Source organism: Cajanus cajan, chromosome 7 (genome assembly GCF_000230855.2).
Source record: "Cajanus cajan strain Asha chromosome 7, NIPB_CcT2T_4, whole genome shotgun sequence".
Taxonomy (NCBI): Eukaryota; Viridiplantae; Streptophyta; class Magnoliopsida; order Fabales; family Fabaceae; genus Cajanus; species Cajanus cajan.
The window spans coordinates 6,507,187-6,573,194 of NC_138523.1; the positions used below are offsets into that span (position 1 = coordinate 6,507,187).

The following is a 66,008-nucleotide window of genomic DNA, read 5'->3' on the forward strand; positions in this document are numbered from 1 at the left end:
AGTAACAATTTTAAGTACTTTTGGCACAAATGCAATACTCCACAATTAGTCACAATAGTTTGATAAAGGCTTATCCACAATTAGCCCAGATACTTGGTATGACACAGATTCCGGTATAAGACAATTTTTTTTTTCAAATTTAAGACACGATACTTGTGTACAAAAATAATAAAAAAAATTGGCAAAAATAAATTAGAAACATCCTAAACATATAAGAAACAGCAGAATCATAGACTAAAATCTAAATATCATTGTTCATCAGTCTCATAATCTCATCACATAAAATCATAAACATAACAATTAAATGTTTCCATCCTATGTCTAGGGAAGCATGACCTTGATTTTGGGTGCTTGCTTGACACTGTCCTATAGGCGAAAAAATAATTGGGAATAACATTATATTTTAATAAAGAAACAGAGAACAAAAGAGCGGTGAATGCCATTTTGAAATTATAAAAACAGAGTACTAAACATTGAAGAGATGAAGAACTATAGCAGTCAGTGTCACACATAACAAGAAGCAAACAAAACAAAAAGGCAGAGGATAAAAAGGCAAGGAACATCTGAAAATGTAGAACAGATGTAGAACATGTAGAAGAAAGAAAGAAATGGAAAGAATAAAAAGAAACTGTTCTATCTCATTGGCATTGTTTGCCGGAGTTCAGACCATCAGTGAGGAGGGTGGCTGGAGAGGGGTCAGTGAACTTGACTAGTGGCCACAAATATGGAGGTTAAACAGAGAAAGAAGAAGAGAAAACTTGGGTTTCTTTATAAATATTACCGAGAGCCGACAGATGGAGAGAAAAGTGTACGCGATATTTGGGAACTCAGAAAAAATCCTTAAATGGGCTTTTTAAAAAATGAAAAAAATAAATATCCACCATGACCGCCATAAGCTGCGATGGTGTATGGACATGACAGATGCCTCAAACCGCCACACTATTCCTTTATGATGGCATCATAATGGCTTTTTGACAACACTGAATGATCACATTCAACAAAAAGATATTTGTGATCATAACAAAAAAATGCAGTTTCTTCCCTAGATCTTAACCAATCTTAGTTAATTATATCAATAAAAGCATCTTTGGTATAAATTAAAACAAATATTGACTCTACAATAGTCTATGACTCAAAAGCATTATTACTAAATTATTGTCTAATGTTAATTGTATCCCTCCCCTCTCCCCTATTACCGCCGTCTAGAAAAAGTAGACTTCCAAGTCTGGTCAATCAAGTCATCAAGAGACAACTTTGTCAATTCAAGAAGTCTAGCACCCCATCATCAAGTGGATGATGTATATCTCCACTAATGTCCCATAACTATGTCTCTCCTTTTTTATACCCTTAATCTTTCATTGATAGAAGTTGAAGATTGCAATGCATATAAACCAAATGTTCTACCCCCTTCTTGATCCTTTTTATTTTCTTCAAAGAATGACTAAAAGAGTATGTACTCCAATTTCTCTCTCAGCTTGAGGAAGTACAAAACAAGTATCTATTCAAGTAAAAAAAAAATGTTAAAAAACAAGTAAAAAAATGGATACTTTTCGGATATGTAATCAGAAGTATCTGAGGAAGTATCCGAAGACACAGACCGGGCTTCATAGCTTAAAAAGTCATTCATACAAAATCCTAAAAGAATAGTTGTTTCATTATTCAGAGAAAAACGTTACAAAAGGAAAAGAAACAAAAAAGCAACAGAAACACAAGAATAACAGAATTAGCTTACATATGAACTTCATTCTATTCAATGACACAGATTGCAAGAAAAAATCAAATAAAATTTCCAGAGAAAGCAAAAGAGGTAAAAAAAATTTTTTTTTTTAAATATTGCACTACACAACATAATAATGAAGGCAAGAATAAATTAGAGAAGGGTGATGAAAAGAAAAAAGAATAATCACAGCTACACAAAATGAATCAATTCTCTATTACATATAAATATTCTAAAAGACCACATAACTGGTTCAAACAAAAACAAACAATTCCAACCCGCACAAAACTCGAAAAAGAAAGCTTCCGATCAACAAAGGCCAGAAGCAATTCAGCCACAATAACAGCTATGCGATACCCAATTAATCAACAATCCATCATGTTACAGGCAAACACCATTACTGGTAAACAAAACCAGACAATTCCCCCAACCAACAATTACAAATATATGCATTTACACAACAACAACAAAAAATTGAAAACCAAAATAGAAATGTCCTATAGTGGTGGAGATGATCAAGAGGAACTAAAAGCAATCCAAAGAAGGGTAATGACAAATAAATGACGAAAACACCCATAAGAACAACTACGCTATACCCAACTAAACAATTTTCCACCACGTTACACATGAAGAGTCTAATTTCAGTAACTGAAAGTTCTTAAGAAAGTGGTTATACGTCTTACTCAACTCTACAAAATCAAAATTTGTAAGTTGAGTTTTACTCCTCACTTATATACACTAATTTGGTCATACCACTAGTGTATATGAGATCTCCAACACACATCCTCACATCGAGATTTGGACACCTTGAACATAGAGTTTACAAAACTGGACATCAGCGTAATGGCAGGAGGCATGATAAACCCAATAATCACCAATTTTTGCTAAGACACAAGTTTTGTCATAGCACTAGTAAATGCGGAATCTCCAACAAAAGTTAATAATTACAACAAAACAGATTACTATCAATATAGTTAGTCCCAAGAATAAAGGTCTAATTAAGATACGGTGTGAATTTTCCTCATTATCATCCTATCAAACACTATAACCGGTACACAGTAACACGGACTCCCCATCACATTACACTACAGATGAGCATCACCCTATCATAACAACACCATAACCCCCAACCCACAATAACAAAAACCATGTATATATGCAAAAAAAAAAAATAATAATAATAATCATAAAAATTGCAGTATCCATCGATGGTGGAGATATTCTTGTTTTGGTTCACCAAGTGCATCATCAATTCAAAGAAGGGCAATGAGAATAAAAAGAAGAAGAGCAGCGATGAAAGAGTACTTGAGGGCAGCAACGAGAATGGCGAAAGAGATGAAGAGTAGCTGCCAGAGGACTTGCACGCTGGCCCAGGTGAGAATACCCGTTAGGCCAAGTGCGAGGACGTTGTCGGGGTCAGGGTCCAAAAGGGTGCTCCAATTGAAGCCCAAAATGGGTCGTCGTTGTTTGCCCCAATCGTTAACCTTTTCCTCTTGTTCGTTGGAACCATTGGGTGGTGCTTCTTGTTGTTGGGTCTTTCCCTGTTCCCTCAAGTCGTTGTTGTTGTTGTTGTTGTTTGCGAATGCTACAATTGGGGAGAGAAAGAGAGGGTGGGGTTTGAGGGGAAGGGGAGAAAGGAAGGGGAAAGAGTGAGAGAGGGGAATTGAGAGTGAGAGTGAGAGTGAGGGTCTCAACCACATCCACATTCTGGGACTTGGGAAATGGGAAACAAATAGTGGCGAAAATTGAAATCAAATACTCTAATCCTCTTAGTTCTGTGGTTTTCATGTGACTATGCTATGAGCCGCCACAGGTGGCAGGGAAACTCTTTGGGGGAAAATGATTCTTTAACACGCCTTAGCCTCTTCATATTCAGAAGCGTGGGGATAAATAGAGATTTTTATTTTTCTACACCAAATGAACATAATGGTTAGAAAAATACTTTCGGAGATTGATTTGCTTGAGTTGGGACTTTAAAAGGATCATAACTTATTCATACTCGATCAATATCTATTCATTTTATTATTTTTTTATTTTTTTAAAAAATAAAATATTCTCTTTCTTACTAATTAATGATTAATTATCTATATTTTACATTAGCAGTGTATAAGTGATTAACTATTAATATTTTGTGACTAGTAAAATGATAGATGAGAGATTACGTTCATGACTATTGAATAGGTAATCATTGACATATTAGATATTTTTAGATTAAGTATTATTGTTTACTTAGCTTAGTGATTAGTCGAAGTCTAGTAATTTTCAATTTGACCATATTTTTGTTGGGATTCATCCCAAGTCCCACATCGGTAAAATGAAGGAACATTGGCTAGTTTATAAGTGTCTACCATTCCACATAGTATGAGGCCTTTTGGGAAGGAGCCCAAAAACAAAACCGTGCGGGCTTGGGCCCAAAGCGGACAATATCATACTATGATGGTGGAACAGGTGGACTAGCGGGCCCTACAAGTGGTATCAGAGCCAACGGTTCGTCTGGGTTTGATGCGGGAAGACCCTCAGTGTTGTGCCTCGCGATGGAGATTCGAATTAGAGTTAACGGCGGTACAAGATGGTGACGGATTATCGCTTGAGGGGAGGAGATCACGAGACATGTGGTCTGGTCTGAGGGGAGGTTTGTTGGGATTCATCCCAAGTCCCACATCGGTAAAATGAAGGAACATTGGCTAGTTTATAAGTGTCTACCATTCCACATAGTATGAGGCCTTTTGGGAAGGAGCCCAAAAACAAAACCGTGCGGGCTTGGGCCCAAAGCGGACAATATCATACTATGATGGTGGAACAGGTGGACTAGCGGGCCCTACAATTTTATGAAGAGATACTTTGTCTACTTTTGGTTGTCACATTTTACTAACTCTTATGTCCCATGAGTTATAAAGAAAAAATCAAAAATTAAGAGTTTTTTAATAATTACCATTTTCTTTTGGATAGAAGCCACAAAAAAATTGAAAAATTGTCTACTTCTATTGTCTTTCTTTTCTATTTTAAACTAAAAAAAAACTTAAAATGGATCCAAAAAAGCACAAGTTGAAGCTTGAAAGGGGAACCCAAGCGATAGAGTTGGAGCCACCGAAGTACTTCATCAAAGGAAATCACTTCCTTTAAGCTACACCACTATGACCCTAGCAACTTTGCTTATTGCATGGAACCCAACTTTAGAAAGGCATGGGTTAACTCACTTTTAGCCCTAGCTCGATGATAAGTTTCAATTTTCCTTAAAGAATATAACCTTCTTAGCATTTATTTAACTAGGTTCAAACAGAAATTTACTTTTAATCTAAAAATATTATAAAAATCAAAAGGATGTGTAAAAAGGTTAGTATGAAGGGTTGATTATTTTTTGGCTTATGAACCTCATTTTTTCTTGCAGGTTTGATTAAGTCCTAATTCCCAAAGGTCCTCAAATTTATGGAAAGTGTTGAACTAAAGCAAATTTTGCACAATAGAACTTGAGAAAAAACAAAGGAGAGTTATTGTCGTGATTTTGCTCAACCAAATAAAAAATGGTTGAGTAATATTGATCTAGATAGCAAAGTAGATTAGTGGCAAAAAGGGATAAGTGAGATCCAAAAAGGCTCAACAAAATAACTTTCTTCTACCTAAAGAATTTGCATTCCACTCAGCCAATCATAAAGTGTTTAGAATCATAAATTGCTTAGTGGAATTGTTTACTTAAGTCATGCTCTATTTTTAAATTGACATATATAAAAGGAGAATTAAGAAGAAATAAAGTGTGTGGTTGGTTAGAGAACAAAGAACAAAAGGAAGGAAACATTTCAAGATCTCGATATCTTGGGTTCATTCTCTTTTCTTATGCTTTCATCATAAAGGAGATTGTTCTCACCATGATGAGTAGCTAATCCTTCTCTTTGTTGGGATTGAATGTAAATCTAAACTCTTTTGAAATCCATTTGATTTATATATATAATTTCCTATTATTTAGTGTTAATTATTTGATTCGGTGCTTAAAGCTTGAGATAAATTGATCACCCATCCTAAGATTTAAGATTTAGATTTTGATTGAAAAATATTATATGAATTGAATTTGAATCAAACCTCCAAATGATTCTAAATGCTAGGAATATATATAGAATTGTTTGGATGAGAAATTTTACAAATTCAAGAAATTTTAAATTCTTGGTATTTGAATTACTTTGATTTCAATTTGTATCATTCTTAAAATATTTTGTTTGGATAAGTCAATTCAAATTTCTTAAATTTTAAATTGTTAGGTTGGATATGATAATTTGATTCCACCATGGTAAAATTGATTTTAAAAATATATTTATATGTTGAGATTTTTAAATTAGATTTTATAAAAATAAATATTGGCTAATTTTTTAATATTTAATAATTTTAAAAATTAATATTAGATAATATTTAATAATTTTAAAAATATTTTTGAATATTCAATAATTAAAAACATGAAGAGATAAGAGATAAGATAAAATATATAAATGAAATAATAGTGTGTTTGGATGAAGAATTTTACAAATTCAAGGAATTTTAAATTTTTGGTATTTGAATTACTTTTATTTCAATTTTTATCATTCTTAAAATATTTTGTTTGGATGAGTCAATTTAAATTTCTTAAATTTTAAATTATTAATTAAATATGATAATTTGATTCCATCATAATAAAATTGATTTTAAAAATATATTTATATGTTGATATTTTTAAATTAAATTTTATAAAAATAAATATTAATCCATTTTAAAATATTTAATAAATTTAAAAATTAATATTAAATAATATTTAATAATTTTAAAAATATTTTTGAATATCCAATAATTAAAAGAATGAAGAGATAAGATAAAATATATAGGTGAAATAAGAAAACCAAATATGAGGAATTTCAAATTCTCCCATTTTTGGGAGAATTTGAAATTCTACTATTTTAAGAAATTTCACAAATGCTTGAATTTTAAATTCTTTGTAAATTCTCCATCCAAACAAAGCATTTCACTTCAAGAAATTTGAAATTCTTCAAATAAATGAATTACCCTATATAAATTCCCCATCCAAACACACCATAAGAAAAAAAATATGAGAAATTTCAAATTCTTAATTTTTTGGGAGAATTTGAATCTCTACTATTTTAAGAAATTTCACAAATGCTTGAATTTCAAATTCTTTATAAATTCTCCATCCAAATAAAATATTTCACCTCAAAGAATTTAAAATTCTTCAAATAAATTAATTATTTTATTTAAATTTTTCATCTAAACACACTATTAGGGTTTTCAATGTTAAGAGATTGACTTGGGATGATTTAAAGAATTTAATAACATCGAGTTATAGGAATTACATGTAACGAATTTTAAGATTGCAAAGGAATATGATAGACAAAATTCAATCCCAACAATCGTTCTCATTGACTTCTTATAAATTTTACACTTGTGTTCTTATATTTTCTTGTTTGTTAGTTTAATGTTCAAACTTCAAAACAATGAGCTCGCATACAATTGTAAATTATTATTTCACAAGTTTTAATTACGATAATAAAAAATATAAAATATTTGACAAGTTCCTAAGGATATGACAACTTGTTCTTTAATCATATTACAATTGACTTGGTACGATTTCCAAATTATCAACAATCAATCCTATAATTTATGGGGATCATGTGGTCTAAGGGCTAAAAAACTCTCATGCATGTGTGAATGGGTTGAAATAGAAGGATGGGTGGCCCTAAGGTCGAGGACTGATTTGACATGTCTACATATGGATCCATTTGGATCAACTGAAATAGTAAGTCTTGGTGGTAAGATATATGAATTTGTCATAATTAGGGATGTCATAAATATCTATCTCATATTCATTCTCATATTCATGCAAGTATACATTAAGCGGTATTTGTATATTTTTTCAATAGGCTTAGATATGTTCAAACTACCTCTAATTAGCTCGATTTTCAAATTACTACCTATTAATTTTTTTTTGTTTAAATTTCCTGACTATTTTTTTTTTCAATTTAGTACCCGAGTTAGTTCCCCTCTGTTAAATGATGACATGGCTGACAGAATGTCACGTCATCACCCAATAGTGTATGTCATGTCAGCTAGATGTACACCTCACTTGTCACGTCATTGTCCACGTCATTTTTTAATTTTTCCAAAAAAATTTGTTTCGCACTTATGTTGGAAGTTGACAAACTCAAAAATTGATTCTCTGTTATTCATCTTCAACTTGACGAACTCAAAAATTAATGTTCAAAAATTGTTCCTTTTTGTTCTTCAAAATGTTGAAGTTGTAATTCTGTATCGCTTTCATTTTCATTCTCCGTTTTTGTCATTCATCTCTGTTTTCGTTGTTTTTCATTTAGGAAACGCACATTCTACGCGTTTCTCTGTTCCTTGCGTTTGAAGCATCATTCTTCATTGACCATTCATAGAGGAAAACTATTAAAGGGGTGAGATTTTGTAGCTAGAAATAGACGAAGTTGTTGTCATTGTTGAAGCACAACCAAAGCTGTTTTCGACGAAGCTGTTGTCATTCTCCAATTGAAGGTAAGTGGTTTCATAGGTTATTAGGGTTTATAATTTGATAGGCTTTAACTGTTCTTTTGATGAGGTTTTTGTTGACACAAAGATTTGGTTCCTTTGCAGTTATGCCAATGGCTTTCAATTTGAAACTTTATCACGAGGCTCGTTTTGAGTTAGACCCCATGATACATTATGTTGGGGGCAGCGAGCTAGTACATGCGAAAAATATGGATATGGATAAGTGGTCCTATTTTGAAGTCATGGGTATTGTAAAAGAAGACTTGGCATATATATGGAAAGCATTTTATTAGGTTGTGGTGAAAATTTGGTGCTTCTGATTTCAAAGAGATAAATTGTGATAATGTTGCATTAGATATGACAAACTTTTCAATTACTAACAATGTGGAAGTGGAAATGTTTACAGTTTGTGATGGTGGCAATGAAGGTGTTGTTGGGAACAATTTCTCTAATATTGATGATGACTTTGTGAGGGATGTTTGGTTGGATGATTCAAAGGAGGAGAGGGCTGTTGAATTGGATGATGAATTTGATATAGAAGTTCCTCAATTTAGTTGAGTCAAATGTACTCAAAAGAAGACAGTTGCAAGGAAACAAAATAATGATACTAAGGAGGAGCAAGAAGTTATTGCTCATAATGTTCACAACCCTGACTTACAAGTTGTCAGAGTTGAAGTAGTTTGGGTTTCTGAGGATGAAGGGGTTGTTGGAATGACCACCCTTCAATGTGACTTATCAAGTATTTTGCAAAGCAATGCACATAAAATACCTACTAATGTTCAAAATGCTAGTGTTGTTGGGAATAATGATGTTGGTCTTGCTGGGAATGATGATATTGGTGCTGTTGGAAATGCTGGAAATGATGTTGGTGATGCGAATGATGATACTGGTGCTAATGTTGTTGCTGGAAAAAAAAAGAAAGAAAGGAAAATGTGGTAGAAAAAATGATCTAAATAGAAATAGAGAGAATTTTGGATTACATAACAAAGGTTTTGTAAATGCTAGTGAATTTTATAATTCACAAATAGTAAAAGAATATTAAGCATGGGTATGCTATAAGACTCTAAGTAGTAATGACTCTAAGGAGGATGGCCTACATAGGAAATATGAGAGGTTTAATATGGAATTGTTGAACAAAGACTTCAATTAGAAGTTGGGATTGGAATTTGGTTCTATTAAGGAGTTTAAAGAAGCAATTATAGAGTACAATGTGTTGAATGGAAAAAAGATAAGGTTTGACTTAAATGACAAGAAGAGGGCTAGGGCAAGGTGTAAACATTGTGTTGAGTACTCTGTCTATGTAAGCAAGGTGAGCAGTTCTGAGACTTACAGGCTGAATACTTTGCATGATAAACAAACATGTGGAAGGGTTTTTCATAATAGATCTGCAAAGTATGCTTGGGTTGCCAAGGTTTTGATTAACAAAATGAAAGCCACAACTAGTGACATGGCATTGAAAGATATAATTGGTGAAATTCAAGCCAATGATTCCACTAGAATATCGAGGTCATGGAGGGCTAAACAAATAGCAAAGGGGGTTATTGATGGTGATTTTGTAATGCAATATGAACAACTTTGGAGGTATGCTGCTAAAATTAAACAAAGACACCTTGCAAATATGTGTGTTATCAATGTTTAGAGGCCAAGTTTGGAGATATTACCAACATTTAGAAGTTTCTACATGTGCCTCGAAGGTTGTAAATCAACATTTAAAAAGGCATGTCGACCTTTGATAAGTGTTAATGGATGCCACCTAAAGACAAAGTATGGAGGTCAACTATTGATTGTTGTTGGTAGAGATCCAAACAATCAATATTTGTCCTTGGCATTTGCTGTAGTGGAAACTAAGACAAAACACTCGTGGAGATGGTTTCTGAGTTTGCTTCTAGAGGATATTGGTGATATACAGACCAACAAATGGGTTTTCATGAGTGACCAACAAAAGGTAAATTGATTCATACCTACTGACTATAATTGTCTATGTTGCTGGCAAACTTTTGTACTAACTATCAATTCCTTTTGTACAGGTTTTGCTACAAGTGTTTGAAGAATTTCTTGTCCCAGTTGAACACATGTTCTGTTTGAGACATTTGTACAATAATTTCAAAAAGAAATTTGGAGGAGGTGTGCAACTAAGAGACTTAATGATGGGTGTTGCTAAATTAACGTATGAACAACAATGGAAGTCTAAGATGCAGTAGATTAGAGATCTGAATGAGGCTTCATATTGGTGGTTATATAACCTTGACAAAAAAGCATGGTGTAAGCATAAATTCTCCTCTCATACAAAGTGTGATTTGTTGATGAATAATTTAAGCGAGACATTTAATAGTACCATACTTGTTGTTAGGGATAAGCCAATCATAACCATGTTTGAGTGAATTAGGATGTACCTCATGAATAGGTTTTCAAACCTTAGAGATAAGTGTAAAAATTACACAGGTCAGATTATTCTTAAACCTTTGAAGAGGCTACATTGGGAGGTTGAAAAATCTGGGAATTAGGTTGCATATTAGGGTGGGGATAAAGATTTTAAGGTGAGCCACTTACATAGTGGTGAGAAGTTTCTTATTGACATCAATCGAAATTATTGTGGCCGTAATTTTTGGGATTTGATAGGTATTCCATGCAGGCATGCAGTGGCTGCGCTACAATTCAGAAAGTTGAACTTCATGAATTATGTTGACAATTGTTATTCTAGGGATACATATATTATGTGTTATGCAAACAAGATTTCTGCCACAAATAGGTAAGATATGTAGCCTGAAAGTCAATTTGATGAGATTCAACCACCCAAAAATAAAAGGGGCCCTGGGCAACCAAAAAAATTAAGGAGAAGAGAACTAGGTGAAATTGACCTAAGTTTGACAAAACTGACAAGAGACAATGGAAAGTATAGGTGTAAGAGATCTAGTGTTCAAGGACATAACACCAGAACTTGTAGATAGCTAGCACCAACACCACAATCAGCCAATGAAACACCAACTAATGAAACACCAACACCAGATCTGAATGTTGGAGCAGATAGCGAGGATGTTGTAGTTGAGACAACCCATGTGGTGACTGAACCTAATGTTCAACAACAAGTTCCTTTACCAGTGCAACATAAGGTATATGTTATAATAATAACAAATTCATTGCTTATATACAAATACTAATCATTTACCTTTGTAGGGAAGAAATGTGAGACCAAAATTGGTGCCAAGAAGACCCTTCAAAGGAGTAAGCACAAGAAGGAAGCAAGTAAATCTGAATGATGTGAGTGGTGCACCAAAAAAACCAATTACAAAAGGACCAACTCTAGAAGGACCAAATGCACCAAAAAAATAACCATAGTAGGAATAGAGGAGAAGGGAATAAATGTTTTTATTAGGTTACTTTTGCACCCTAAACTTTTGATACAAAATGTGTGTTTAATTTTGATGCATGTGCATCTTTTGGGGACTATACTGTACCTTTTTATGACAATGAAATATAAACAATGTGCATCGTGCAGTGTACACCTTTTGGGACCACACTTTTGTGTCTTTCTGTCTTAGCATGCAATGTGCAATTTTCAGGTAGTCAAATGAAAATTATTAATTTTGTAGGTAGAAAAGTAAGACATAATTTTAGGTTGTTTTCTGCAAAAAGTACCATCATTCAGGTAGTATTATAAAAAAGTTAATATTTGAAGGTAGTTAGTTGTTAAACTTAATAATATTTAGGTAGTATTCTGAAATCCTATATATTTTGAGGTAGTAAGTTGCATAACTTAATATTTCTACAACTCAAACCAGATATAAAACATTCAATTCAATTGAATACAATTTCAATTCAGAACAGATTCAAAACATACTCATTTACAGTACAGAGAAACCTTCATTGTTGTTGCAAATCAATTCAATTAAATATACTTCAAATTTGCAATTTAACCACAAAATTGCATTCAATTACAAACTGTTAAGAGTGTACATCTTTCCTACTAACATTGATTGTTATTACAATGCTTACAACAGTAATGAAAACCCAAAGTACTATCACTACAAATGCAAACATTTTGACCCCATTTCTCTCAACTAAAATCTTCTTCTTGCGTGAAATTTTCAACTTCAATAACGCAAGTTGTTGATGAAGATTAAAACATTCTTCTTGAAACCCTGCAATTTCTTTCTCGCCTTTTGCAATTTTCTTTTCATTTTCTTTTTCTACATCTATTTAAGCACTAATTCTTAACTTCAACTCTTCAATTTTGCGCATGTAACTCCCTAAACAAACTCTTGTTGTAACTAACTAATTTCATATCTAAATAGTTATTTAAAATTATTCTGTAATTGATTTAAAGAATTTAGTTATAACAAAAAGAAAAAATATAATATTTTATGCCTAATATATTTATTAGAAAAAACTTTATATTGATTTTCATGCTGTGACAATTCATCAAACATATTTGTATTGTGTTTCACTTAAAGCTATAAAAATCTAGACTTTCACCTTGTTTCACAATAAGAACCAACTATATACTATATTAAATGTTCACTTCACCATATGTATTCGTAATTTTCTCCTCGTTTTTGAATGCATATTATCCAAAAATTAACAATTCCCCGAATCCTTCAATGACATTAAAGCTTGTTGCAAATTACAAGTTCAAGAAGGAACAATCATTGATCAGGACATGAGGACATTGATTCAGCGAAATCGATCTTCAACAAATTTGAACATTAATGGGAGGCCCCAAAACCACCGGTGAATTAGTAAATAGTGGAACTAACAAACCGGATGATCACCGACATAATAAGACTAATCGAAGTTAACTAACACCAAAAAAATAAAATTATATATACATATACATATATATATATATATATATATATATATATATATATATATATATGTGTGTAGGGGGGAGAAGAACCTACTTATTCTACTAATAAAAAGATAGACTTATTCTATTTTATAGTTTATCATCTATATTAAATTTTAACGATTTAATCGTTAAACTTAAAATTCTTAATATATAAATTAGATATATAAATTTTTAAAAAAAATTAGAAATTATACGATACTTTATTTCATTAATTAAATTGATGAAAAAAATATTTTTATGATTATTTATCAAATCAAATTATTAAAAAAAAAGTATCAAATAATTTTTAATTTTTTTAAATTTGCATATTTGATTTATACATTAAAATTTTTTAATTTAATAATTAAATTGTTAAAACTCAATATAAATATTGAGTTATTAGGTGGAATAAATCTACAAAAACTTATTCTTAAAATAAGTAAATTATATATATATATATATATATATATATATATATATTCGATAATGATATTATTAATACGGAATATCTATCAATTTTATTTGACTAACGGATCACCTATAATTAAGTTTCTTCTCTAAACTATTTTTTTCATACATAAGAATATAAAGATAGAATATTTATTATATCAAATAACAAGAATAATTACATACGTATTAGTTAAGTTACTAAAAATAAATTTAATAATATATCTTTGATTTTTTTTTTCATATGATTTCACATGTCAATTTTAGAATATTTTACATTTTCTGATCTGTTTGTTTAATTTTATTACATTGTGAGTTATATATATGAAGACATTTCCAACGATAATTGTTTTCTTTAATAATAAATCATTAGTCTTACATGGTACACACAAAGTATAATAATGTATGATGTCCACCCCATGTGCGTTCTTTAATAGGCCTACGTACTGATCAATTACTAATATATCTGTTTATGTAATTTCATATTTTCTGCGTACTCTCATTGCATGCAAGCACAACAAAATTAAAGACAATGAAGTCAGATCGAGGAAGAGACAAAACATAAGGTATCATGTCCGAAACAATGTCTAAGTTAATAAAATCGAGACAAAACGCAACCACACCCCACATCACTCCATCTATACCTAAATAACACGCACCACTTCACGTACTCACCATTCATCAAGGTGTCATCCATGCAGCAGAAATCGCTCACCATCACAGCATCGTTGTTTCCAAGTGCATGCATGCATGCCAATGCCACCTCAATTTTGTTCAATTCAACACACGTCAACCTGCATGCCATTCCGTGGCCAAATGTCCATGCAACTTAACAAGAACCTCCTCTTCTATAAACAATATAAATACCCGTATTCTCAATCCCTGTTGTCATCATCGATCGAAGAGCTAGCGAGTGCAATATTTGATCGAATAGTGTAATAAGTTAAGAGATACCTACTATTACTATAGTATATCATGATGAGGGCGCGGTTTCCGCTGCTTCTGTTGCTGGGAATTGTTTTCCTGGCATCAGTTTCTGTCTCATTTGCCATTGTTTACAGAGAGTCAGAGCCACAAAGATATAACCCTTTTCACTACGACTCTAACAAGTTCCACACTCTCTTCAAGAACCAATACGGTCACATTCGTGTCCTCCAGAGGTTCGAGTCCAGTAAACTTGAGAAACTTCGAGGCTACCAGATTTTGGAGTTCACGTCCAAACCCAACACCCTCCTTCTCCCCCACCATGTTGACGCTGAGCTCTTCCTCTTTGTCCTTGAGGGTAATTAATTAAACATATATATCATCAGTTATTTGCTTCTGTTAATGCTAATGAATCTGTTAATACATTTAAAGGGAGAGCCATACTTAACATTGTGAGCCCCGACGACAGAGATTCCTACGACCTACAGAAGGGGGATGCTCAGAGAATCCCTGCAGGAACCACTATCTATTTGGCTAATCCAAGCGACAAGGAAACTCTCAGAGTAGCAACACTCGCCATGCCCGTCAATGAACCTACTCAATTTGAGGTACTGTTTTTCCTAATTCCTAATAATTGATTCTTCGTCAAATTTGTTTCCCAATAGGAGCATCAATCTCTCTCTTTTCTCTCTAGAGTTTCTTCCTATCTAGCACCGAAAGCCAACAATCCTACTTGCAAGGTTTCAGCAAGAATATTCTAGAGGCCTCCTTTGACGTAAGCAACCAAGCAACACACCATTTATTTAATTAGTTGTTTCTCTGAATGCCACACTTGTGATTTTATTTGCTTGATTTTATAGACCGAATTTGAGGAGATCAACAAGGTTCTGTTTGGAGAAGAAGAAGAGAAGCAAGAGGGAGTTATAGTGAAACTGTCAAGGGAACAGATTCGGGAACTCAGCAAACATACCAAATCTAGTTCAAGGAAAACCATTTCTTCCCAAGATAAACCATTCAACTTGAGATACCGCGGTCCATCCTATTCCAACAAGTTTGGCAAGTTGTTTGAGATCACCCCAGAAAAAAACCCGCAGCTACAGGAGTTGGATCTCTTCCTCAGTTTTGTGGAATTGAACGAGGTAACCACAAAGAAAAACCATGTGAACAGACTCAACTAGACAATTTTCTTCTTAGTTATTGAGAACCTAATCATTGAGACTGTAAATAATGACTTTCTTTTTTTCTTTTCTTTCCAAATATAGGGAGCACTTTTTCTGCCACACTACAATTCAAAGGCCATAGTGATACTAGTGGTTAATGAAGGAGAAGCAAACATTGAACTTGTGGCCGTAAGACAAAAACAACCGCTGAGGTTTAGAGCTGAATTGTCTGAAGGCGATATATTTGCAATCCCAGCAGCTTTTCCAGTTGTCCTCAACGCTACCTCAAATTTCAATTTCCTTGCGTTTGGTATCAATGCTGAGAACAACGAGAGGAACTTCCTTGCAGGTATATATATATATAACAATCAAATTGAATACATTGTTGTTACTTTTTTGTTTTATGTCATGTCAAACATGGCTGATTGTGTTATTTATTTCCATTTCTTGGTGCGTACGTGATTGAAAATTTGAAGGTGAGAAGGACAACGTGATAAGCCAGATACAAAGACAAGTGATGGAGCTTGCGTTCCCTGGGTCTGCTCAAGATGTTGAGAAGCTACTAAAGAACCAAAAGGAATCCTTCTTTGTGGATGCTCAGCCTCAGCAAAAGGACGAGGGGAGAAAGGGTAAACATGGTCCTTTCTCTTCAATTTTGGGCACTTTCTGAGTAACTATGTTCTAAAATGTATGCAATAAGAGCTCAAGTGAGCGTCAAATGTATCTGGCCATGTAACTATTTGAGCTCTACAGAGCTTCTACTATGAATTAATAAATCGAGCAGCCTATAATGCTTTTGTTTTGGATCCTTCAACTGTCTGCTTATCTAATTTGATATGGTTCCAACGTACAAATATGCTAATATGCAGCTAAATTATCTAAATTATGACAACTCACGAGTGTATTAAATGGAAAAAGACATTGAATTAAACACATGATCCTCGACACTGTTACGGTCCACCATTTTCCAAGACTTTAAAACCGGCTTATAAGGTGAGGATGCCCACCACTTATATATTCTTTAATTGTCTTATCTCTAGTTAATAAGGGACTTACACTCTAATGTCTAGTATTATTGGACTTGGTACGTAAATAAATGGTGGGTTACCCTTTTGAATGATTTAGGATAGCTCTGATATTAGAATAGTGGATTTAAGCCTAACTCAACCTTACAAAATCGACTTATAAGTTGAAGGATGTTCTCCACTTATATATTCTTTAACTGCCTTATCTCTAATCGACGTGGAATTTGGATTTTTTCCAATAGATCTCAAGTCTATTTTAAATATATTCCTACAGAGTGAATGACAGGAAAGATCAATTGAGCATTTGCAAAGTGAACGTTTATTAAGAAGCTTCAATGAATTTGTAGATCACGGTTCTATATATACTGTGTATAAAAAACTAACATCAGAACATGACTTAAATTACTCTATACTGTTTGTAAGTAAATAACAACAAAATTTCGATTTAATCACTGACATACTAATTGGAGGTATCTAAATGTTGGTGTCCAAGCCTAAATGAGAATCTTAGTGGATAAAGTTGAATTTATTTTTATAATTTCCTTTGGTGTAGATATAATTATTTCTTCTCGTTCCTTTTCTGTAATACATTATTTATCTTTTTTGATTTTTTAAAAGTTCTTCTAATTGTTTTAATACTTCATGTATTTCATTTATTTTATCACTTTCATTTGTATCTTTCTCTTGATTAATATTTTCTAATATTTGCTTTATATTATGAATTTATTTTAGTTCTTTATTCAAAATTTATTTGAATTTTAGTAATAATCTTCATAAAAAAATTATGCAAATTTCATTTTGTAAATTTTTATAACTTTAAAAAAATTTTGAAAAAAATATTCATATATCCACAAATATTAGATGATTAAAAGTTATAAAAATCTACAAAAATGAAATTTGGATAATTTTTTTAATATTATTACTAAAATTCAAATAAATTTTGAATAAAAAATTAAAGATTATAAAATTAAAACTTAAATATTCTTCACAATTATACTAATAATAATAAATAAATTTAGAAACTAAATTTTAAATGTTCAATTACATAAATTTAAAGTTCAAATAATAATTGTTCAAATAAATATATAAAGCATAAATTATTTAAAAATAAACAATAAATCTTAAAATACAAATCCCTTTTACAAATAAAAAATAATATTTATAATATTTATTTAAATTAATATTTAATTATAATAATTATATTTATTCTTAAAATTGTAAAAAATGAAATATAAATAAAAATTTAGATTGTCATATGATAACAAAATTTGTAAAAATATAATTGTTTAAAAATGATGTTGCTTAAGGTATGTCACAAATAGTTTCCATGGAAGATGCTCTTATAAATAATAATTTTTTTTTACACCAATTAGTTTTAGTTTTAGTTTTTTCTTTTATAAATGAGACCAAAATAATATGAGAAATTCTACGGTACCCATATTATTTGGGAGGGTACCGGTACAATTATAATTATAATTTTATTTTATATTTTATATTTTTAATAATTTATTTAAATAATATTTATGATATTTTATTTTTTAATTTTTTAAATTATTTAGTCATTTTATTTTTATTTTATATATTCTAATTTTATTTATAATAATATTAATATATATTTAAATAATTTAATTTTAATAATTTTTTAAGTATATTTTTTATCTTTTCACTTAAAATTTTTAAATTTCTATATTTTAATTTTAATAATTTTTAAATATATTTTTATCTTTTGTCTTAAATTTTTGAATTTCTATATTGTAATTTTAATAACTTTTTATTTTTACTATTTATTAATTCTTTTCTTTTTTAATGTTTTATAACATTATTGAAATCTTATAATTTTAATCTCTACAATTTTATCTTATTTTTCATTTTATAAATATAATTTAAATTATTTATTTTATAATTAAATTATTTTTTTTTTAGAAATTTACTTAAAAGAATATATTAAAACTTCTCGGTCTTTTAGGTAGTGTTTGTTTCCCGTGATTTGGAGCGAAAGAAAGGCGAAGAAAAGCGGTGAGAAGCACTGTTGCTCTCCTCGCACAAAAGCAAAGAAAGGAGGTGAAAGACACGTAGGATTTGTGAAAATCCGAAAATGCCCCTCCCATGCATGTGCAATGTAGCATAGGATTCACGTTCACGTTCTCCACGGGCTGGTACTGATTCTCGACGTTGGGTGGCTGGTGGTGGCTGGTGGGTGTTGGTGGTGAGTGATTGTGGAAGGAGGTCCTCCATTGAAGGTAAGTTTGTCTCATTTGGTATATACGAAGGAGCATAATCGATTATGGTTGGCCACATAATCGATTATGCCCTTGCATAATCGATTATGGGTGAGGCATAATCGATTATGCAAGGCTATAATCGATTATGTGGCCAAGCATAATCAATTATGCAGGGTATTTTCGCTGCCAGTAGAACCCGGAACGACCCCGGAACGGCCCGTTCCAAAAATGCATGTTATGAGAAAAATGTGAAAGCAGAACGGGCCGTTCCACTTTTGGAACGGGCCGTTCCACTTTTGGCCTTTGCGGAGTACTTTATAACCCCAGAACAGACCGTTCCACTTTCAGAACGGGCCGTTCTGGGCACATTAATTTGTTATTAATAACGGTTATTTAATACCGTTTATATATATATATATAATATTAATATTTAATATATAATACCTTAAATTAAATATAATTATTTAATAATAATATTTAATTTATATATATATATTAAATATTTAATATTTAATATTTAATATATATATATATATGTATATTAAATATTAAATATTTAATATATATTTAGGGTTTAGGGTTTAGGGTTTAGGGTTTAGGGTTATTTAATACCGTTTATATATATATATATAATATTAATATTTAATATATAATACCTTAAATTAAATATAATTATTTAATATTAATATTTAATTTATATATATATTAAATATTTAATATTTAATATTTAATATACATATATATATATATATATATTAAATATTAAATATTAAATAAATATTAAATATATATATAAATTAAATATTAATATTAAATAATTATATTTAATTTAAGGTATTATATATTAAATATCAACATCAAAAAGTGGAAATATAAAAAAATAAAGTAATACATGTTTATAAAATTATAATAATAACACTTTCATAAACATTAATAAAATAATGTTACAAAATATAATTATCATAATATATTTTGTTATTATTATTTATTATTATAAATATTATTATTTTCATTTTTATTAATATTAATATTATTATTTATTATAATTAGTATCATTATTATTTATTATGATTCTTATTATTTCTCTAATATTTATTATTATTTTTATCATTATTTATTATATTTTTAATAAATTATACCTATTAATATAATTTTATTGTAATTATTATTAATTACAATAAATAATATTATACTCATTTTTAATCCAAAGGTAAAAGTGTAAATTATATATTCATCTCTTAAATTTTTATTTTTTATCTATCATTAAATTTAAACCAAATATTTAAATTAATTTATTTTTAAATTAGTTTTTTATAATTTTTTTAGTTAAAATTTATATATTTATCTTTTAATTATAATAATTATAAACTTTTTTAACCTAATGGCAAAATAGTAATCTTTCACAATTATCAATTATAAAATTTATTTTTATCTATCACATCAATCAATTTATTCACAAACTTTCACAAACTTTCTCCACATTTTTCACTCACTTTCCCTTAATCCAAACAACCTCACTTTCCACTCACTTTTCCTTTAAATCTCTCCTTTTCCACTCCTCTTTTCCATACTCAAATCCAAACAAAGCCGTTCCAAATAATATTCTCAAGAATCTCAACCGATGCAATGTAGGATAAAGTTTGATCATGATCACACTTCTCAATTCCTTCGCCTCACCCGTGAATCAGTTTCTGTTGACTAGGTTAAAACTCAATCTTGAGTCTTCACCTCGTATAAATAGTGAGATCCATAACTGGTAAACACTTTTTCTGCTCCTGAGTGAGTCGTAACCAAATCTTTTCATTTCGTTTCCTCAAAAAGACAACGCAAAACAAGGCCAACACTTCTCTCTCTCTCTCTCATCACTCTCGCTTCTCTTCTTTCATTCCTCTCCATGACTCGCCTCAGGCGACTCGGCACCGCCGTCGGAGCGGCCGTGGCCACCGCATATGGCGGCGCCATCCTCCTGCCTCCTCTGGTCTCCGCCAACGACAGCGGAGGTGGGCGATCGCACCTCGCCGCCGTCCGGGAGAAGATCCACGATCCCTTCGCCGTCGTGCCGGCGAGAGAGGTCCAGCGGTCGGCTCTGGTCGGCGCCAGCGCCGCGAACCCTCTTGACATTCTCGTCATCGGCGGCGGCGCCACTGGCTCCGGCGTGGCGCTCGACGCCGTCACCCGAGGGCTCCGCGTTGGTCTGGTTGAGAGAGAGGATTTCTCCTCCGGAACTTCCTCTCGCTCCACCAAGCTCATTCATGGAGGTACAAATGTGCATGTTCTCTCACCGATTAAAGTAATCCTCTTTGATTATTTATTTATTTATTTCTTTTTTCACCATCGTTTCCATCGGTTTAAAATTCATTTTTCAATTCTTAATGATTACATAAATTATTTATTTTTTAATCTGTAATATACACTGTATTCGTTACCTTTATTTATTTATTTATTTTTGTGTGTGAAGCTGAGTGGCTTAAGCCACATTGTTTCCGTTATAATGCTACATAATATATAAGATGAAGATAAATGAGAACTTAATCCCATGATCTGCTTTTGTCTGAAAGGGTCTTACTTTAATATAATTTTTTGTGTTGCCCAAAAAAATTGTCTGGAAAAGAGCTAACAACACATTTTTTAACCCGTCGATATGGCTTGCATCAAACCAGATATTGATGTATGATCAAAATGGTTTGAGTTTTGGGTTGAATTTGTGTAAATTTTCTATCAATCTGAACCTAACCAACTTGATCAATAAAGAGTTGGTTCGGATTATATCATTGAGTACGAAAAATTAAAAATTATTTTAGCAGAACACTATCCTCTATCAAATACCAAAAACTCATGCACTTCTAAATATAAATAAATGTATAAATGAAAACAAAGAATTAATTAATTAATATTCTTCTAAACATCTTATACATGTTAGAAAATTAAAACAAATATATCAATGATATTATTAAAGTAATATTATTTGGATTTAAATTATACATCATTAGTACAAGTGTTTCAATACTTGTATTTCTTAACTAAGGACTGAGATTTAGTCTGTGGTTTGGGAATGAAGTCGCAACATTTTATTTTTATAGGAGTCAATCCGGTGGTATGAACAGGTAAGATGATACTTTCTTGTCAGTGAAGTTGCAGAAGTAGAGAGGCTACAAGCACCAAGTGATGTTGGTGGCATATTTTAGTTGGTTCCAATGTCTTATCCATCTTAGGAAGGGATCAAAACTGAGGTAATTGAAAGGTTTCAACTTTCAACAACCAATTATGCAGAACCCCCATGAGTTGTTATTGGGGTAGAAACAAATATCAACTATAGAAGAATTTTAGGAGAAATTTGAGTTGTCACATGCCCCGAGGTGCACCAGCCTAGAATACCTCAGCTATTTTATTGAAATGGGTTCATGGAAGAAATTGGGGTCGAATTGAAGTTGTACTTGGTGAAATTTTTACTGGAGATGATGATTATGAGCAGAAATCGATTAGAAAAACTGTATATTAAGCAAAGAAAGGGGATATTTGGACAGTTGGAATATTTAGTTGGTTAGATGATTAGTTAGAGTGGTGGAGAAGATAGGGTATAAATCATAGGAGGGGAATAAGGGCGACTTTAGAATTCTATGGGAAATTGGGAGGGAAAGCCCAGGTTTCTTGAGTAATTGAAGGAGGGATGTAAAACTGACTCATGTATTAATTAGTTTATTTTATTTTATATTTACATCTGTATCTCTTTTCTTATTCTATTATTCTTGGTGCTTCTCATTATTTAATTAAATATTGGCTGGGATAAATAGCTCATGCTGTGGATTATCAATAACGCATTGAGGAAATTTGGTAGGCCAAACAATATGTTTTCATGATTAATATTGATGTGTTTTGTAAAAGGATATTCTGCAAAATTATAATTTTGAATTTGTTTTTCATATTCTTTCAAAGGATATGAAATAACATTAACAAAAGTACAAAACTAAAAACTTATAACAGTATCATACTTTTGGGATTTGAAATTTACAGGTAGAATACATAGAATGGACACTGTTTCCATGATTTTGAGGATTGTGAAGTTTACTTTGATTTAAGTTTTCAAATAAGATTGATAAAAACCAATCTACATCTTAACACCGAAGATTGTGGATATTTACTTCCTTGAGATTTTCAGTCCTATAGGGAAAGTATTGTTTTTTGTCTCCTTATTTTATATGTTTATGGAAAAATAGTATTTGATGTAAAATATACATACATATATATATATATATATATAATTATATATATATATATATATATATATATACACACACACACACAAAAGAGAGTTGGCACTAGAAAAAATTTCTATTATTAAGAAAAGAACAAAGTTACATAGAAGAATTTTCAATGAATTCTTTATCTATTACAATGCTCTCTAAGGATTAAATCCTCTTGCTTTTACTCTTTTGCTTTAATGAATTGTTACAATCATCTGCACTTATTTATTTTAAAATACAAGCAACACAAGCCTTTCGTTTGGAATGGTTAATATCAACTAAACTATTAATTCAATGAATGAATTATAACTATTTACTAATATATATGGAAATGATATTAATGCCATACTTAACATTTTAAGTAGCAAGTACTTGTTGATCTAACATTTCAGTGTTTGAGTAAACTCTTAGGGGTTCGTTACCTGGAGAAAGCTGTCTTTAAACTTGACTATGGCCAGCTGAAGTTAGTATTTCATGCACTTGAGGAGCGTAAACAGGTTATTGACAATGCACCACACCTATGCCATGCTTTGCCTTGCATGACACCATGTTTTGACTGGTTTGAAGTATTCTACTACTGGATTGGCTTGAAAATGTACGATTTGGTCGCAGGAGCACGACTCTTGCACTTATCAAGATATTATTCTGCAAAAGAGTCTGTTGAGCTCTTTCCCACTCTGGCAAAGGAGGGAAAAGGTAGAAGCCTGAGGGGAACAGTTGTTTATTATGATGGGCAGATGAATGATGCACGACTTAATGTTGGATTGGCTTGCACAGCGGCATTAGCTGGTGCAGTGGTGCTGAACCATGCTGAAGTTGTATCCTTACTGAAGGATGATGCTGGTGAACGGATAATTGGTGTACGAATTAAGGACAATTTAACTGGTAATACTTTCTTCTATTTCTATCTGTTACTGTAGACATTCATGGTTTACAATTTTTTTTACTATATTGGATTATCAGAAATAGTAAGTTAGCAAATGTATGATAGGATATTATATCTGATTAAATAAGGGTTCTAGGTCATTGTGAGGAACGAACACACAATCTGAAGAATCATTTGTTGGAAGTCAATCCTTTATTCTTATGCTGTTAATTTGTGGCATTGGTGTGTTTGATTCAAAAAAGGTGATGGGCTGGATAGCACAATAACAATTATCCCATGTTTGATTTTAAAAATGATCATAGGACAACACAAAAGAAAGGATGGAGTAGGGATGTAAATTTTTTTTTTATCACATACCAGAACATGGGACAACTTTTTTGTTGTGTACAATGTAATGAACTAAGTCAAAATTACAGCACTTTTCCCTCAATGTTATAAGCCCACTCTTTCACTCCCAAACCAAAACACTAATAGCAGTGTAATATCACATGGTTTTTTCTTTTATTTCATTTGAAAAACAGTGAAATAATTCAAACATTCAAAATTTTCCAATCAGCTCAGTATATAACAGATCCATGGTATAATAAATACATATTCCCATCTGTGTGTATGAAGGATTTTTTATTCTGTGGCCACGGGCACATTATAAAGAGTAAAAATGTAAAGGTTTTAATGAAAGAGGGTGTTTATATCAAAAACAGAGTAATTTGATACTTTTTAAAGTAATTTAAAACATTTAATATGATGTATTAACACTATGTCTGGGCTGACAATAGACTAAGTACTAGAGTAATTAAAATTATCAAAATATTGTCTTGTGCCTTGTCATAATGTAAATAATCTTGTACAACACAGAGGATATTATTATAGTAGTCTTCACATTGTTCTTTCCAGTACTTGGAACATCTCAATGGCACATACTCATTAAAGTCGCATAATTGTATTGTTTATAATTTTTATGTAGCAGCAGTCCGAAAAAAAAAAAAAAAATTATGTAGGTCATATCATGACACAATTTTTTTATATATATATAAATTTTATGCTACTTAAGCAATTATCCATTCCAATGGTGTTATGAACTAATGACAAGCAGTTCACCAAATCGGTATCACTGTAACTATTCATCCTTCCCCACCAAATGATCCCCACTCATCTCTTTGTTTTTGGTTTAGTAACCATATCTTATACAAGCAACCCTCTCTTATTTGTAACTCAGGAAACTATAATGATGCAGAACCCAATAAGTGACAGTTTCTTATTTATAGAGCAGGTTAAGCAATTTGAATTTGAGATGCTCTTATGCATATGAAACAACTCATAATACAAAATTGCTTGTGTGATGCATCAACCACCAAACAATAGACATAAAAAATTGTGTCGTGACTCAGATACTTATTCTGTGCCGTTCTGCTTAATATGGAGAGATTATGAACACTGTTCATACTCTCCCCATGTGCATCAAATGCACCTTAAGCTTAAAATTAATTTTTTGACAGTTCAATAGTTAATTATTTCTGTTTGAAAATCTGCTTTTTTTATCTGTTGTTCAGCTTTTGTGAAGCTTTTTTTATTTTTTATTTTTTTATTCATTGTATTCAGACATTAGGATATAGCCTATATATATATATATATATATATAATGATCTTGCTGATTGTGAGTTGAACCACTCAAGTATTTTCATCTAACCATTAACCTCAAGTATTTCTATTTGTTATTTTGCTTGTTGCAGGCAAAGAGTTTGATACATATGCAAAAGTAATTGTGAATGCGGCTGGGCCTTTTTGTGATTCTGTAAGAAAAATGGCTGACAAAAGTGCACGAGACATGATTTCTCCAAGCAGTGGTGTACATATTATACTCCCCGATTATTATTCTCCAGAGGGAATGGGCTTAATTGTTCCCAAAACTAAGGATGGACGTGTTGTTTTTATGCTACCATGGTTGGGACGAACAGTTGCTGGAACTACAGATTCCAACACTACCATTACATTTCTTCCAGAACCACATGAAGATGAAATACAATTTATATTGGATGCCATATCTGATTACCTTAATGTAAAAGTATGACACTGCTGCCAATACAGGCAATTTTTAAGCTCATTAATTTTCCTATTCTTTCTGATGTTATATGCAGAAATTAAATGATCCCATGCTTATTAGATGTTTGGAAATATTTTGGATAATCCTAGGCCAAAATTAAAAAAAAGTAAATTGCATCATATATCTGTTAGCAAAATTGCTATAGAATTCAATCTTTTCATTTGTGGGATTCCCCCTTATTTTAAAATTAACTGGGTCTATCCTCAGAAATCTGATTAAATCCAACCAAAGTGATCTTAGTGGGATGTTACTCAATCTAGATGTCCTTTTACTATATCCCTTTCTCTTTCTACTTTAAATAATGCTTTGAAAATTTAGGTCCGACGCACTGATGTTCTTTCTGCCTGGAGTGGCATTCGCCCATTAGCAATGGACCCAACAGCTAAAAATACTGAGAGTATCTCCAGGGATCATGTTGTCTTTGAGGATCACCCTGGCTTGGTCACCATTACTGGTGGCAAGTGGACTACCTATCGAAGGTAATTGTTTAATGGATCAAGCTAAAAGTTGTTGAAATTTGTTCATATGTTTCTCCAGTTAGGCATTACATTAATCATGTTAACCATTCAGTTAGTCTATTGCTCCATTTAACTAGTGTTTAATTATTTTCCAACTTCAGCTCCATTCGTTGTTGCCTTTCCTTCTCATTTTTACCTTCCAGCAGTCAATATTCTTATTGCCTACAAATATTCTGATCCCAATTTATTTCAGCATGGCAGAGGATGCTGTCAATGCAGCTATAAAGTCTGGGAAGTTGACCCCCACCAATGGTTGTATTACCAACAATCTCAGGATTGTTGGTGGTGAAGGGTGGGATCCTGCTTCTTTTACTATTCTTTCTCAACAGTATATGCGCATGAAAGTAACATATAAGGGTAAAGTTGTTCCTGGTGTGATGGACACTGCTGCAGCAAAGCACTTGTCTCATGCATATGGAACATTGGCTGAGCGAGTTGCTGCCATTGCTCAGGTTAGCTTGTATTTATTTCATATTTTTCTATAGCAGTGTTTGCACAGGAACTTTTGAAAATGTCTTGTTGATTAATTAATTTAATTGAAAAAATGGTTTTTGATAGAGGCTAGTGCCATCAATTTATCTGTGGCTGACTCACCTTATGGCACATGGCTTATGTTTGCCGTAAACCATGAATGTAAATGAATACCAAATATTGGTGATGAATCTGTTTAGAGATATAAAAAAAATTCCTCAGCCCCTCTACCTAATTGCTTAAACTTTTAGGATAGTTGATTCTTAACATAATATCAAAGTTGCGACCAAGTGGTCAAGAGTTGGATCTTTGGCGTTCCCATTTTTCATAATTTAATTGAACATTGGAATAAGGTAAAGTAGATTTGAGCATTATCCATGCTGTGAGCACAAAGGGGTCTTGCATGCAAGGTTGTCTAACTTAAGAGTGTACATGAACTCATGGAGAGTGCATAGACTTGACTCATAAATTCATAATATTTTACCAATTTGCCATGCTTTGAGCACAATGATAGATACCCATTAGTTAGTAGAATAATTAGTTGGTCAGAGAGTTACTTAGTTGGGGGCTGGGATAACTAGAGAAATAAGGCATGTTGCCTATAAATAAGAAAAGGGGTTGAAAGGGAGATTTTATCTTGTGATTTGAGAGGAAATTTATGTTGGTATGGGTGAGTCCAAGCCTCTCAATAATCCTGGGAATTATTTTGTAATTTTCTATTAATAGAAACTTAGCTTTCTATAATTCTGATTCACTTTCTATCACACAGGGATCTTGCAAGCAAGATTGTGAAACTCGAGAGTTTTCATATACTCATGGGTGGTCGGTAGACTTGACTTGCAATTTGTTAGAGTTTACTTAATAAAAATTAATGCTAAGAAAGCCTAATGATAATATCCAGACAAAATATAATACCATAAAATTATAAATATTCAATATTATGACTTCATAATAAAGCAAACCATTGTAATAAGTATGATAGAACCTGTTAAAATCTTACATAAATCATCAAATCAAAAGTTCGAAAGGTGAAGTATTTTTGGTTCCCAAGCTCTAAGAACATGAGCTTAGAACCTAACTCAATTTCACAAAACCAGTTTGTGAGGTAAAGATTGTTCGAAGCTTATAAGAGCTAAATTAGCTATATCTCTAGTTGATATATGTTCTCAACTAGGGCAAAACACGACACATTTCACTGTTTCAGACTTTCAAAATTTGGTTGGTTCATCCACAACAGGGGATGTAAGGTACCTTGTTGCAGGAGAGATTCAATCAACTTGTCTGTGGAAAGTCATTGCAGGTAGTTGGTTGTCACAGGGAATGGTGAGTCACCACCGTGTTGTCATTGCAGATGTCGCAGCCACATATATTGTTGAAGGCAGGGGTCAGTTACTATTGGGATAACAATTTAAATTTTCAATTTCAATTTAAAAAGATATTATTTTTAGGATTTTGTTTAGAATTTGAAATATTATCTTTATTTTAGGGATTTTTTCATCTTTTAAGGTAAGGATACAAGGTCAATATATAGAGGCTCTTGAAATGAGGAAAATTATCCAACTTGTAGAAAGGGTCACCACCCTAAATGAGAGAGGGGAGAGATTATAAGAGGTGTTGTGAATGTAGACATGAGAGGCCGAATTACATTCAATAAATTTGAAATAATGAATATTCATTTAAGTGTTACCATGGACATACATGATTGCATAAGGGGCCAAACTATGTTAAATAAATTTGTGTGATTTTTTTCCCCCTATTTGTTATGGTTTTTCTTTGTGTGCTCTCTCATCATTGTGTATAAAGAGGAGTTTTTGTTCCCAACAGCTACCACCTTGTTCTGATCGCAGATTGTCAGAGGAAGAAATTCTCCTAAGGCCCCCTAAAATGTTGGTTGGGGTTTTCTTTTAGGTTGGGATGTTGATGTAACACAGATAGAGATGCATATTTCTATGCTTCAAAGCTCAATACAAATGAAGCCAGATGTTGAAAAGGTATTAGTAGAAGTAGCATAAAAACCACCCAAGCAACCATCTGCCACTGTACTGAAAACATGTATAAGGAAGCCAAGTTCAGATAATTGGCCATATCAAGTGCCAAAAACACCCAAGGTATGCTGGCAAAAAAAATTGGGAAGTTATGGTGTCAACTTGATGAAGTGAGGCATGTGAATTGTGAAGATTACATGTGGAAGAGACATGTGGCACATGCTGCTTCATCTGGAAGAGCTGATGGTCTGTAGATGATATCTTGAGTCCTGGTATAGCTGGAATTTGTCACAATCTAAGAAGTGGTTGGGGGGCGGGGGTTGGATTTGTCACTTGATCCATAGAATCTTTGTCAGAATGGAGCATGGCAATGGTAGATGATGCCATGATTGAAACATGGCTGGTAAGGATTAATGACCTGTCTGGTCAGTGAGAACAGTGTGTTTGGAGGCTAGGGTATGCAAGTACTGATGCATGGTGGTGGAGAGATAGGAAGAACCTGTTCTGAAATCATAGAGAGAGTAAGATCCATTGAGAAATTTATCACTAATTAATCTATGCAGATCTATTTTTATTCTAATTGCTTGTCACGTTCTCCCAAGACTATTTCCGAGTTATAGCACTAGTTGTAGTTATTAGACTTACACCTGATTACCACATTTATTACATGTCTGATTTGCATGAAATTGTAACAGAGAACATATGGTGAAATTTGTTGGATACAATTGCAAGGTATGGGGCATGAGTTCCACATTAGAAGTATGAGATTTATGAAGCCTTGAGCTCTTACAAAGACTAGCTTTTATTATATGGTTTTTCCAAGGCTCTTGTCACTTGTCAGAATTCTTTTAAGACTTTCCAACTATAGCATAAGCTCCGAGGTATTTATTGCCTTTGGTAGATGAAATCTTGGTAACCTGCCTGCGTCTGAAATAGAAACATGTGACATATTACAGCATATTCATACATGGCAGCTAATATCTAAGTAGTATATTAAACTTTGATGTATTTTTTGTTTGATATAAGCCGTCTTACAGATGTCATTTGACATTAAGAACTGTTCATATTTGAGATGTATTAAACATAGTTAGGACTAAACGATGTTAAATAGGGTTGATCAATATTTCATTATTACGCAATTTCAGGATGGCACTGGGCTTCTTAACCATGAATTGGTTTCTGCTTAATGCTTTTTTTTTTTTTTTTTTTTTTTTTTTTTTTTTTTGTAAAAATAACTACAAATAGGCTTCAGCTTTGTCGTTTGACCTTGCTGGTTGTAAAATATTAAAGATAAAATAATCCATTACACGATAATTCGTTTCAACACCCAATGCTTTTATTCTAGTTTGACAAATCAAAATCCAAAATATGTGCATTTTAGTTATCACTTATAAATGGTGATAAATTTTCTATCTGAACAGTGTGCTTATGGTAATTTGTACAAGTTTTAGTCAGTTTCATGGTTTCATTAATGGCAAGATTTATTTTGTATATTCTGTATGCAGAATGAAAATTTGGGAAAACGGCTTGCCCATGGTTACCCTTTTCTAGAGGCTGAGGTGGCCTACTGTGCTCGTCATGAATACTGTGAATCTGCCATTGACTTCATTGCAAGGAGGTCTCGTCTTGCGTTCCTTGACACTGATGCAGCAGGACGGGCATTACCTCGTGTGATTCAAATATTGGCAGCTGAGCACAAATGGGACAAGTCAAGGCAAAAGGAAGAGATGCAAAAGGCTAAAGGATTTTTGGAGACTTTTAAATCCTCCAAAAATGCTCAATTCTATGATGGGAAGCACAATTAGTAAGTAACTTAGTACTTCTATTCGTCTACATATGAATTGCATATAGAAACCTGGCTTAATTAATATTTCAGTCCCCATAATATATACCTCTTCCATTTTTAGTGTCTAGAAAAATTTCTTGTTGCTTTAGATCCTTTTTAGTTTGTGTTTTTTACTCCCAAAGTGTTACTGTTTTTGTCCCTCTAAAATAGTACATTTTTTGCACAGGTCCCTCTTCCTGTGTTGGGAACAAAAAAACCTTATTCTTTTACACATATGGATGAGACAATACAAACAAGTTAATACCATAAAGAAATAGAAAAAGATCACATGAAATTTTATTTAATGTGGTTCGGCTCTTCATATCTACGTCCACAATGATACTCATTATTTCAAAATGTATTACATGTATCTTCTTGAAAACCCTCCTTTTAAGTTTTGTGGGTAAAATTTGAAAACTCCTTCGCACAAGTTTTATAGGTGAAATTTAAAATCTCCCTTCTTAAGTCTTTTGACGAAACTTGGAAATCCTCCTTCATATAACCTCTCTCATTTAAGACTGTGTGTGACCTTCTCTACAGGCCAAGTGTTTAATCTCCAGAGTCTCTATTTATTAACCTTACATCCTCTAATTTTAAAAAGGAAAAAAATCTCTAAAATAAATATAATATATTTCAATTTTAAATAATATCTTAAAAGAATCAATATCATTTTAAAATCTAAATAGTATCTCAGATATTTAAATTTGAAAATTGGAATTGTTTTCTCAACACTTTGAAAGAATTTCATTAAGAAACTTCAGGTCTGTTTTTAATTATCCGAGTCACGTCAATATTGAACAGGTATAGAGACCAAAAAAAAAGTAACTAAAACCACCAAAGTTTTTTCTAGGGACTAAAACTGAAAAATTTATATTATGAAGACCAAAAAGTTAATTAAGCCCAGAAACTTTGTATTTGTTGTTTTAAAGAACTTCACCACCTCTTTAGAGTTCGGAAGGGATGAATAATGTATATAATAGATTATAATTTTTCTCAGGCTTGAACGAGAAGGGAGTCACCTTCCAAACATAGTATTATTGCCTAGATTTCCGTGGGTCAATACAACACTGCAGCTATGGAGAGTAGCTGAATACATTGCAGAAGTCTATATTATTTAGTGAATTTGTCTACGCTGCATGGCAAAAATGCATTTGAAGTTGATACGAAGTTGTTTTCTCCAAAAATGGTTGTCCTGAGCCATGTGTTTGGAACGATGTCAGTCACATTTGTTGGTTGTGGCTATTAACTTTGTTGGAAAAAAATGGTATGGAGGAAATTAATAATAAAAAAAATAGGTGGCAAACCACTTATTGTTAAGAGATCCTTGTTTGCAATAAGTCCTTCGGAAAAATATTGTCCATCGTGTATTTGTTTATGGACTTTACTTTGTTGTAAATACTGGATAAGAAATTCTGAAATTAAGTTGAAATATAAATAGGTTTTACTTCAAATTTTATGGACCAAAGCCATAGAATTATTTCCAAAAATCAAGATATTTAAAATATGCTAGTTATTATTATCAGAAAACATATTTATAAGTTGTATGCATATTGAAGGGGAGAAGTAAGAAAGTTCAGGTTAAATGCATTGAACAAGCCTTTTTCTAACACTTTGTTATAGATCCAATTTTATTTATTTATTTTTTTTACAATAAGTTTAGATTATTGGATTTTTAAAATTACGTGTAAAAACTTTTAAGTGGAAAGTGAAACATATTGTTGTGAGTTTTAATATATTTTAGTAATATAAATTATATTAGAAAAAAATTGATAGAGAAACACTTGAACCAAAAGAGGTCGATCAACGATTTAGGAGGCTACATAGCCTCCTCAATTTCAGAGTTGTAAAGAAGACATCGATAAAGAATTGCTTGAATCGAAAGAGCTAAATACAGGAGGCCGTAACCTCCTAGGTTTACCAACTAATTATAATTAGTCTTGCATATATTTTTAGTCATGTATGTAACAGCCCAATTTTTACATGGCCAAAAGCTCAATTAAGGTGATTTAGTAGCCTAGAACGGGCCGTTCCAAAATTAGAACGGGCCGTTCCAAAATTAGAACGGGCCGTTCCAAAATTAGAACGGGCCGTTCTAAATTAGAACGGGCCGTTCTAAATTACTAAATATTCCTACATTTGGTAGCCCGGAATGGGCCGTTTCAAATCATTAAATTTGCCTATGATTCTTAGATAGGAACGGGACGTTCCGATTTTCAGAAATGGCCTTTTCACCTAATTGAGAATGAGCCGTTCCAAAATATGACCGTTGTAAGTATTAAATGCACCCTAGAACGGACCGTTCTGGTTTGAGAACGAACCATTCTGGATGTGATTTTTACTCGTGAGTTAAGGGTCCAGAACGGGCTGTTCCGGATTTGGAACAGGCGGTTCTGGAGACATCTGATCCTATAAATAGAGCACTCTAGCACTCTTAAAAGCACACTTTTCACTTCTCTCTTCTTTTCTTTCTACACTCTCTGAAGACCGAGAGACACTCAGAGGAGGAGACTAAGGAGATATTTGTTTTAGTTTCAACTACTGTTTATCAAGGTACGGGGTAAAAGGGGATTATTTGTATGTAGAGTTATATAAGGGAATTGGGTAGAGGAAGAGTCTCTTAAGATTATGAGTAATTTTATAATTATTTCTGTTTGAGAAATTGATGATCCCATTAGACTGTATATGTATTGAGGATTAAAAATATGCTAATAATTTGTAAGAATGATGATCTGGGAGAGAGAACGAAATTGTAGAAAAGTGTCTGTGAGCTAGGTTTTGGAACAATTGGGAGTTTTACTGTTTATGTTAAAATTATATTAACTTGATAATTCCATTGATTATTATATTAATTTATGAATGTTATTGTTATATTACTTGATAAAAATTGATGATTTAGATGTTAATTGCTTGAGGTGTATGAAACTCATTATTTTGGACTTATCTGATGTGTGTATGGAATTGAACTATGAGATATTGTGTGGAATGTGAATGAGATGTGATTGTGGTTCTTCACACCTATGACCAGGGGTGAGCATGGCCCAGGATTGTTACATGGATATCGTGACCTTGGTTAACATGTCAGGGGTGAGCACGACCATGGGTTAAGGATAACGTGACCTTGACACAATGTTATATCAGGGGTGAGCACGACCCGAGATTGTTACATGGGTATCGTGACCTTGGTTAACATGTCAGGGGTGAGTACGACCCTGGGTTAGGGGTAATGTGACCTTGACACAACGTTATATCAAGGGTGAGCACGACCTTGGATTGTTACATGGGTATCGTGACCTTGAATAATATGTCGGGGGTGAGCACGACCCTGGGCTAGATATGCTATAGGGGAATCGTGACCTTGGCAGAGTGTTATATCAGGGGTGAACACGACCTTGGATTGTTAAATGGGTAGCGTGACCTTGGCATAATGTGAAGTGCAAGATTTGTGATGATTGGTGTGATGGAGAATTGTGACGTGATGACGATGCATGATTGATTAAAATACGATATGTTGAAATATTTATGAATATTAAGTTATAATGAGATAATATGTTGTGTTTTCTTATGTGCTATATATAGTTTTCTTTTCTTACTGTACGATTTGTGGATGTTTTAGGTGAGGAAGATCTGGCTATGAGTAACATCTAGAATGCCAACAGTTGATTTATGGGTATGCTCTGATATTGTTACATCGGGGCAGATGATTTCTAGGACATGAATTGTATTTGTATATGGAGTTGAACCTATTATTTTGAAAACATTTTGTAGCTTCTTATGTTTTATTTTCCAAGTTTCATTTTTAAAATATTTTGGAAATTGAGGAATGTTTCTAAAAGTTTTTATGTGAACTCTTTTACCTATGTTGAAAATTTTAATTCCTTAGTTTATTTACATTATTATAATATATTAGTTGGGGTAGTAAGGGTGTCATAATGTATAATGAGGAAATTTTAATTTTGATTTTTGTTCATGATTTATTATTATTATTTTATTATTCTAAAATTTAGAATTATTATTTTTAGTCTTCATTATTATGCAATCATTGTTAATTACTTGTCTATTTTTGAATAAGTCAGTATTATCCACAACAACCATTAGAGATACCATATTAATTTGTGACATCTCTTGAAAAGTTATTAAAATAAATGTTATCTATATATCTTAAAATTATTATTATGGATTAAAAATTTCTGATTTTCAATTTTAGAGGAATAAAAATTAAAAAAAATATTTTTTTAGGAATTAAAACTAAAATTTACTTATTTTTCAAGATCAAAAAGATTTTTATAAAGATTAAAAACAATATTTACAAATTTTAAAAAGATGAAAAATAATATTTTTACAGGAATCTAATAAAAGTTTTTTCATTTTATATAAATTAAAAATATATTTAAACCTTATAATTAAATATATAATATCAAGAGAAATTGAGAGAGCAACGAAGGGGATTAGGGAACGGCTAAAGAGTGTATAGTTATAATTAAAGTTTCACTTTGAAATTAACACTAATCTTTAATGCAAACTTATATTTTTTTTTGTAGATATAAATTTGGAAGAATAAATGATGCCTCATAAAATTACTAGTAAGCCAAAATTCTAATTTTAATAAGGTCAAAATTTAGATATTTTTTTTTTAAGTGTAACTGATATTATTTTCTAATTAGAATTAAAATTTTATTTCGATATTATATATTTATATTTAATATAAATCTTATTAATCTATATTTACACATACTACAAAATAAAACTTCAGCACTAATTGAAGAATAACACTTAATGTTTAAAAATCTAAGATGAAAGTATTTAGTTTTCTCTAAAGTTAACTCTAATTGATGATGAAATTAACTCTAATTGAAGAATATCATGCACTTAAAAAATTGTAATTAAGTTTTCTCGATTTAATAAATCTACGCCGAAAAAATCGTATGCAAATCTTATATGCTGCTACAAAAGCAAGAAAGGAATACGACTAAAATAAGCTCTCTAAGTTCGCATGGAAAGTGGAAAACAAAAATCTGAGATGAAATTATTCAGTTGGTTCCTAAACTAATCGAAATTTCATTAGATCCTCAAACAAAAAATATTTATAATTAAATTCTTGATTTTTAAAATTTCTGTAAATGGGTCTCGAACTCTCTTCAGTTTTCAAAACAATCACAAATTCCCATTCCATGAATTAATCCAAGACCCAATTTAAAAATTTTATAATATCATCATCACTCAATTAAAATTTCTTTTAATACAAGGTCTAATTAAAAATTGGTTAAATTCATATGTTGGTTCCTATAATTTTGTCAAATTTTTTACTTAAGTCTTTATAGTTGAAAATATTCTAAAAAGGTTTTTATAATTTAATTTTTTTAATTAAATCCTTTATCCACTAAAACATTAGTTTGTGTTCACGGAATATTATGACATGAAAATTATCTTTTAATATAGTAATTAATTAATTTCTATAATTTGTATTTATTTTAAATGTTTCTAATTAAATCCCTAATTTTAATATGTTAATTACACAACTTAAGATTCCTTTCGAGTTTAAAGTTAAATTATATTTCAGTTTTTAAATTCTTTGATATTTTTCAATTTATATTTATTCATAAAAATCAAGAAAAATTAAAAACATAACTTTTTATATGCATAATTTAATATTCTAGTTTGTACTTTGTACAATATACAAAATAAATGTCTATTTTAAATAATTAAAATTTTAAAAATAATTATTTTAAAATATATTAAGTATACATAGCTATTTAAAAATAATCTCATTTAAGATAACTATTCTAATTTATATGTAGGGAAGATTTAATATAAAAACATTAACTAATATTTAGCTACAATGTATATAGCTATAGTTTATAACAAATAAATATTTTAAATTATACTATAATTAAAATTTATAATAAATAAATATTTTTAAACATATAAATTATATTTTAGATTTACAATAAATGATTTATATTGTAATATAATATTATTTTAAATTAGTAATAATTTTTAAAAATATTAAAATTGAATTAAAAACTTAAAAGAAAATTAAAAGAGATGAGAGGTTGAGATAACTCTTAAAAATACTTTTGTCCACAGTTTTATAACTCTAATATATCTATATTTTTAATTATACTGTATATAAAGAAGATATCTCCTTTTGATTTTCATTTTTTTTTAGATATTTATACCTTTTTATTATATTTTAGTTTTTTTCACCATCATATTTTTTAAAGGTAAAATAGAAGGAAAAAAATATGTGTACAAAAATTGTCCTCCACTTTACTAATAATAACTATCGTCTTATTTTATAATCACTTTTTTATGATTATTTTATTATTTTTAATTATATATTATCTCACTTGATTTACATGTTATAATTTCTACTATTTCTACTTTATTTTATTTTATATTATTTTTAAACAAAATATATAGAATTACGAAATGTCTTAACTTTATAATATCCTAATTGTTTTTACTAATATATTTTTTTATTTTTTATTTATTTTTACATTTAATGAGATTATTTTCTTATAATTATTTTAATTAATTAAAAGAGTTTTATAAAATATTTTAGAGACTTTTAATAACTATGACTATTTTTAATTAAATAATAAATATTTGTAAAAATTATTTTGTATAATATTTATTAGAGAAATTATATTTTTATAATATGTTATTATAATAAGTGTTTGGAGAGAAGTATGTGCTTTTAATATAATTGTTTATATATTTTATTTTAATTATAATTGTGTCGAGAGAAATATATTTATTTTATATATTATATATTTGTTAATTATTAATTTATATTTTGTTATAATTATTTGGGTTAGGAGAAATATGTTTATTTGATATATTTTTTATCTATAAGTTTTAATATTTGAAAGAATGGAAAAGAAAACATGGTTAAAGTATTTTTAATGAAAGTTAAGTGCGGGTTAAGTTTTTCTAAAAGAGAATTGTAACAATTCTTTTATTTTTACGCTTTTTATTTTTCATATTATGCATACACTCTAAAGAACGAGAAGAAAAAATAGAGCTCATAGGAGAACACTCTAGAGATTCACGTCTTTCATCATGTGACACCCTCTACTCCAACATACATATACAGTAATTATAAAAATAAAATTCTTCATCACTAAAAAACAAATCTCCAGCCACATAAGGGTAAATAGTTCACATTCATAAACTTAATTCAAATAACATGTCAGTGAAATTACAAAGAAATAAAATTGAGTTTTTAAATAGTTTAATGGAAATAACATCCTAAACTAAGCCTAGCTATGCCTTGATGTCACATATCCTATCAGAGCATGCCCAACTGAAGTCTAAGCCTCATCACCAACATCCTCGTGTTGATAATTACTTGCAACACAATTTAAACACATACAAAAAATAGCAAGGAAGTGAAAAATATCTCACTCAAGTTTAGGTGTAGAAATAAATGTTAGATAACACACAACAAACATAAGGCACAAGCACAAATCACATGTAAACAATACACATACACAATCAATATCACATGCACACTCATTTATCATGCAATGATGTCATGGACTCAACTCAAATGCATGCATGTGGTGTCATACGGAAGCTTCACATTTCTCATCATTTCATCACTGATGACCCAAGGTAGACCGAGAATAACTTGTTACATCACTGGTATGCGGCCTAAGCGGCACACCTGGAATAAATCATTTCATCACATAGCTTGTTACATCACTGGTATGCATCCTAAGCGACACACCTGGAATAAGTCATTTCATCACATAGCTTGTTACATCACTGGTATGCGGCCTAAGTGACACACCTGGAATAAATCATTTCATCACATAGCTTATTACATCACTAGTATGCGGCCTAAGCAGCACACCTGGAATAAATCATTTCATTATATAGCTTGTTACATCACTTCTATGCGGCCTAAGCGGCACACCTGGAATAAATCATTTCATCACATAGCTTGTTACATCACTAGTATGCGGCCTAAGCGGCACACCTGGAATAAATCATTTCATCACATAGCTTGTTACATCACTGGTATGAGGCCTAAGCGGCACACCTGGAATAAATCATTTATGCACATGATGCATGTCACACATTCACTATTTCATCAACTCAACATTTCACTTATCATGTCATATTCACATCATGTCACACATTCACTATTTCATCGACTCAACATTTCACTTATCATGTCATATTCACATCATGTCATGTCATTTGTTCACATTTCACATAGTCATACTTATAATTGTTCCTCATAGGGTTTCGCACAGGAATTCATAGAACACTCTAATTCATATCAAAACTTGTTTATTTTCAAAATTAATCACATATTCATACATCACATCAAATAAGGATCACAACAGGATAATTAGAAGGCAAAACAGAAAACTTTCATATTTTATCTGTTCCTAGAAGCATGCATCAGGCAAGAGATTGGGGGTCAATCTTACTACTCAACAATTATTCCCACACTCCCGAGCGAGGTTTCTCACTCCCCCTTTACTTGGATAAGCAGAAGATGAAGCTATAGAGCAGAATATGGTTGATCTCCTTCTCTTGGTTCTCCTTGGTCTTTAGAGAGTGTGTCCAAGAACAGTGCCAGAGTCTGCTATTTATAAATTTTAGAAGTGACCAGAATGACCTGTTTCGAATCCAGAACAGCCCGTTCTGGACTCATTCGTCATGTGTAAAATTCACATCTAGAACGACCCATTCTTAAACCAAAAGAGTCCGTTCCCAACTAGAGTTATAGGCCTTTTAGTAGTTTGGAACGACCCATTCTAGTGTGGGAACAGCCCATTCTAGACTACTAAAAATAGGTCTTTTTAGTAGTTTGAAACGGCCCGTTCCATTTTGGGAACAACCCATTCTAGGCTACTAAATCACCCTTATTGGGCTTTGAGCCTTCGTATAATATGTGAAAATCAGGATGCTACACATCATGTGTTCATCGAGGTAAGGGGAGAGTCAATAGTCTCACTTTGGAAGTGAGATGTATGTTGAGTAGTGAGATTGATCATCAATCCCTTCTTTATTGCTTGTATTGTATGAAGAAGGTTTTCTTAATTGATTGCATTATGTAATTTTGGTCTTCTATATGATTCCTTATTTCTCTATTTGATGTTGTGTAATTGTATATGTCTCAAATTTCGTGAATGAACCTGTAATTGTGAAGTTTGGATTGCTTGTGGTTCTTGTAGAAACCCTAAATGACTATTTTTGAGTAGTTAATAAGGGTATCTAATTAGAATGTGAAATTGATGTTCAATTTGAGTAGTTGATAATATAATATTGTCATATTAATTTTTAACTATGATTTTTACCGATTGAATTGGAGTTTGAGTTTAGGGTTTGTAATATGCAATTTTTCACACATCTTGATAGTCTTTCACAAATTGATGTTACGTTGATATCAAATAGGCCGCACTAAGCGCCATTTGACGTTGTTCCTTCGCACTAGGCATGACCTTAATCACATCAGGTGTAGGTACTCTTGAGAAGGGTGTTATCCTTTTTGTGCTAGGCACAATAATGATTATGTCAGGCGTGATATTGTTAGAATCAAATTTTGTAATCTTCATGTGAATTGTAACCTTGAATGTCAACTTTCAAATGTTGTTGGAATTACCTGAAAAGAAGGTCTAAAACTCAATTTATGTTCAAACTGTCAAATTTAAGCTAAAATAGTAAATTTTTGTATTTTTTTTAAAATAGTAAATGACATAATTAACTCTTGAGGTTAACATATAAGTTAGAGATAATTGTCTTAGCTTTATAAGAAAATTAAGATCAACTTAATAACACACACACACACCCATATGTATATATATATATATATATATATATATATATATATATATATATATAGTTCTAGATAAGGTGTTTGGACCACTCAATGTTTTAGAAGATTAAGTTATGAAAATATAGTTTGTGAATTATACGTGATGATGAGTAACTTTACCTTTTAAGTATTTGATCTTACGAATAGGTTGAGGTACCTATATCAATGTTTAGGAAAGGTAAATCATGGGAGAAATTAATTGTTAATAAGTTATAATGTAAGTTAATTGTTAATGACTTGAGGTGTTTTGATGATAATGAGGTTTAAAGATTTAGTGTGTGATATTAATAAGGTTGCTAAGCTAGTTTAGCTACCAATTTAAATGCTCAATGACATTGATCTCTTAGTAAACATGATTGAGGTGTTAACATATGATTAGACTATCTCATAATGATTATATCTTGAGGTGTATAAGATGATGTGTAGTTGTTGTGTTTAAATCGCAAACATGTGTAATCATTATACTAATTAATTAATATTGATAACTAGTTGTGGTATGTGATATGTTATTGATATGATTGCGAGTTATGTATGAGTTGTAGTGATGTTATCTCTTATTGTGGAGAAGAGATAGACACTAGAAAGGGGTTGAATAGTGTGTATCAAAACTAGTGCATTTTTTCATAGTGAAATAATAACTCTAGTCAAATGAAGTGTGAAGAGAAGTTAGATGAAACACTAAATATTTTTATATTAGTTCAGCTCAACCATCAAAACTAGTTCCAACTCTTAATCCAATCAGATTGAGTTTCATTATCTTTAAACAAAGATACAAGTATTCTTTAAACAAGCCACTTTTGGCTTAATCTTAAGTATTCTTTGACTTACTTTTTCAAGCGACTAGCCAAGTATTTTTTTAACAACAAGTCTCTCCAGGCCTAACAACCAAATATTCTTTTACAATCAAGTCTCTAAAAGCTCAAAACAACTATTTTTTTTAGAAAATCCTCTCCAAGCTCAACCTTATAACAATGTTTATGAAGGTTACATAAGTGTGGTGTTTGTTTCACTTAGATGTTATACAACTAGTATAGAGCAATGAATGTTTACAAGAAAGAATAGATTTACTAAGAATATGTTTTTGTACAAATGTATATGTGTGTCTCTATCTTTCTTGAGCATTGAATCTTCTTATATATAGTAGCTCGGACAAGATGACCGTTCTAATACTTTGAGTCCAATTCACAAGGTTGCTTTTTTTATCTTCGTCATCTTTTCTTGTGATGACATGTAGCCATTTGGCTTATTTAATGTGAGTATTAAATGTATTTCACCAAATGGTACCCCTTATTTGATCAAGGGATTATTTATCATATTTTCATATCAAATAGAGCTTGCAAAAGCAATATCAATGCAATGTAGTAGCAATAGTGACTTTATCTTCTTTTTTTTCCATGATATTAGGGATCTTTGTCCTTAGTCTTGATGAATAGTATGATATTGTTATCTTTAACATATTTGTGAGTTCCAAGATAAATCTTTTAATTCGATCTATTAAGGATGAAACATTTAAGAAGCTTTTGTCATTAGTCTCAATAAATAATAATAATTTAATGTATATGAGACAGATTATATATTTCGTCTGATTTACATCTTACAGACAATTTGTATCTTACACATCATCTAATAAGTGTTTTCAAAGACATTTTTTAGCACATTTTTTCTTTATAAAAACATTTTGTTTGTTAGCATTAAAAATCTAAGTTCAAGAGATCCAAGATCATCTTTTAACTTAACACTTATACCATTAATTGCTAATATTTAATTGATATAATTGAATAATTAATTATTATATTAAGAACAGATGATGATTATATGATATGAGATCAGTTGACAGTGAAATGATGTGATAATGTGATATATATGACAAGACATGTGATATATGAATTAATGAGATTGTGTGAATTGTTATGCATAGAGTCTATTAACATGCATCATATGCATAAAAATGTTTTTAAGGGTACAATATGGAATATACCACCAAGGAAAACCTCCTTGTGTAAAAGCATGTGGATTAGTCCTTGGGGATAGCTTGGTTAGGAAGCCCCAATCTCGCCGTTTGTGTGCATGAGATGTATCTTGAGCGATTCAACTATCTTGACTAGACCCTGGTAGTATATCCTCCTAGTAAGAGTGTATGAGGGTGTGACCTGACATGTACTCCTAGGTTATTCTACGTTTATTGCTAGTAGCAATGCATAAACTTGATGTGTGATGTTTTTATTGGCGCTACATGCATAATAACATGTAATCCGTGTTCATTGCATATGCATCTTAATGTTATGTTTTATTTAATTATTATGTTATGAGAAAGTAAAATGTGTTATTGTTATCAGCCTATCCATGTTGTGTATATATGTATATCTTGTTTGAGTTTGGTTATCTGGCTGCATCTTGTACCATGAGTCAGAGTGAAATGTTTCTCACTCCTCTTGTTTGTGTTGTCTCTATTGTATGTTATTGCAGGTGGTTGAGGGTGTTGGCCATGAGGCCTAGTCTTTATAATAGGGTTTATGCTCTGATAGGATGTGACATCGAAATTTAACTAGGATTTCTTTTTCTTTAAGTTATGTTTTAAGACAATTGTTATTTTAATGTATTATATTTCATTTGGTTTCATTTTGCTAAAATATAGTACTCTCTATGTTGAATATTTGGAACTAATTTTGATGGTGTATTTTATTCAATTTTATTTATTCATGTATTATAGTATGCGGGATAGAGGATGTCACGAGTCTCACTAGTCTACTATCTACTATATGTATATAAATGGAATAGACTAAGAAATTTAAATTACTAAACTTTTCTAAATTTTGCCATGTGTAAAAATTTGGGCTAATTAAGTCTTTAATAATACTTAATTTTTAGTTTTTTTTTAAATATTTTTTAATTTTAAAAAATATTTTTTTGAAATCCTAATTGAAATTATAATAAAAAAGAATATCTTATTTTGTAACTAAATTCATAATCTAAACATTTACCTTTTGTTTCCTTTAAAGTCATCATCATTCTCAAAATCATCATTCTCTAATCTTTATAGATATTTCAATTTTTTTCCCAACTTTTCACACAATAAGCTTCTTGAAGAAGTTTCTTCTATATACAATTTATTTTTTCCTTTCTTATTTTTTTTTGCTTATCTCTCACTTTTCGTTATTCTCAATATTTCTATTCATTTTGTTTTTGTATTCATCTCCATGTTTATCTTATGTTCATTTTTTTTTCATGTAATATATTCTCTATCCAGCACATAATCACATAGATAGGTTTGTGATTGATGGTATTGACGCTTATTTTTTTTGCTTCATTGCTACATATAGTGTAAAAAAAAAAATTTTTTTGTCTTATTTGATTTGGTCAATAAATTTAAGATATTCTTTGTTCTTATCAATTTCTTTAGGGTTTCTACTTGGGTGTTTTATGGATTAATTGGTTTAATAAGATTTTTTTACTTATACTTTTTTTCTCTCATCGAAAAACATATTTTTCCATCTTGACTCCCTTCATCAATCATCTAACTATGTAACAACATTTTTTATCAAATAAAAACATAAATGATAAATGATAAATGATAAATGCACCTAGTCACTTTGTGCCTCCACATTCATCCTTCCCTTGGCCTATAAATCAAGCTCTCCTCACTCATTTGTATTCACTTTAAGTTTTATGTATAGAGCATTTTGCATTCTTGTAAATTTTCTCTCAACTTAGGGTCACTTAAGAGTTTAGAACTTTAGGAATTCCAAAAATTCCTTCTCTAGGTTCATCCACCTTTGTGAGCAATCACTTGAGTCCTTGGCTTGAGTGCTTCCAACTCCAAAGGTTCAACATCTCCCTAAGGTTTTCTTCAATCAATCTTGACAAATGAGGAGCACAAAGAAAAGTCAAGAGACTTAGAGCAACTCTAGTTGGCGAAATAGATCAAGAGCTACTAGGAGTTGTCATCATCAGGCCTCTCAAATTTTTCTTAGGTCTTGAGCTAGCACAAGGAACAGTTGGCATATTCATTTTCTAATGCAAGTACACTTTAGATATCTTACGTGAATATAAAATGATCAATTGCAAACCATATTCCTTTCCAATGGAGCAAAACCAAAAGTTGGCTTTAGACATGGGAATCACCTTTTTAGATCCTCATCGCTATCGAAGGAAGGCTCGTTGGTTGTTTATATTACCTGACCATTCCTCATCCAGAGATCACTTACCCTGTTCACATATTAAGTTAATTCATGTTCTCCACACTATGCTCATTAAGATGTTGATATGCATGTGTTAAGGTATTTGAAATCTTCACTCGAAGAAGACATTGTTTTACCTAAGGAGAATTACCTTCAATTAGTGGGCTATTGCGATTCATACTAGGCATCATGTTAATTAACTCAAGGATCAACTTCAATATACTTAATGAAGTTGGGATCAACTCCAATATCTTGGAAAACAAAAACAATCTAGTGTGTCAAAGTCATCAAGTGAGGTAGAATATAGAGTCATGGGACAAGCTATTAGAAAAATTATTTGGTTGCATAGCTTATTATCCAATTTACAAATTCCATGACTCACCTGCTATATTATATTGTGACAATCAAGTTGCAATCATTGTTGCAACTAATCCAATTTATCAGGAGCGAACAAAGCATATCGAAGTGGATTGTCATTTTATCAACACACACCTACAGAATGGTATAATTTCCACTAGTTACATCCACACTAAGAAGAAACAAGTTGGCATATTCACAAAGGCGTTACCAGCAAAACGATTCCAAGAACTTATAGTCAAGTTGGGTATTCATAATTCTCAAACTCCAACTTAAGGGGGAGTATTAGAGGATAAGCGAGTTTCAAAACTCAAATTATAACATATTAAAAAGATAAGTGATAAGGTAATTGCAAATAAAGGTTATAACAAATTAAATAGATAGATGAGTAGCTATAGATAAAATATGAGATTTTGTTAGATGATTTTTTTTTTTTTTTTTATCTTTCTATTGTTATGTTATGCAATGTATTGTTGCTATAAATGTTTTTATTTGCTCTATGATTCAATATATATATTGGACCATATTTCAATATGCTCCAACCCGTCAACTCATCTTGGCTTGTCTCACATGCCCTTTTTTTCATAAAAAAAAATTATATTAAAAATTGAAGCTCAAAGTTATATATTTTTAAAAAAAGTTAATGTTCATAAAAAAATGTGTTACTATTGTTAGTTTATTTTATAAATTAATTATCTTTCACTAATAAAAAAAACCTAACTTTTAAATGAAATTTAGACTAAATTATTAATATTTTTCATCCTTTAATTAAATTTGTCTATTTAAATTAATTTTATAAAATAAATTATTTCCCCCCTTTCTTTTTTTCCTTTTTCTTTTTTTCTTTTTTTCCCTTTTCTTTTTATAAATTTTGGCATGCTAGTTCACCAACCTTCAACTTACACTTTGATGGGTAGTCAAAGGTGACTAGCCTATTTTTAATTTATGGGTCAAATTGGCTTGATCCATTTGTCTTCTCTAAAAAATATTGTCCAATTTTAAATATAATAAAAAAATACATCAATATTATTATAATTAATGTTTTATTTTCAATAAAAAAAAATTCTTTATATCAAGTTTAATGAACGATAATTTAAAAAAAATGAAATGAGACAAATACAAATGATATTAACTACCTTTCTTAATCAACATACATTTTTTTTCCTGGTTAGATATGACTAAAAGTGAAAAGTATATAATGAGATGATTCAAAGTCAAATAACAAAGTTTAAAGTTTCGTTTAAAAAAGTTTATGAATAACTTATTTATATTTATCTTATTCTATAAATGTTTATAAAAAAGTGTTTAAAAAAACTTATAAAACATCTTATATTTAGCTCATAAACTATTTTTACCTTATTTTAATAAATTGTTCATTATAATTTATTATTTAACTTATACAGAAACTTATTCAGAAATACTCATGTTTGAATCACGTCCACCACATAAATAGTTTTATTTTTATTTTTTTTATTATATCATTACAAACTAGTTTTATATTCTTTTTTTATATTATTCATTCTAGAGATCTTCGTTTCTATTTCAAAAAGAGTTTGTTCCTTTTTATTTATTTTCTCTTCTCCTCCAATTGTTCTTTTCTCTTTTCTCCAAAATCCACATTTTTTTATTATAAAAAAAATCTTGTAACTTTCTTTTCTGAAGATATACAACATTTCTTTTTATTATATGTTTTATTGAAAATCTCTCTACTAAAGATATACAACATTTCTTTTTCTATTAAGAGTTTTGGTTACTGTTTTATTGCTTATTATTTTACTTATCATATAATTTTCATTACAAAAATCAAAATTCTAATACTTAAGGCATTTCGTAGTCGGTCCATAATAACTCTTTGTTAAAATTTATGATTCATAATTTTTAATCATGCTTATATACATAATTCATTTATCATATTTTATTATTAATTTTTATTTTTTATAAACTAAAATATTATTATTATATATAATATTATTGTTAAAAATTATTTAGTTACTTTCTAAATTTTATTGAGAAACTCTACTATACCCTTATAAATATAAAAGGTTTTGGAATTGTTGATATATATATATATATATATATATATATATATATATATATATATAAAGTGAATGTTTGATTTTTCGATAAGTTTATCTTTTTCATTTGAATATATATAATTTAAAATTCTTATTATATACACAAAGTCTTTGAATTCAATAAAGATATATTTGATGATCTTATAAACCATGATGAATTCACATTTTTTACACTTATGTATATGTTACCAATGCTTTTCAAGGATTATTTGTATTCATAAATTTTAAAATAAATCTGAGGTATCTTGAGAAACAGGTTGAACAGAAAAAAGTCTCCCTCTACTTTAGTTAGCAACGACAATCTTATTGTGTTTTGTCCATTATTATTTTAACTTATACAACACTTGGAACAATACTTGGTGAGAAATAAAAGTAAATTGACTTAAATTATCCATTTACTAAGAACACATCACTTAAAAGTTAAAACAAAAGAAAAAGTACAAACAAAAAAATGCGCACATTATTTCATTGTTATTAGTTAAAGTGGTATGAAATTATAATTTTTTTCAAACGATTGAATTTACAAAATTCGCATTTAATATAAAATTATTGAGCGGTGTAATAATTAATAAAAATTACACCAATATTATTTGAATTCTCTTCGTGTATATATATATATATATATATATATATATATATATATATATATTTTATTTTATTTTTGTTTGGAAAGCCATAAATTAATACCAGATCCAATTACAAAAATTTTACAAACTCATGACTAAGTTACAATTTTTTAATACAATACCTAATTAAATAGTCTAGCGAATAACCAAATTTTAAATTAAATCTTTCCCTGTTTTGGTTGAAAGGAAAGGCAGAAAGGGAAACACAATATCAATATGAAACTAAAAAAAATTTCATTAACAGAACATGAAAAATACCTTAGAGGACTATCCAGTCATCTTAAATAATAGTCCCTCTATTTCCTTCAATTTAGCGAGCTTAGCTCAACGTTGACGTTAACTTTCGTTGCAAAATATCATTGTCCTTCACTCAACCACAGGTAAAATATAGTCATTGAAAGAGAAGCACGGATATAGTATTACAAAATTTTTCTGAATGTGAGTCTTCCTTGCACGTATTGCAAAAAGAATTCTGAATGTTTCTTCATGTGGTGCAAGGTTCAAATTCAATGAATAGGACTAGGACACCTCCCTCCAACTCAGCTCCCAGCTCAAGATCCAAAGCAAGCGGAATTTATCTTGATCTCATGACCCACAGACAGAATGAACATAAAAGGATGATTAAGCACCTCCGACATTCAATCTTCCAACATGTTTGATGTATGATGCAGATCCTGCAGGGTCTGAGGCACCTCCTGACCGCACTGTTCAAGAACTTTAATGAGTGGTGCAGCAAGTTCTGTATCTCTTTTTGTTAAGAAACTGTGCAATACACCATTGACACTTTGGCGAGCCATCTTTGTCAAAATATGCACGTAAGTGTCCATGGAGGGTACAAAACTCGGTAGGACTACTACATCATATGTTCCTAAATCCATAGTAGAGAGATTCTCCAAATAAATCGCAGAAACCGCTGCTCTGCTGTCTGAATCCACACTGTATAGGAAAAAAGACAGAACATAAGCTCCTATAGGAAGTCCAATGAAAAGAATAGTGGGAAATCTCATATCAAATCAAAAAACCAGTTAAGCAAAAAAGCAAAACAAAAAAAATTTAGGGCATCTTCTGATAAAACTTAGGGAGCTAAGTTTCAAACAACAGAGGGAAACCCTCTATAAAACAAAGAGATAGTAGCATTTTAGATGAAAGAATAAAAAAATAAATTAAAAAAATACCCAGAGACTGCAATAAGCAATATCACCACACCCTCCCTATAAACATTCAGATCATCTTCCTGCCAGCTGTCTGTTATGTTATGCTCAGGGTCTAATCAACATGGGCTCCCTAGGGAATATTCTTTATTGCTTCCTCCCTTCAACCCCTATTGTTGGAAGGTCCCACATAACGTGCTTCAATTCTTGGAGTGCAGCTTATATATTTGTCGGACAATTTAACTTGATGCCAATTGGTTTTAAGATTGAATCTAATATGGTATCAAAACCTATAACTCATCTAGGAAAATAACCTATTCCGGTAGACTCGCTTGTCCTGGCAGACATATGTGGAGCAGGAATATTGGGAAGGTCCCACATTGCATGCCTCAATTCTTAGGATGCAACTTATATATTTGTTGGACAACTTCACTTATTGTCAATTGGTTTTAAGATGAAATCTAACACTTCACCAAGCGTAGATTTTAGTTTCAGACTTTACATTCAAACAAAATCCCCTTCATATACATCCATGCATTCAACAAGAAGAAATCCATTTTGACTTTCTTTTGAAATAGAAACATCATTACTGATGCACAAAATCAACCATTGCTTGACCTACTTATTACAACCAAGAATGATGGTGATTTTTGGGTTTAAAAATTGTAAGATAGGTACAAATTCTCATACAACAGGAAGTTCCTAGAAAATAAAACAAACCACAACCAAAACTGGATCTAATATTGGAGGTTTCTAAAAATCGTAACACATGATGGCTGCAATGTAGACAGTAGACTTCTGTTAAGGTAGGTTAGATTTCTTGTAAACTACTACAATGTTCTCTTGAATTATGTTAGATATAAAAATAAAAATCTTGAAACCAAAATCTGAACTGCATTTGATGCTTTACCTATCATTAAAACTTGCTGCATCAGAATCAAGTGATATGGAACAACCCTTGGATTCAATAGTCTTGACCAATTTATGGCACTTGACATCTTTCCTTAAAATAAATAGCATGTTTGAATTCTGAGTACAACTGCTTTGAAATTGATCCAGGGCTTCAATGCTCTGCAAGAATTAATAGTTCTCATGAGTGCTTTTAAACTTGTGTAAAAATGCATAACTACATTGAAGCATTTTTCAGAGCTGTATTGATTATTGATCTTAAAAAAGAAAAAATAAAATAAAACCTAATATAGGAATCTGTACACACAAATCTTAAGGGGCGAAATGGGAGAAGCATAATATGCACTTGCACATCTGAAAGATATAAACAGGTTTAAGAAAGAAGAAACAAAGACTGTGCAAGTTCTGGAAATAAAGTTATTTGACAAAATTCAAACATAGTAGAACAAATGTACAATGAAAACTTACCAGTTGAAATTCTTACCCTTGATGTATAGATCAGCTAAATATTTAATGCAACTGTAGCCTCACAGAAATATAAAAATATATCCAGTTTTAAGTCAAACAATTTAATCCTATGGAGACCTTGCAAAAATATTTTTGTTGTATTATCATACTATCAAATTTCCTTAGGCAATAATAGGTCCCTGGTAAATCTACATTTTAATCTACCAAGCAAAATTTGGGTAAAATACATAAATTTATGAGATAGAATTCATTCCTAGAAGACCAATAAACTTACCTTGACAACTTTATCTTCTGATGTACACACTTTAACAGACTGGATAATGCATGAACTTAGGCTAGTAATTGAGTTGTTGAGAGAGAGTCTACAAATTGATCCAGTCAGAAGATACCGAACCATTGGGATAGACATGTGGCTGAAGCAATCATTGAAAATCACAAGACGGGGATTTCCAGAAATACACTTCTTGATGGATTTTATTGTATCAGTGTGCCCAGAACTACAAATTGTATTAAGCCCATCAATAACCTGTTAATACCAAAACAGTCATTAATCAACTTACAATAAATAGAATAAATTATAATGAACGATGACTGGAACTGACTTATATATAATACAGGGAGTACTGTATTTATAGAAATTAGAAACCCATATGCCAGCACATACAGTAACTTTCAAATCAAAAGATGCTTACAAGTTATAACTTTCACTCAATTCCTAAATATATGAAATTTGCTAAAATAATAACAAATAAGCACAAATGTGAATCTTAGATCAACAAGAGAAATAACGTGGAAAAAGCAGGTATAACTTGAGTAAAATTAATCAAGTTTCTACCACCCTAATATAGCAATTTATTGAAGGATGAAAATCTATTTTCCCATCCCTTCCAAAAGGTGATCAAACAATGCTCAAGTCATTCCTATTTTTACTTTACTATTTATTCCCTCTCCCAACTCTCCCACTAGGACTATATCATTAGCAAAAGCATGCAATGAGGTACAAGCTCCTTCATATGCTCAATAAGTACATCCAATGCCAATGTAAAAAGAGTACACAATTGATCCTTATGATTGAAATCCTTATTTATAGGCAAACCTTCCATAATCCCACCATCTCATGCATGAAAGAATAAAACTATGAAATTGCCAATGATAAATTATCTTTCGTTCTGCCAAGAAATTTAACTTTGAACTGTCATCAAACATTTACATAGGAGACCTAGATAACGATATATCCATCAAAAGAAAGCAACACAAATTAAAATAAAATTTTTAAGCTATCCATTGTGGGATGTGCAAATTTAACTCCTGACAAAACTCCTAGCTGTCAGAAAAGGTAACACAGACAAGACAACTACAAAGAAAGAATTACAAGGTAAACAACTAGAATGCATACTAATAATATTATGACAAAAGTGAGGAATAAGCATGAAAATTCGAACATAAAAGCCATATGAAATGTGCTTGCAAATTCCCATTTAAGATAAAATAGATGACGTATGCTGAGTGTAACTGAAAACATATAAGATTGTATTATCATTTTTGAGCCGTGGTTACTTACTGATAAAAATTATTTAACAGACAATAACAAGGAATAATCACCAGTTGGTAATCAAAAGAGAAAAGGGAAAGACATAATGGGACATTGGAAGGAAAATCTACCAGCATGGAAACACCAGAAATATCAATTGCCTTCATAGAAACAAGCTCCAAAAGCCTCTCAGGTGTAGAAACAAGAAACTCAGGCTCACAAGTCTTCAGACTGTTGAAAGCAATACAAAGGTTGAATAAGAAATTGGATAACATAAAGTGTAAGCTAATAAAACATTAAAACAATTTAAGTATGTGCATGCACATGCCCAAAATAGTTGTACAAACAGTTATCTTTTCTGGTTAATCCTTGGAATTGCCTATTTATTCCCCAAACAGGGACATCTTCCTACTTGAAATGTCACTTGCAAATCCAAGGAACTTTCAAAATTCAATTCATTCATTGAACAGAAGTAATTACAAATTAATATCAAAATATTATTTTGCAGACTTACACACCAGTGACACCACAAAGGATCTCCCTATTGATATATTTCGTAATGGAGTTCTCTTACTAGACTAGTAGCCAATTTTTTACACTGGCCAGAATTCATAGACAATGAGTATTTCTTACGAAGACTAGTAGCCAGTTATTTTGCACTTGCCAGACTACACGCACAAGATATTCCAGGTGTGTTTGAATAAAACAAAACAGAGCAGAATGGGTAACTTAGTCACAACACAAGATTTTGTTCTTCTTTGCTATTTGGTCACCAATGCACAACACAAGCAATTTTGTTGTGTTATTTGACATGCTAATGTGTACTGGAAACTGGAAAGAACAATGTGTAATATACTATAATATCCTCCCTCTTGGAAAGACAAGATATTGATTTTTTAATTCTTTTAATATTGATCATTCAATTATTTTTACATTCCAAGTTTTTGACTATACTATAATATATTACATCATACAATATAAGGAAAAGATCAAATTACACCGGTGTAACTTTTACCAATTATTACATTAGTCAATAACTTTCAATTAGATAAAAAAATTTCAAAACTCACTTTTAGATTGAAAATTCTTTTCACGTAAATCATATATACCAAAATTTTGTATTAATCCAAGGGTATTTGATACCTCATTTATATAAATCAAAATCAATGTAATATATACTATTCAAACAAATTAAAATATAAATAACTTGATTATCTTCTTATTGTTGTTAAATTTTAACAAAATTTGACATAAACATTCAAGGTAATATAAAGTTATAATTCAACGGTTGGATCAACAAAATTCTCATATTATATAAAGTTATTGAACGATATAATAGTTGTAAAAATTACACTGATGTAATTTGATCCCTCCCCAACAATATATAATATTATATATTATATATAATTATATATTATAGATAGTATTTTATATATTATAAATTAACATATACATAATGAATATACGTAATAATTAATAATTAAAACTCTACACACTTAATTGAACTTTTGAACAATCATTATAATAATTTGCTTTTGGTTGATTTTTTTGACCAATGAAGTTATGGAATTTTGAAAAGTTTGAATTCTTTGAACATTTGCAGTTATCAGCATTGGATTTTGACTAGCATTGTAGTTATTGTCCGTAAAATTGAGTGATGGTGCAATTACAAGTGGTTTGGTGGGGTTACCACATTGAAGAATGTGAGATAATTTTGACTTTCCATAATATTGTATCATGGGGAAAAGTTGTTTCACCACTCCTATTTGGCTGATCTTTTTGATAGCTGAAGATAGACATTTGCAATAATGTAATAGAGAAAATAATGTTTTAGAATCCCTTCTTACTTTATTCAACTATTCTGTTGTATTTTCATCTTCTTAGTTCTTACTCCTAATAAGAAGATGTACTTTTGTCATAAGCCCAACAGGAAATTTGTGATTCACAAGTCAAATTGTTTGATTGGATAAAGGACCTCATTTCTATTGGAGTTATTTTCAAATTTAATTTAGGGTTCATTTAGGTAAACAACTAAGCATATTCAATAAGTTTTTATCACACAACAGTGTATATCATTAAGTTGATCATGAAACTTGTCTGTACAAGTTAAAAAGAGCTTATCTTGACAGGCAAGAGCTTAGGGAAGTCATAAGCTATTTTCATAAGCTCAAATAAGTTCTCCATTAGGTCTTTCAATTTCCAAAGACCCCCTTAGCTGCTTCCAAATGGAGCAATCAGTTTGTATTTCTTAGTAAATATTGGATGCATCAATTTCTTCCACATTGGAGCAATTTACATTTTAAAAGTTTTGGAAAGAATAAGAAAGATGAAAGTTTTTGTAATTGTGTATTGCTTTTGCTTTATGACTATCAGGCATAGCCAGATGAAGCCAAATGCACATATACATGGAAGGGCATCTCTTGGCCCTTACATATGATGTATTATGGGATATCTTTGTGTTTAAGGACTCCCATTGGTATTCTGTTCTTTGTGCTTAGATTCACTGTTTTCTTGTATTTTTACTCTTTTGGTTATCTTATCCTACTCTCTTCCTTTCTCACAAATAAAGTTTTCTTCTAGCCTAGTTGGCAGGGATGGACCCACATTAGCAATTTGGGGGACAAATGCCCCTTTGCTCAATTTCAAAAACTTGTACTTCAGTGTTAATTGTCTTTAAAGCTTTGCCCCACTCATGTTTATGTATAACAAAGTTTCATTATATTTTTTTTCTCATGTGAAGAGATATTGTTCTTACACAGTTATACATTCTCTGACTCTTTCTAGGTGGATTTCTTATCCTACTATCTTGTATTTTTTTCCCCCTCATTTCTCACAAAGTTTTCCTCTCCCTCCCTCTCTTTTAGTTTATTTCTTTTCCGGTGCAGAAGCCATGATAATGGATCAACTTGCTCTAATACCATATTAGAATTCTCAGACAGAGAATGTGATGAAACTTGTATATTTCATTTATGATTTTAGTGTACAAGAACCAAGTATTTATAGATGTTTACATTCAGTTCAGAAGTAACTGAACTCTATAAGAAACCCAACTGAACATCCAACTGAATATCTAGCAGAAAGGAAAGAAAGATACAGTACAGCAGGTCTACTTGAAGGAGCATGTCTCTACACTACTGAAAATTAAAAACTATATTAGTACTATCAAATATCCTATTCTAAAAACCCCACTCTTGCACATTTTTTCTTCTACTTTCTCCCAAACAAACTCTCTCAGTTTCTTTCATTTTTTGTTAATATCTCAACTTTGGGAACCACAGATTTCCAATATTCTATTCTCTTGCTGTTAGTTTCCCTCCCTCCCCCTCTTACAAATCTTTAGGGAATGTTGGCCGTGTCCTACAAGCTTGGAAGTTGGAACAACCTCTTCTATGAAAGAATTGGGCAAGGGGAATAGGAATGAAAATCTTTCAGGACTCATGACTATTACTTCAATGACAATGTAAGGGGCAAAAGTGAAACTTGGACTGTATAGGGTTGTAGCAACCTAGCCTTGCCTGCATGGCAAAAAGTGTAGAAAAAGGAGGGAATTGATTAGGTGTAAGGACAAAAAGTGAAGTAGAAACAGATCTAGGAGAGGGGAGAAGAAATTGTATGAAGGATTTGAATCCTTTGGGCATGGAGGTTTGCATACCCTCAAATTTCGAATGGTGTTTCTATATTTATTTTTTTGTTTTTCAGTGTAATCAAGATAGATCTTCCCTATGGAAAAGAGCTACATTTCATTGTTTCTTATCAGCTTCTATCAAGTCCTTATGGCATTGTGCAAGGTATGCTGTTATTTAGAGTCTAAGATTAGAAGAAAATCTGGAACTTTTGAGAAGGATCAACCACTGACTCAGTATTCTCCAAGGGTGGATGACCATTTTGGCTTCTTTATGGTATGTCCAAAGGGATTTCCTTTCACATATATAAACAGATGCTGGCATGCTCTGCTTGGTTCATTTATCTTTCTTTCATTGTTTGGGTTTAGAGGCACAAGCAAATACGAGACAGAGATGTCTACAATTTATATGAAAGAAATATGACAACTGCGTTCTTGTTTGGGTTTAGATTGTTCTTGTTTCTTTTAGCAGCATAGCTTACCATCAACAGATGTACTCCCCTACTTTGTTTCTTTATAATTTCATATTCTATCAAAGAGAAGAAAGAGAAGACACGTACAAATTTAAACCATGTACACACGTACTGCATTGAATCTCACATATAAATTATACGCATGAACATAAGATTCAATATAAAGATGTCAATAATTTGTGTAAGAAAGACAAAAATGGCTCTCATAGTCAGAACCTCACTCATTCTTGGTCAATTAATGATTCAATGATTTCTGCTAAATCATGGATTCATCAAAGTAATTGAGCCATGTTACGGAGGGCAATAGTTAGACTTAGAAGTACCCCGAAAACACTTCAGATATCTTACCAAATAAAGCTAAATTAAGGACTATCAAATATGATTTACTTGGCAATATAATCTTGAATAAGTGAGAACCAGCGTGCCTTACCAAACAAAATGATCAATACTAAAGATTCACTATTATCTGAGTATATCATGCTTGATCAAACACATCAATATCTTAAAAAATGAAAGAAAAAAAAAAGATGAAGTTTCAACAATTACCCTTGAATCTGATGATCTAAGGGAGCACCTGGATGAATACTCACTGTATGTATTCCAACAGATTTCAAAGGCTTGCAAACTGTTCGAACCTGTGCATCAATTTTGAATTTTTAGAATCAAAAGCTATAACAAACAAATCAATATTTGTAAAGGTCCACAGATAACAGGCAATGAAGAAAATAACAACAATATCCTTATCCCACTAGGGACAAGCAATGAAGCAAATTAATGAAACTTTCTTCCCTTTTATTAATATTGACTTTTATTAAACAGAACAACAAAAGGTCACATTGTAAACTGTTATGAACTGTCTTGGTGACATTCAGACTAAATCACAAAATGACTAAGTACATAGATCTTTTTCATTATAGAGAGTTTATAGGAAAATGAAATGCAATGTCATTCAATATATAATCTTACATTTAAAAGAATCAAATCCAGAACCTCTGTAAACAAGGTCAAGCTTCAAATTAAACAACACTAACATTTAACATCAAATTTGAAGACAAAATGTCAGATGACTAAATTTCCTTTTGAGAATAAAAGGGGAGGAGAGAAGACAGGTTGTTGGGTGCATGTGTCAGTATAGAGTTTTTTTATCTTAGGAAGAAAAACACCAAAAGGATCAGCAATGAAATTTTTAAGCGTGTAGAGGAAATTTAACTCACCTGAACAGCTTTTTCTTGGGAAGGTACAAGAAATAAAAGAAAAGGATCAGAAAAGGACAAGCCTTCTTTCTCTTTTCTGACAAATGTATCAGCTGCACTTGAAACCGTCCATGCAATTTGTTCAGTAGTAGCAGAATTTCCACTGGTATCCATCAGATCATTCCCAGAAGAATAGCACCTTAAAAATTCTAATCCCCATGGATTCAAAAAGAAAGAGTTACCCTCTCCATCAGTGTAGGCATCATCAAGTCGCAATGCATTTTCAATTGAACTTAGACACCAAAAAACAAACTTAGATGGGAACTCTGAAATGTCACAATCAGGCCCTTGAACACTGAGAAGATGAGCCATGTTGGTCACCTCAATATTTTTCCTTTCTTTGTTAATGATACATTTATTATCAAGATTATTGTTGGTTGTGGAAGACATATTTTCCCTTAATAAATCATTTGATTTCTGTGCAATATTCCTCCCACCAACTGCACCCTTTTTTCCAGCTTCACACTTCCCATTAAGCTGTACTGTCTCATCTTTTGGTTTTGAACGTGTTTTCTTTTTAGGACCCTTTGTTTTGAATTCCTCTTTCCCACTTCGATCATTGAATGGATCATCTGGGGTAGGTAGACTAAAGCACATCCCCTTCAATATCATGAAAGAAATCACATCTGCAATTTTTATTTTACTCTAGAAGAAATAACAATAAATATAATTCTATAAACACTTGCAGAAATATCAGCACTAATGCTATCTTAACATATTCAACAAAGAACTAAACTCTTTTCAACTCGATGATTCTAACTTCTAGTCACCAACGTTGCTTACCCATTTAATAACAAAAGCTATCCATTAGATTCAGGAAATTTTTGAAATTTTCAACCAGTGCATCAACAGTAACTGACAAAATTTGTACTGTTGTTCCCAAAAATGACAGGTGATGGGGGCTCCAAGCATACAGTTTACAGTAGAATATCATTTATCAACCTCACTATGCAGGTAACATGAGATAAAGACCAAAATGGATAAATCAAACTTCAAACCAAGTTTAGATTGACATGATACATTACATTACATTAATTATTGCCAATGCCTTGGCAAGTATTTCGACGCATGTCAATTTTGATCCTATTTTTCAAATAAAAATTTGTATTCATGCAATTTTCAAACTTTTGAAATAAAAGACACCCAACACGCACGCACTAGGCAGAACCAAGAAAACCTCCATAACTGTCTGTCATTTTCCGGAAAAGACAGAACCACTGCCAATGAATTCATTGCAATCATATACAACCAAAACTGATCAAAAGAGAATAAGAAAGAACTAGAAAGTAAAAGCATGACTGTGGAAATTAAAAGAAAACGAAAGCTCTCAATAAGCACTTGAATGAATCAACTTCTCACGTAAGATAAAATTAGTTTATGCATTTTTAACTTATGCATGAAAGCTGTCTCATCTTTCTTCCCAAAAGGTTGATTTTAACTTATACATAACCTAATTTTAACTCATAAGAGAAGTCTAAGTGCCTGTTTGGTGAGTGCAAGCTTAGAAATGCTTTTGAAAGTTTCTCTTCCAGAAAATCCTCTTTACTTTCAGCAGAGAATTTCTCAAAAGAGCTTCTAACTTTCTCAAAATAGCTTCTAACTCTATCCAAACTGACTCTAAAGTCTAAATCATTTTATCTTCTTCTATAAGTGCTTGTTGAAGCTTAAGAGATTTTGCAACGAGAATAATGCAAAAAGTGAAGTGCAATGGATCAAACTAGAAAACGAACTAAATCACCGAAAGCAAAAATTAAATAAAAAACATTCTGGAAAACAAAAGGAGTGGCAGAATTTGTACCTGGCACATGCGGCGTTTACCGGCCTTACGGCGCTTCTTGGCGGCGATAACGGCGGCGACCTTGGCGGAGACTGAGGAAGTGCTGTTGTTCTTCTTTCGGAGCTTTTTGTTCTTCTTTCGACGCACAGCGTCTTCACCCTTCGCCATTGCTACTAACAGTGGAGAAGAAGGAGGCTGTGAGCGATGCTACTTTTATGGCGGCGCTTAAATATCGTCGCGTCCTAGCTGGGCATTGGGGCATATTATTGTACCATCTTTAATATATAGTAATATATTACTATAATATATGCTTTTGTTTAATATATACTGTAATTAAATACCGCTAAAATATTTTTTTTTGACGGTATCTTATTGAAAAGAAAATCCTCTTTTATCTTATAAAACAAATTTAAGCTAATATTATTTTTTGAAATAGCTATTATTTTTAATGTTATAAAATAATTCAAAACTCTTTTAATAATTTAATAAATATGAATTAAATGAAAAATATATAATTCAATTAACACATGCAACTAAAGAAAATATATGGTATTGAATATTTTAGCTTTCTAATAGCTTGATTTTAACGCATTTTTGTCATGTTTATAACTATTAATTGAATTTTATAATTTTTATATAAATTAAGTTATTTTAATGAGACAAATTTTACATATTAACTAATTAATAAAATAATTAAAATTATTGGTCATTATTTCAAAAGTAAAATGAATCTTAGAATATAAGAAAAGAGATTGAATTGTTTCTTTTTAAAAATATATTCTTTTTTATTTATGTTATTCATAAGAAAAGTTTTTTGAGTGTTGGAACTGAGTGTATTTTTTTTGAACAGTTTCTAAGTTTATTTTTTATAATTCAGAGTATGCAATTGCATAATAGTGGATGTAGTAAGTTAAATAAACAAGAGATAAGAAAAAAGAGAATGAACATAGGATTTATGCTAATTTATTCTAATTGGACTACATCAAGTCCCCACACAACATTATGGGATTTTTCACTAAAAATCACAACCAATTGTTATTCAAACTCAGACCCCTATTGATACAAACAACTAATACATAGTCACCTGCTATTAACAAACACTCAGTCACTTGTTGAGATTTTTCACTCAACCACTTATTGAGAAAATAACCTCAACCACCTGCTATGAGACTATATAACACCTATTGTGATTTCCTTTTACTTTTTTACAACATTGTGCTTGTAGTTCTGGGTAGGGAAAGTATTTACAAAAATGAATTTTTGTGTTCTTGTAGAATACAAAAATCACAAGTAACTCTCCTACAATGGAGCTTCCACTAAGTAAAAGGAAACTAAAAATGGTGGGGAAGAAAAGGGATGGATGTCCCACTCTTATGGAGGGGATAAGCAAGAGGTGTTAATTTCGCCATAAGGAGAAATTCCTTGATAAAAGATCTTTAGAAAAGATTTCTCCAAGGAACAAAACTAAGACTTTTGAAGGAGAAAAACCTAAAGTTTTATCTCATATATTCATCAAAAGTGATCAGACATGTACAAAGAAAAGATATATATAGAGTTTGGTTGGCTTATAGTGCAAGCTAGACTAACTATGGTTAAATGTAACCAAGGTTAGTTATCTAGTACTTAAGCTAACCAACTCTAGTTAAATATCTAGAAGTTTATAGAGCAAGCTAAATTAATCCTAGTTTAAGAATAACCTATATTAGCTTAAGTTAACTCCAACTACCTAACATAATTATTACAATTAACTTACTAATGATTACTATTATACAAGTTGATGAAATGTCACTATCAAAAGCCATGTGACAAAATTAACCACTTGGATTACATAACTACGATGGTTTTGATGTCCAAAACACTTACTAAAGCAAATGGACATCCAAGCCCATGGTAAAAATGGATCTTGGCCCATCTAGGTCCAATAAGGTCACCATGACTTTATTTAGTTGCATCTCTCTTAAACTACTAATTACACCCTAAAAAAAATAATATAAGGACAAAATTTCCTATACTTATTAAACAAAATACAAGGTTAAAATAAAGGAAAATTTTACAAATAAAAATACACACATAGAAGAAAAAGTAAGTTACTAAAATTACCTAAAGCTCAATAGAGCTTAGGCTTTTTTCCTTTGAGCCTAGCTCACTCCTCTTGGTTCCTTTTGGATTTGGTCCCTAGGCATGATGACATCAAATATTCAAAAATGGAAAAGCAAATTTAAACATGTTGTTAGGAATGGAAAGATATATTTTTGATAAAGTTGGAATTGGTTTCAATTCAATTAACAAAAATGTGCTTTATAAAAATACCACCAACTTTGTTAAGAATTATTCTAGGCCACCTATTACACGTTTCTATTGTTGTAAAAGAGGTCATACCATTAAAAATTTCTATACAAGAAAATATGGTATTCCTAGTGGTAGATATGCTTAATGATATGATATATTTCATAAACATTACATATAGAAATTAAAATCTGAATTTGATTTAACAAGTAGTCTCAACTCAACATCTTACATATAGTAGTGAATCAATATAATTCATTGAAAACTTTAGAAAATTTTTTGTCCAAAAAATTTAGAAAGAATTTTCGTAAAATCTAATTTACCCCTCATTTGGATCAACCATCTTTCTAACAATTGTCTTTTGTCCTAAATAATTATCCTTAACATATACTAAATTTTATTTTAGATTATCATAAAGATGTCTTCATAAAAATTGTAGATATCTCTGCCCTTGACCATTAGGAATTAGTTTCATGTTATTTGGATCTTTGTAGCACAAGATATTTCCAAAATATTGTAGCAACATCATGTTGTTGTAAACACATTAGTGTTTCCATATTGCACACATAATTTGTCCATGATAGAGACCTTATCAACCTACAACTTCATCAAAGTTGTAGACAATTTTTCTATCTTTCCATATCCACCAAGTTTGGCTAAAAATCATGTTTACAAGTTCAAATATACTCAAAATATTGCACTTTGTTAGTGTCGCAACTCAAAACAACATTTTCATCTTGATTGTCATATTTGTCCATGGTCTAGGCTTTTCTAGTGCACAAGTTTTTCATAAAGGTTGTAGTTAATTATTCTATCTTTCCATTGCCACAAATTTTGGCTCAAGATCATATCTACAACTCAAGATAAGTGCAAAATGCAACAACTATGTTTTGCAGTCAAGATCAACATCATATGCAACTTCTTTTGCAATTTCGCACATGTTTTAATCCATATAAGCTCTTGACTTCTTCATAAAGGATGTAGATATTTCTTTAGAATTTTCATAGCCACCAAGATCTCCTTAAAAGAATTCCTAGAGCTTAAGATATCACACAAATGGACTTTACAGTCTTCTAAAGGCTTTCACTTTTTTAATGCATAGTTGAGATTATGAGCCATTCTAAGTTGTGCCTTTTGAAGCTTAATTCTTATATTTATGTCATATTGAAACTATTTTATTTGGCATAATCTAGTTCTTTCTCGCCACCTTCTAAGAGTTATTCTAAATCAATCTTGAGTTTACTTTAATTGATGTTTTGAATACACTAAGCAAACTCATCAATAACACAAATGTTCAGAAGGCTTATGACTTTTGTTCATAAGTTCTAGGGATATGTTTTTAATTATAGTTAACTTTTTTTTTTAATCGTGTTCCACCCAAATTGGGTAGATGCATCTGTGTGGGGAACCCTAAGAAAACTAAAGGGTACTGTTTCTATAATACCTATAACGATCAAGTCTTTTGATATTAGGATTGAAGTATTCCTTAAGAAGAAATAGATCTCTAAAAAAGCCAATGGTAGGAATGTAGAACTTGATGAGGGTCAAGTGCTACAAAGTGTTGATCTGCCTATAATAGAACATGAACTAGCATTGCAAGGTGTTGTAAGTAAACCACCGATTTAAGTAGCATAAGAGCCACTAGGTCTAACAGGCTACATCACCAACTTGAGAATTATGGACTTTTAATGACTTAAGAAGGTGATATGTTGCTTATGGATCAACATGAGCTTGTGAATTACCAGGAGGTCCTTATTAGGCTAAATTTGAGAAGTGGCTTGAGGCCATCGAATTTGAGATGGTGATGGAATCATGCCAAGGAGGTCAAGAGGTGACACATTGAAAGATCCAAGAGGAATGAGCTAGACATGAAGATTTGATTATTTTAGAGCTTAGTGGGCCCGATGGGCTTGGTGGGCCTAAGTTGCTTTTCTCTTGGGCCACACTCTGACACACACTATTTATACATATTATATTAGTATAGAATTCATATATTTTGATCTTGTATTTTGGACCACTTAGATTAGGGTTTTTGGGCCATAGGCTTATTGGGTATGTTTTCGGGCTTAATGGACCTTGGGTATTTTGGTACCAATATTGGACTCATTTTGCTTCTTTTATTATTTCTTAGTGTTTGGTATAGTTTGACCATTGTATTTAGGCCATTAGAGTAGGATTTGAGAGTAAAAGATTAATTAGGAAAAATTAGCAAATTTAAGTTACATTTAGGAGTAATTTGAGATGCATTTGGTTCACATGTGCTAACCTAAGGTTGGTAGCGCATGATCAGCCCCAATACATCTAAATTAACCCTAAGTGGCAAATTGCCAAAGACATATCAACCAAGAAGGCTACTAGATAGTTAGGTCTACTTCCCAACAAGAGTAGCTAAAGTAAAGCCTTCTTACTGGCATAACACCAAAAAAATCTCTCCAGAGGACTGAGCAAGCTCAAAGCATGATAATCCTTGGGCGGGTAATCGCCCAGCAAGAGGCCAGTACATCAAACACTTGAGGCATATAGATCTCCCCGATGACGTTGTTCGTCAAACGTTTGACATCGATTGTCATCTTCCCCAACAATATGGTTTTAGTTCCCTAGTGACATTATTTGTCAAAAATCCAAAAGGGATTATCATCTCCTTAGAGATTTATACCAAGTCTGAAGAGGCTTTAGGCAAATAATACTCAAGCATCGAAAGCATCCCTAGTGGGAATCAAGCCTAAGGAGGCTTTGTCAATAATACTTAATGGACAAAGCTATGCAAAGATTAATAGCCATATAGGCTACCAGATATTTGAGATCCAATTAGGGGCAAAGGTTGCCACAAGTAGAGGTACCCAGTCAAGTCAAATTAATAACTCGGTAACTTGTCACAAACAAAGATACCCAATCAAATCAAAATGACAATCGGGTAACCAAGGTTCGCATAAGCAAAATTTGGCTAAAAAATAGCCTCTTCCCTAGCTGCGCATACCAAGCCTGAAGAGGTTTCAGATAAACAATACTTCAATCGAATTCCCCAAGTAGAAGAGACCAAGCTTAGAGAGGCTTTAACAAAAGAATACTTAAACTTAGAATTGTACAATCCCTAGTGGATAATCGCCTAAGAGAAGAGGCAATTCAGGTTAAGGAAACCTTTCATGAGCCAGGAGTGGCTTAGAAAGAATACTCACAAGCCAAGAGTGGCTTAGAAGAAATACTCACAAGCCAGAAGTGGCTTATAAAGGAATACTCACAAGCCAGGAGTGGCTTATAAAGGAATACTCACAAGCCAGGAGTGGCTTAGAAAGGAATACTCACAAGCCAGGAGTGACTTAGAAAGAAATACTCACATGCCTGGAGAGGTCACGTAGAAATACTCAACGGTTGACAAGAACCGCTAATCCTTGTCCAGCCTAGAGAGGTTGTGCTTAGATAATACTCAACATCTACATTCAACACTAAAGACGGTTGTACAAAACACGTAACCTTCAAAGAATCTGCTAGCGTTAAAGATCTGAAGGCCTAGATAGACACGTATCTACGTCTTTACATGCCATCCAAAATAGGAAGTTCTATTCAAAGGACAAGTAAAGAGGGGCAGTTGTAGACACTAGTTTCTGTCCGGAATGAGAATTCGAAGATGGGAAGCTTCTAAAGCAAGAGAAGTGTCCCTCAAAGGAACTTGAATACTCTAAGATACTTCAAAAGGAAGCAAGAGATCCCTAGAAGGCATCCCAAGGAGCCAAACAACCAAGAAATCAAGCCATGGGACCCATGAGAACGGGCATACTCATGGTTTTTGAGAACGTCATTCTCATAAAGAGTATGGCTATTTCAAGACACAAATTTGCACACAAATATTGAGCTAAAAATGGTTGTTCCAAAGGGAGAACAACCGTTCCAACCTTCTGTGCACTATTTAAGGGGATCAACCCCCCTCCCTCACACACACTCCGATTCTTGAAGTTGAGACTCTCTCTCTCGACTCTTTTCAGGTTACTCTAAGTAAAGTAAACTCGTCGTAGTTCCTGATTAAGAAATGCTTGGATCATTGTTGAGGATTTACGAGTTTCTTGGTCAAAAATCGTGTAGAGGAAGTGAGGTTATTGTTGAGCTAGGAGGCTGCCACAAAGAACCTTCGTTTTCTTTCTATAAAGCTTGCTTCAAAGGTTCCAATCTCTCTTCCTTTTTCTATTTATTGTTTTATTTATTGCTTTAAATAATATGATTTATAATAGGTGTCATGTAGATAGTTCATCATTACATGCTTAATAAAGGGGTAAAAATAGTAATCTTCGCTTTGTCTTGATAATGAATATGTCACAGAGTACTAATATTAGGCGTTGTGGGGTGCCTAACACATTCTTCACACGTAATTGACCCTCGTACCCAACTCTGTTTGCGAAAACCATTTCTTTTTCTAATGTTTTAAGTAAAATATCGGTGGTGACTCCATGAATATTTTCAAAATCATTGATGAAGGTTTAGTTCGATTATCAGACATTCTAATGTCAATGAGATTTTTTACAATGAAAGTCAATAAATCATCTAAATCTAAAGATATCTCAATTTAAATAAATATTTTTAGGGTTGGATTCCAACAAAAGGTA

General features: G+C 31.4%; 3 protein-coding genes across 9 annotated transcripts; 2 read left to right on the top strand and 1 right to left on the bottom strand.

Annotated features, from left to right (window-relative positions):
• The first annotated feature begins 14,394 nt into the window (after positions 1-14,394).
• Positions 14,395-16,406, top strand: LOC109813734 (beta-conglycinin beta subunit 1). The gene is given in 8 exon segments (XM_020377981.3): positions 14,395-14,796; positions 14,871-15,046; positions 15,133-15,213; positions 15,299-15,545; positions 15,548-15,577; positions 15,701-15,750; positions 15,752-15,947; positions 16,075-16,406. Coding segments are annotated over 8 exon segments (1,281 nt in total). The 5' UTR covers positions 14,395-14,489; the 3' UTR covers positions 16,269-16,406.
• A 3,997-nt stretch (positions 16,407-20,403) lies between these two features.
• LOC109813721 (glycerol-3-phosphate dehydrogenase SDP6, mitochondrial) lies at positions 20,404-34,729 on the top strand. 7 transcript variants are annotated; one of them, XR_014428110.1, is made up of 7 exons: positions 20,404-21,103; positions 23,498-23,971; positions 25,703-26,034; positions 26,392-26,552; positions 26,785-27,043; positions 28,910-29,568; positions 30,553-30,693. XR_014428110.1 is itself a non-coding variant. In XM_020377964.3 (7 exons), coding segments are annotated over exons 1-7 (1,890 nt in total). In that variant the 5' UTR covers positions 20,410-20,739; the 3' UTR covers positions 31,854-32,323. The 7 variants fall into 7 exon arrangements, 5 of the variants coding, with proteins under 5 accessions (XP_020233553.1, XP_082916616.1, XP_020233554.1 ...); XR_014428111.1 differs by lacking the exon at positions 30,553-30,693 and adding an exon at positions 29,743-30,268; XM_020377964.3 differs by lacking the exon at positions 28,910-29,568 and adding an exon at positions 31,853-32,323 and having other exon boundaries at positions 20,410-21,103; positions 30,553-30,851.
• Positions 34,730-48,160: 13,431 nt separating this feature from the next.
• Positions 48,161-59,398, bottom strand: LOC109813718 (P-loop containing nucleoside triphosphate hydrolases superfamily protein). Its single transcript, XM_020377958.3, has 7 exons — positions 59,149-59,398; positions 57,312-57,950; positions 56,644-56,732; positions 52,134-52,233; positions 50,746-50,997; positions 50,005-50,165; positions 48,161-48,879 (listed from the first exon to the last, which is right to left on the bottom strand). Exons 1-7 carry the CDS (start codon positions 59,293-59,295, stop codon positions 48,582-48,584), a joined length of 1,686 nt encoding a protein of 561 aa, XP_020233547.1. The 5' UTR covers positions 59,296-59,398; the 3' UTR covers positions 48,161-48,581.
• Between the last annotated feature and the right edge of the window lie 6,610 nt (positions 59,399-66,008).

What these genes read in the sequence shown, in the direction of transcription:
- LOC109813721 (XM_020377964.3), top strand. Translation starts at nt 20,740, where the DNA reads ATGACTCGCCTCAGGCGACTCGGCACCGCCGTCGGAGCGGCCGTGGCC. An exon ending in AATTAAGGACAATTTAACTG is followed by an intron (nt 23,972 to 25,702) that starts GTAATACTTTCT and finishes TGCTTGTTGCAG; the next exon opens with GCAAAGAGTTTGATACATAT. An exon ending in GAGTTGCTGCCATTGCTCAG is followed by an intron (nt 27,044 to 30,552) that starts GTTAGCTTGTAT and finishes TTCTGTATGCAG; the next exon opens with AATGAAAATTTGGGAAAACG.
- LOC109813718 (XM_020377958.3), bottom strand. Translation starts at nt 59,295, where the DNA reads ATGGCGAAGGGTGAAGACGCTGTGCGTCGAAAGAAGAACAAAAAGCTC. An exon ending in TTAGATCATCAGATTCAAGG is followed by an intron (nt 52,234 to 56,643) that starts GTAATTGTTGAA and finishes TGCTTTCAACAG; the next exon opens with TCTGAAGACTTGTGAGCCTG. An exon ending in TTTCTGGTGTTTCCATGCTG is followed by an intron (nt 50,998 to 52,133) that starts GTAGATTTTCCT and finishes TGGTATTAACAG; the next exon opens with GTTATTGATGGGCTTAATAC.